The sequence below is a fragment of the Engraulis encrasicolus genome, chromosome 3, assembly GCF_034702125.1.
Source record: "Engraulis encrasicolus isolate BLACKSEA-1 chromosome 3, IST_EnEncr_1.0, whole genome shotgun sequence".
Lineage (NCBI taxonomy): Eukaryota > Metazoa > Chordata > Actinopteri > Clupeiformes > Engraulidae > Engraulis > Engraulis encrasicolus.
The window spans coordinates 37,359,361-37,424,362 of record NC_085859.1 but is presented as its reverse complement, the minus strand read 5'-3'; the positions used below and the strand labels follow the sequence as shown (position 1 = coordinate 37,424,362).

At 43.9% G+C, this 65,002-nt stretch overlaps 3 protein-coding genes across 3 annotated transcripts in view; 1 reads left to right on the top strand and 2 right to left on the bottom strand.

Moving 5' to 3' along the window:
* Nucleotides 1-4,541: 4,541 nt before the first annotated feature.
* Nucleotides 4,542-49,391, top strand: aebp1b (AE binding protein 1b). The gene is made up of 20 exons (XM_063195332.1): nt 4,542-5,058; nt 20,394-20,702; nt 22,302-22,451; nt 25,750-25,887; nt 26,866-26,940; nt 28,733-28,783; nt 30,613-30,642; nt 34,037-34,111; nt 36,639-36,748; nt 37,324-37,463; nt 37,655-37,739; nt 37,933-38,077; nt 39,012-39,100; nt 39,401-39,524; nt 40,827-41,023; nt 42,334-42,513; nt 43,108-43,876; nt 44,912-45,051; nt 46,907-47,006; nt 47,965-49,391. Exons 1-20 carry the CDS (start codon nt 4,761-4,763, stop codon nt 48,528-48,530), a joined length of 3,771 nt encoding a protein of 1,256 aa, XP_063051402.1. The 5' UTR covers nt 4,542-4,760; the 3' UTR covers nt 48,531-49,391.
* Nucleotides 49,204-61,319, bottom strand: pold2 (polymerase (DNA directed), delta 2, regulatory subunit). The gene is made up of 11 exons (XM_063195333.1): nt 61,198-61,319; nt 60,458-60,685; nt 60,137-60,258; nt 59,317-59,440; nt 58,958-59,072; nt 54,316-54,514; nt 53,560-53,640; nt 52,694-52,851; nt 51,683-51,810; nt 51,029-51,130; nt 49,204-50,163 (listed from the first exon to the last, which is right to left on the bottom strand). Exons 2-11 carry the CDS (start codon nt 60,675-60,677, stop codon nt 50,006-50,008), a joined length of 1,407 nt encoding a protein of 468 aa, XP_063051403.1. The 5' UTR covers nt 60,678-60,685; nt 61,198-61,319; the 3' UTR covers nt 49,204-50,005.
* Nucleotides 61,320-63,495: 2,176 nt separating this feature from the next.
* slc2a6 (solute carrier family 2 member 6) overlaps nt 63,496-65,002 on the bottom strand; it is a 15,604-nt gene continuing 14,097 nt past the window's right edge. The window contains exon 10 of the mRNA XM_063195331.1: nt 63,496-64,254. Within this exon, the coding sequence (XP_063051401.1) occupies nt 64,078-64,254 (177 nt within the window). The 3' untranslated portion in view covers nt 63,496-64,077. The remainder of the gene's footprint in view (nt 64,255-65,002) is intronic.

The following is a 65,002-nucleotide window of genomic DNA, read 5'->3' as shown; positions in this document are numbered from 1 at the left end:
CTTCTTTTGGTTTCTTTTGATAAGACAGTGAAGAGCATGACAGGAAGAGAGTGGGAGAGAGAAAGACTGGTTTGGGAAGTGACCCAGGCTGGACTTGAAACTGGATCATGACAGGGATAGAGTGGGGACTTGAACCTGGGTCCCCATGGGCCAGTGCAAGCCCATTCATGGTACGGTGCATTACTGTGATGCACCACTTTACCCCCAAAGCCAAAATGTGCAGTTTTTTTGTACTAATGAAGCACATCACTATAGGTATCTAATGACAGTAGTGACAGACATATTAGCTGAAACGTTTGACATGTCTCTGTCATGATTGATCACTTACAGGCTACATAAAGCAGACACAGGGCCGCTGACACCTTTGCCCGGGCCCAGGACAAATTCATCTGAAAGGGCCCCCAACCTAATGCATTCAATGTATAAAGAGGGCCCCTCTCTCCCTGGGCCCAGGACAAAACACCTGTTTGTCCCCCTCTGTCGGCTTCCCTGAGCAGACATATTCAACCAACGGCTCAGGAGCCAGATGTGGTCCATTTAAAATGTCCTATGGCCCAGTGACTGACTTAACCCATGAAGACCGGGTGGGAATTTTGAGCAACACAACCTTTAAGACCGGCTGCATCATCTATACATATTTACTTTGAACAGCGCTGACAAGTCTGTCAACATTTTCTGACCCAGGTCTTATGAAATGGGTTCAAGCTCAATATCGTGAAATGGATTTTTTGTCTTCTTATTTTACACCGCCCCTGAAAACCCGGTGTTTTTTTTTCATTTGGCCCTCTTGATGCTGATATAGAATAGCCCTGGCCATAGTGACGAGTGCTACGACTGTAGTGCATTTCTCAAAATCATAGTTGTCAACTACGTTACTTTGTTGTTTGCGATGCAATTTGCCATTGACAACTACCCAAGTTAGTTAACTGGCTAACAACTACACTTTCGAGAATCACACCCCTGTATTGGAGTATAGGGATGTCTGGGTTACCACTACTACTATGTAGGTCATAGGAGGGAAATTGGGAATGAACGCGACCAGATGAGTGTGTAGTAAGGGATGAATGACCTGTCTTTTCCATATAACTCACATACGGACACATGTGAGAGGCCCATTAAATCTTATTGAGATTCCGTTTGTGTGCACACGTGTGCACATATGTCTGTGTGTGTGTGTGTGTGTGTGTGTGTGTGTGTGTATGTGCGTGTGCGTGTGTGCAAGTGCATATATGCTTACGTATCTGTGAGTGCAGTGTATAGGTGTGTGTGTGCGTGCACACGTGTATGCTTACATAATAGTGAGTGCAGTGCATGGATATGTGTGGCTGTGTGAATGTGCGTGTGTCCGTATGCATGTGTGTGTGTGCGTGTGCGCACGCATGCATACGTGTAGCCTATGCTGACGTGTGCTTCAGTGTGTGTGTGTGGGGGGGGGAGATGCCCGCGCGCACTGTGCACATGTGTGAGCATGCACTAGCGGCAAGCAACAGAGTCAAAGGTACTGACCTCCTTTCTGGTTTACAGCAGGCGTCAGGGGGGAAGGAATTTGTTCTGAAAGCAAGTGGAACGAACGTCACGACTCAGCTGCCAGATGACTGAAAGAAGTTGTGATTGTGATTGCCACTTAATTGCCTTTCACCTGAATATAAGCACCAGGTGAACAGAGGAATGCACACTATGCAGCGATACACACACAACTGCTTTGGCCCAAGAGTGAATCTCAAATAACATTTATCTTATTTTGAGTTATGAAGTGATCATTATTATTATTATTTATTATTATTATTATTATTATTATTATTATTATTATTATTATTATTATTATTCTAGAAAGTGAAAGCTCATTGGGAAACTCCAACTCCCATTGTCACACAGCACTTCACAGCACACAAGTGATCACTACACACCGCACACAACGAAATTGCATTTATGCCTCAGTCGTGCAAGGGGGCAGCCCTCAATGGCGGCCCTAGGGAGCAGTGTGGCGGGACGGTACCATGCTCAGGGTACTTCAGTCATGGAGGAGGATGGGAGAGAGCACTGGTTGATTTCTCCCCCCACCAACCTGGCGGGTCGGGAGTCGAACCGGCAACCTTTGGGCTACAAGTCTGAAGCCCGAACCGCTTACCCATGACTGCCCTAGAAACATGGTATTGGAGGATTGGCATATGGAAAGTTTTGCATGCACAACAAACCTTGCTTGCCAAATGCCCCTGCAGTGCTTACAACCCCCCATCTCTCAACTGTGCTAATGGCAGGAAGCAGTCAAGGTCAAGGATACGGGTCTTTGGCTGTCACTGGCCCATGTAAGTGCAGGTATGTGTGCCACACACACACACACACACACACACACACACACACACACACACACACACACACACACACACACACACACACACACACACACACACACAGTTGTAACAGTTAACATTTTTTACGCAAGGGAAACTTCCTGAACATGACTTGGTGAAACAGCACAAATATGCTCAGGGTAACAGGTATAAAATGCAATTAATTGAAAAAACACCAGCAGACAACTTGCATTCATTGTTTGGTGAGAGTAGGCCGAATATAACTTGAGTAAACATAGTCACCATAACACTTTGTTTGAAAAAGTGAAAACTGATAGGATACTAGCCTTGAGTTTTTTCTCTATCTTTTTTCAACTATTCTTCAGAGAATACACTGAAGTTCTGGTAGAATCAAACCAAATAAAAAGAAAGGAAAATAAGGAACTCAAAGAATGTAACAGTAGGCTAGCCTGGCGTATGGGTCTACTGTCTCTCATAGACATCTTAACACCATCATCAGTCTTGCATTATTCTTATGCATAGAATAACAAATTGGTACAAGCTTTTTTCTTTTCTTTTCTTTCTTTCTTTTTTTAAAAATAAACTGACCGTTTAGCAACATTAAGTCTGTGCACTGCTTACCAAGTAGACCAAATGGCAATAGGAAACAGGCAAAGGTCTCAGGAAAGGTCATGGAGTTGATGTGAATCATTCCGTGTTTCCTGTTGGACCATGAAGACGGCATAAGTTTCTTGGGATATTGGGATATGCTGTAGCTTGTTAGCGTAGCAAACTTGCTCCTTTTTCGCTGTTATTAAACGATCCACGAGACTACAACACAGACTTCAGAAAAGATCAATCAAGTAAAAAACAAACAAACAAAAAAAAACGTCACACAACCTGTTCTTGTCATTCCACGGAAAGGAAGAGGTAAGCTTAAGGGCGAGTATCAGATTTGTTGGCTACATGATTGGAAATAGAAACATTATAGCCCCTCTCGAGACTTTGTAGGTTATGGTCATTACACATAGCCTAATGAAAAATATCAGATTAGCGCTTCATTTCATTTCAATTTCCGGCATAAAAATCCTCTCAGGAACTAAGACTGACAGTGTCTCTCCCAACCGTTCTCAAATTTCCAATGTAGTGTCTTCGCTTTTCCTCTCGTATTGAACAACAACAGTTTCCAGGAATTTATCTCATTGCTATGTTATTTAACTCCAATATATCAGGGAAAGAGTGGAACCCAGTTTCGACAGTAATTTTACTGCTTTTAATACAGCTCAGCTTTTAATGTGGTGATGGTCGCCTGTCTGAAGTCAAGGCTGCGCAGACCATCTGGAGGAAAAGCAACCTCAGTCAGTAGTGCCAAGCCATTTCTAGTGCAGTTCTGTAGGCCTAATGAGTTGCACATTTTCAGAGTGAGATACGGGTCATCCATGGATGGGCGCTGCTGCCTAAATGCAGTATTGCACAATGTCTGTTTTTTTCTTTTTCAGTTAAATTGTACATTTTCCTAAAAAGTAAATAATATTCTACCATAGGCTACCATACGAATTGCCTGCTATAATATAGCCCACTATGGGCTTAGGCTACTACAGTAATAGCAGCTTATAATAGGCATATGCATATTAATTTTACGGGCAGTCGCAGTAAAAAAAAAAGACTGAAATGGATTAAATCTTATGGTGTCAAGCAGTTGTTTCCTGGTTAGGCAGACATTAAAGCTGTACAGGAAACTCGTAATCTCAGGTGTGATGCCATTTATCCACTTTATGCTGGATTTATTAACATACGTCGTTTCCTCTTCTCTCATTCTTTTTTTACAGGCATGTAGTGTAGTCTTCCTGCCATGTGGAGATGGAGGAGGAGTAAGCCTATGGGGATCCCACGTTGCACCTGTTGAGTCCTCAGATGCTATACCTCCATTTCCTTTGTTATTTCAGCTGAGCCTCTTCTTCACTTTGGGTTGTAAGTGTCCTGACCAAGATCCTTTCAGCTTAACAGAGCTGTGGTGGGCTTCCCTCTTTCTTTCCCCCCCCCCCTTTCTCTCGCTCACTTTTTTACTCCCTGCGCCACACTCTTGTCTCTAAACACACACGTCTTTCCAACCCTCTGTCTACCACATCCCCCTCCCTCTTTCCCCATCGCTCTGTGTCTCTCTCTCTTGCTTGCTCCCCCTCCTCTCTCTCTCTCTCTCTCTCTCTCTCTCTCTCTCTCTCTCTCTCTCTCCCTCCCTTCTCTCCTCCCACTCAGTCTGTGAGCTGCACCCCCCCTTTATTCTGTAGAATTCTCCATCCCACTAAGTTCTTTGCCTGTTGAGCTCAGACACTTTTTATCCCTCCCTCTCTGTCTGTCTCTCTCAGTCAGTCCCTCTCCCTCTCTCTCTCTGCCTGCCTGCTAGCCTGCTTGACTGCCTGCCTGACAGACTGCCTGACTGCCCTGACTGAGTGACTTTCCAGGCCCAGCATGGCTGCCTCTATTAGGGGCACGTTCCTGTGTCTGTCCCTGGTGCTGCTGCTCCTCAGCCTGGCCTGGGCTCACTCCCTGGCGGGCCCGGCGCCGGCGGCACCACACGCTGCTGATGCTGGAGAAGACAAAGAGTTGGTGGAGGCTGAGAGCCAGGGAGAAGTCTCTCTACGACAGGGTGAGGAGGGCCAGGCAGTACTGGCTCTGGATGAACCCAGCGTAACTGGACTACAACGAGTTCTGGGCCAGGGACTGGTCAAGGTTAAGAGGGCTGCAGAGGACGGGGATGAAAAAAAAGGTAAAACTCCTGATGTGTTTTTTTTACAGAGGTGTGTAAAGTAGAGGTAGAATTGTTAACAGATGTAATTACAACACTAGTATGATATTATAGGTAGTTGCAACTCAGTCATATTACACTACAAGTGACTTTGAAAGTCACTTTGGTTATACGGCGTCTGCCAAATGCAATGTAATGTAATGTAATGTAATGTGATGTAATGTAATGTAATTACATCTATAACAGTACTTACTTGTGCTTCATATACCTTTATATCCTGGTGCCTGAGGAGCAACAGATAGACTCAATACAGCCCAGTGCATTCAGCCTGTTGTGATTAGAGTCATTCATTTCAATGTGCATTGAAAGTGTTCTATCTCGTCTGACATTTGTAAGCGCATAGATTGCATTCTTTCATTCATTCATTCATAATACTACTCTTAGTGACTGTTGCTGGTTACTGTTACCGGTACTTACTAGTACTGTTTTACAACTGTGCGTTTTTGGATTAATTGTACTGATGGTTTTAAGAATGAACAGAAGAGGAGTGGTTTGTACACATCTGAAAAATCTTATTCAGTGAGTTGAGGTGTTGGTTGTGTGAAATACCAGAGAGAGTTGAGCTAAACCAGAAACCCATTTGCTCAATGACATGCCAAAACCTTTAACACACACACACACACACACACACACACACACACACACACACACACACACACACACACACACACACACACACACACACACACACACACACACACACACACACACTCAGATAGGCACGTAGACGAGCACAGTCATACATACACAAACAGAAAATCACAGTCAATCACAAGCAAGCATGCGTGAACAAATTCTCTCTCTCTCTCTCCCTCTCTCTCTCTCTCTCTCTCTCTCTCTCTCTCTCTCTCTCTCTCTCTCTCACTCACTCACTCACTCACTCACTCACTCACTCACACACACACACACACACACACACACACACACACACACACACACACACACACACACAAACACACACACCTGTCAAGTATTCAACTCCCGCCAACATGTCGTCAGTGAGTCGGCTAATAACCAGGATGACAGCTCTTTCATCTTGCCTGCATATAGCGAGCACAGTCTTGCCAACGTCCTACATGTAAACCAGACAGCCAATGTTAGCATTAGGGGGATAGCAGCAGCTCTCATGGTTATGAATTGTACACGTGCAGATGGCGATTAGGCGTACGTGAGGCCACAGAGTAGGCCAGTACAAGGTTTCCCCCTCAAACAGAAAAAAATAGCTGACTCTACAAAAAAAGTTAAAACGCAACAAAAAGCTCAGCAGCTTTTGCTATGTCATCCCTCATTAAAGTTTAATGTGTCCAGTCCATCCGCAATGGTAGATCATGGAAACATTTGACTGCACTTACTTTCCGTGGTCTTCTGGTAGTTGGTTGCTTGGTTGGTTGTTCTATGACTAAGTCTTTTGGTGTCTGCTTAGGAGGGAAGTCTTCCCCCCCCCTCCTCTAACCACGTTGCTGTGGCATCACTGTCTGCCCACACCCATGCTTGTCAATGAGGGAAACAGGAGGGGCCGGGGTGATGTATTTGACCAAGCCTACCCTGTAAACATTTGACGCTTCCTCAAAGAACAGTCATGTATAGTTTGTGAAAGTTCTCTGAAGAATCTAAAGTTCTCTGAAGAATCTAAACAAAAGTTCTCAGAGGAACTCCATGGTTCCTGAGAGAACCTTCAGGTCCAATGAATCTTCAGCTGGGGTGCATTTCTGAAAAGCGTAGTTGCTAACTATGTTAGCTGCTTTGTTGGTTGCAATGCAATTTCCCATTGGCACCTACCAAGGTTGCTAACTGCTAACAACTACGCTTTCCAGAAATGCACCTCTGGTTTGTCAGGGGAACCCAAAACTTCTCCAAATAACTCAAAAGTTCTCGGAAGAACCACAGGGTTCCTTAGCTTAGAGAATCTTCCAGGGTTCATTCACAGTGGTAATCGAAGGATTCTTCAAAGCGCCTGTAGGTTCTTTAGTGTGCCACATGGGGGAACCTTGAAAGGTTCTCTGAGGAAACTGTAAAGATGCACTGTGTAAGATTGTGGCCAGAATAGGTATTGTAAGTCTGCTTCTCATTGAATTTGTTCTGCCTATTGCCAAATTTGATCTTTTCATGAATATTTACTAAGTAATGAACTAGTATTTACTAGTATGACCAAAGTACAGTAGGTTTTGCAGATACAAATATCTATTTCTGGACATTCAAAATGGCAGACCATGGAGAAGATTCCATGTTCATGCATGAAAAGCGCAATTTTCCCAGCCATATTGAATACTTAGAATTTGATGGTGGTGGTAAGTAGGCCTATTTGTTAAAAAGGTAACATTTGTGAATGGGCAGCATTCTGGAAATGAACTGTACTCAAAATATTACATGGTGCACCTTTAAGGAAACCTTGGGGTTCTTCCAAACCATGGGGGTTCTTCTAGGTTCAGCAGAGAACGTAGGGGTTTCCTCAGAGGGTTCTTGGAGGAACCTTTTCATATTTACAGTGAACCCCAGTGACTATAAACTTTACTCCCTGTCCTCACAATCAAATCCATCCACTATAAAACATCAAGTATTTCCTATGGCTTTTGCACGGTTGATGCATTTCTGTAGCATTATATGCACACATCCGCAGGCTACAGTAGATTGACAAAGGTCTAACAAAACCATTAGATACAGGAAATTTAAAAGCAGCGTGCATGTGAGTAATGTTTTGCAGTGCTGTTACGTAACCGTGAGGGTGTAATCTCATATTATATGGCTCTTGTGGGTTTAGATAGACAGCACCGTGAGCAAAGGAGTTTTGGGAGCTTGGGATGAAATTTGTGTGTGTGTGTGTGTGTGTGTGTGTGTGTGTGTGTGTGTGTGTGTGTGTGTGTGTGTGTGTGTGTGTGTGGGTGTGTTTATGTGTGTGGGTGTGTGTGTGTCTGTGTCTGTGTCTGTGTCTGTGTCTGTGTCTGTGTGTGTGACAGAGAGAGAGAGAGAGAGAGAGAGAGAGAGAGAGAGAGAGAGAGAGAGAGAGAGAGCAAGTGAGACAGGTTGAGAGAGTGTGTGTGTGTGTGTGTATGTGTGTGTGTGTGTGTGAGAGAGAGAGAGAGAGAGAGAGAGAGAGAGAGAGAGAGAATGGAGTGGAACTTTCTGAAATGGAAAACATACTCGTCTCTTCCTATTGCGAGAGTCGTGGACAGACTTACCTTGACATCATGCCACGGCCCTAATTAGATTACTGCACATTCACCTGCTGCACATCACCCAGTTGGCATTATTCTCCTCAATAATGGCTTTATTGTTCTGGACTCTTTTTTTTACCCAAAAATGAAAAACACTCATACGTTGATCTTTTGCCATATGTGATTTTAAAAATATCGACCACAGACTGAAAAAGTCAATGTAATGACTTCCATATAGCTTTCCGGTCAGTCATTAACGTGGCACGTAATTGGCTGAGTAAACTGTCGGCGGAAATAACTCCATTTTGGAAGCTGAAAAAACGTTCAATTTTGGCTGAATTCACTAGCCTAGCATTTCCCATTGAAATGACTGCAGGCAGGACTTATTCACTCTCTCCAGTTCTTACACTACCTCCATGTTCTCAACGCCCCCCATGGGTCTCCTCAACGCCCCCGTTGAGAAACACTAGGTTAAGGGGTTCTTGGAGTGATGGTGTGAGTATGCCTCATGTCTGAACTCATTCAACAGAGGATGAATTCATCTGAAAGCAAAGTGTAATGGAAAGAGTTAGCTTTTTACCCCTCTGCAGAGAGAAAGACGATCTCTGTTACTGTAGCACAGAGTCACCAAGTGACTCATATCTCTCAGCAGGATGTGTCTCTGCTTCTGGTTATGTGAAAAAGATGATCACACTGAAGCTAACACTGATGATGGGCTACACCAGAGCCGTATATTAAGAACGTTTGTCCCTTGTCTGTCGGTTTTATTTACTTTTTTCGGCTTTGTTTAATATATTTTTTGATTTTGCATTCAGCTCATGGACACATGGACATGGATACTTCTAATCCGAATAGAAAGGGAATACTTACTTAATATGAAAAGAAAAACTTGTATAAACGCCCTGATTCGGAATAGAATGTGATCTGTGTAGACAGAAGACACAAACATTGTATTCCGAAGAATAGTCTAATTGGAATAGAAAAAAGCTTACTGAGAAACTTGGTGATGGAGACAGAGGAAAGGGAAAGGTTTAGGAAGGGGATAATACTGTGGGTGAATAACGGTGTACATCTTTGAGAGTAGTTAAGTGACAGTGAGACTAAGATAAAAATGGAAAATGCAGGAAGGTGTTGGAGAAGATGAGACACAATTTATACACATTTGGCTGTAGTTGAACGTCTAAGGACATGTCTCTCCTGTTAAGTTACAGTACGAGACAGAGCCTAACACTGACACTTATTTACTATTTACTTCGAGACAAGAAGAATGAGGAAAAACATAATGGAAAAGGAAGGGACGTATTCAGCAGGAGAGGAGCAGTAGGTACTAGGTAGTAGCCCTATCTCACGCCTTTCGTAAAGTCTTCACGAATATAATATATTAATTTTCGTGGTGCATTCACGTTATTGCCCGCCTTTCGTAAAGTCTTCACGAAAACAATAGATTCATTTTCACGCTGCCTTTGCCCCACTGGATGGTTATCCAAACGTCTGCAGGGGCGGGGAGGGGGTGCTGACAGAACACCATAGGCGGCGCTACAGCAAGACTTGGGGAAGCTAAAAAATAAAAATAAAAAAATAAAAAGGGGGGTGAGAGGAGAAACGTCATCGGAGAAACTGTTGTGGTAGGAGTGTCCGGGGGCACTGAATCAGTCGCCACACGAGACCCTAACCGCGGCTTTTGATATATTATCTGCATGACATTATATGATGTTGAAACAAAATGATGAACAAAATAAAACGGAACATTTCCATGCGCAACTACGGCCGGGTCTTCATGCTCGTGCGCCAATGGAACTCTCAAACGCGACACACACACACTGAAGGCAGGAGAGGAAGACGGCTAGTTGCCAGCAGCCAGACAATGGACTATTATCTCCCAAAAATGTCTCGAGCAATCAAATCATACACCCAACTGTCCACACCTTTGTTTCTATTGACATTTTCATGCGCTAGGTCACTCTACCTCCATCAGACCTGTATCAAAACTCGCAAAACTAATGACGAGGCAAGATGCGCACACACGGAGGGGAGACAGGAGAGCAAAGAAGCCAGCTGATTACCGTATTACCGTGCCCAAAAAATATCTTATTGGGCTATCCAACAGACATCAGATGTCATGTCAGTTTTGCAGCCCAAATAATACGAATGTGCTGTAATTTTGAATTTCTAGCTTAGGTAGCTTGTAATGTAGTCCGCTACATTTCCCAGATGGTTGTAGCTAGCTTAATATTTCTATTGGATGTAGCTTGTCTAGTGGAGCAACGTTAGCTTACTAGGTTCTACTAAGAGAACACTGTTCTCGCTGCCTCGCACTGTAGCCTACACTGTTCACTCCAGTCACACGCAGATGCCCAACAAACACAAGCGAATCTACACACATCACATTACGGTAACTAAACCACCCTGGCTGCCCACCATGAATTCAGGAAAGGTGTGCATTTTTGAAAGTGGTGTTAGCTTAGTGACAGGATAGCACAGGTGCTTCGCTTTGAGGCTAGACGGAAGAAGTAGACAACTACATCGATAATACCATTGACAACAACAAGTTGCCACCAAATAGTAAACTTAGTGCTTCGGCGAGCACATCAGGGGGAAAAACGAATTTCCTACCTTATTCTGTCCTGTTTGTTCCTGTTACTTGAAGATAGAGGCAAAATATCCATTTAGATTCGCCAAATAGGCTATCCATTTGATAGTCTGTGTGGTTGAATAACTGCTAAAAGAGGAAAATGTCAACATTGTGACCTATGGCTGGTGGAAAAAAAACGAATGATCTAAAAATGAAATGTAGTGGAATCCCAATTTATTGCAGATGTATTTTTTATCGAGATATTAAAAATTCCAGATTTCATTTCATAAGCAACGAGACCGCCTCACCGCCTGACTCTGTTGAAACCAGAACTGACACCTGAGTGGTTGGCCGCAGCATGACTTCGCCAACGAAGCATCTACTAACAAGGTGGAGGCAATTCAGCAGGAAACCCTCGTTTTGTTTCCTTGTGTGTGCCTGCGACACTCCATCGCTGGATATATAAAAAAATATGATTAAAAATATATTTTATTTATTTCTTATGACAACTTTGGGGAAGCTAAGCTTCCCCTAGCCTCTTAATAGCGCCGCCCATGCAGAAAACTGCTGATACACTCGGGACTCACTAATTCGACGCCCTTTCGGTACTTACGCCTTATGTCCCTTAAACCTAAACCTAAACCTAACCCTAACCTTAACCCTACTTAACCCTAAACCTAACCCTAACCCTAACCTTAACCCTAACCTTGACCCTAAACCTAACCCTAAATTGCTTGTTTGAAATGTTTGATTACCATGTGACGGTAGGCTACCGAAAGGGCATCAAACTAGTGGGTCGCTAGGCAACAGTCGGGCAATTCAAGTGAATAGGCAGCGTGAAAATTAATCTATTATTTTCGTGAAGACTTTACGAAAGGCGGGCAATAACGTGAATGCACCATGAAAATTCACCTATTTTTTTCGTGAATACTTTACGAAAGGCGTGAGATACGGTTGGGTAGGCTACTGTACGTGTTTGGCTATGGTTGAATATCTCAACAGGTTGCATCTATCTGGTGAAATAAGCAGACAGAATGGCACTGAGACTGCTACAAGTTACATAAGAGACAATAGACTGAGAGAAAAGGCAGGAAAGTGATGAGTAGCAATGAGTGTACATATTTGGCTGCGGTTGAATCTCTCATGTCTCTCTGGTCAAGTAAGTAGACAGAGAATGGCACTGGAACTGGCAACTTACAAAAAAGACAAAAAGGCAGAGAGAGAGAGAAAGTGGAAAATGGAGGGAGGTGTTGTAGATCAGTGGTTCCCAACCTTTTTCTTAAGGGACCCATGTTTTTACTATTGTAAGCTTTGGTGACCCAACCACGCGAGCGCCCGCACAAGACGGAGTCACAAAATGCCCTCCGTTTCCTGCGAAAACTTATTTTAGTTATTTTATTCCTCAATTCGTCTTTGGTCAAATATAGAATAAATGTTTAATGTAGCACTTACAATTTGTTGCGTCTATGCATTTATTAGTTAAATGCTTTGTCTTTTATTCAACATGGGCTATATATATTTAAAACGAAACCCCTTAAAATCAAGAGGGCTCCGCGACCCCCTGTGGATCTTTGGCGACCCATAAGGGGGGTCCCGACCCATAGGTTGGGAACCACTGTTGTAGATGATGAGAAGCATTGCACACATTTGGCTGTGATTGGTGAAAATAAACAGAGAATCTCACGCTTGACTGCTAAGATAGAGACAAGAAAAGTTTAGAGAAAAAAAAGGGAAAAATGCTGAGGGGAAGATCACAGGAGTTGAAATGATGAGAGATTTTACAAACTATTTCATCTTTGGATGGATAAACACACTATCACACTTGTGACTTCTAACACACAGAGACAAAAAGACTGAGAGGAAAGGCAAACAAAGGACAGAGCAGGAGGAGAGGAGGTGTGTAGCTGTGTAAATCTGTGACTGTGGTGACTGGAGAAGATAAACATGTGGAAAGACAGTTGAGTGAGATTGGAATGAGGAGGGTTCAGGATGAGGAGAAATTACACAGAGGCAAAAGCACATTTGTTTTGTAGCCCTGGGGAAAAAATGTACCAGGTGGTTGTTCAAACTGTGATCCAGTTTGTCTACGTGTAGAGGTGTAGAGAGACAGAGACAGAGAGAACGTGAGGGCTGACAAAAAGAAAGAAAGGAGAGAGAGAGAGAGAGAGAGAGAGAGAGAGAGAGAGAGAGAGAGAGAGAGAGAGAGAGAGAGAGAGAGAGAGAGAGAGAGAGAGAGAGAGGGCATTCTTAGTGCCTTGGCCTTCCTCCACACCTGTCAAAGCATTAACCTCACTTACCCTGCATGCACACACCATGCAACCCACACACCACAGCAGCAGGAGTTCCCAATGCAGTCCATTGTGGAACAGTCTGTTGGTTTGTGGGGGAGCAGAAAAGTTCTCTGAAGGACCTACAAGTAGGCCTACTGCTGGAACACTCAAAGGTCCTCTGAGGAACCTTCATAACCTTGTGGCTGTTCCAAGCACCTATAGATTCATCAGAAAACCTTTTATTTACATTTTTCTGTCTTTTTTCTCACAAAGACAGTGAAGAGTGACAAGAAGTGAGTGGAGATGGAGGGAAATGACCCAGGTTGCATTCAAACCCAGGTCCCCATGCGCATGCAAGCCCAAATGTGAGGGGGCTTAACACGCTGCGCCACAGCACCCCTGGTTCATTAAAGAACCTTTAGGGGTTCCGTCACGATGGCAGCTGAGGGTTCTTGGAGGAACCTTTTCATTTTTACAGTGAACCCCAGTGACTATACAGTGCCCTCCATAATTATTGGCACCCCTGGTTGCGATGTGCTAAAAGCCTTAAAATAAATTCAGTGTTTATTGCAGAAGACTACTGTCACACTGAAAATTGTAGGAAAATGTAGCCTTCAACTCAAATTAATTGTAAGAAAATAAAAAAATCCCTGACTAAAAAATAATTATTTTTCATTAAATCACATGTTCCACAATTATTGGCACCCTTAACAATTCCCAGGAAATAAATATAATTGAAGCATTTCTGTCATTTCTACAGTAGTTTACAATGTTTACCACAGTATGTAGGAACATTTAATTAGTAATTCATCACTTCCTGTTTCCCTGGGGTATAAATATGACGTGACACCGAGGCCATTTCTCTTATCCACTCTTAACCATGGGAAAGACAAAGGAACACAGCATACAAGTGAGGCAGATGTGCGTCGACCTTCACAGGTCAGGCAGAGGCTACAGGAAGATTGCCACTCAACTGCAGCTGCCCATATCCACTGTGAGAGGAATAATTAAGATGTTCAAAACAACTGGAACAGTGGTAAACAAGCCTGGACGAGGACCCAAGTTTATTTTGCCACCACGCACAGTGAGGAGGATGGTAAGAGAAATCAAAAGATCTCCAAAGTTCACTGTTACAGAATTACAACAAATGGTAGCATCCTGGGGTCACAAAGTCTCCAAATCAACCATCAGGCGCTGTCTACACGCCAACAAGCTGTTTGGGAGGCATGCACGGAGAAAACCTTTCCTCACTCACAATCATAAACGCAAACGTCTGGAGTTCGCCAAGCGGTATTGGGGCTTCAACTGGGACCATGCGTTTTGGTCAGATGAGACCAAGATTGAGCTTTTTGGCAACAAACACTCTAAGTGGGTCTGGCGTGCCACGAAAGATGCGCACGCTGAAAAGCACCTCATACCCACTGTGAAGTATGGGGGTGGGTCAGTGATGCTGTGGGGCTGTTTCGCTTCCAAAGGCCCTGGGAACCTTGTTAGGGTGCATGGCATCATGAATGCTTTGAAATACCAGGACATTTTAAATCAAAATCTGTTGCCCTCTGCCCGAAAGCTGAGGTCGTCACTGGGTCTTTCAGCAAGACAATGACCCTAAACATATGGCCAAATCTACACAGAAATGGTTCACCAGACACAAAATCAAGCTCCTCCCATGGCCATCTCAGTCCCCAGACCTCAGCCCCATTGAGAACCTGTGGGGTGAGCTGAAGAGGAGAGTACAGAGGAGAGGACCCAGGTCTCTGGATGATTTAGAGAGATTCTGCAAAGAGGAATGGCTGAAGATCCCTCTTTCTGTCTTTTCCCATCTTGTGAAACATTATAGGAGAAGATTAGGTGCTGTTTTGTTGTCAAAAGGGGGTTGTACAAAATATTAACACCAAGGGTGCTAATAATTGTGACACACATTATTTGATGTCAAATAATTATTTCTTTATGTGTGATTTTTTCCCCACTGAATAAATGTACTTGTATTGAAGGTTGGATTTTTCTCTTTTTTTCCATTAAGGTCCCATATTATTTAGAAAAAAAGAATAATAATTGGAAGCTAAAAAACACATCTCAACCAGGGGTGCCAATAATTATGGAGGGCACTGTATATAGTGTACTCCCAGCACATGACTCACACAATCAAATCCATCCACTATAAATATATTTTCTTAGTACCTTGACCCTTTTCCACACCTGTCAAAGCAGTAACCTCACGTGCCCTGCATACACACACCATGCAACCCACACACCACACCACACCACACCACACCGCATAGCAGGGATCCCTAATGCAAACCAGCATGGAGCAAAGAAGGGCTGTGTTTTTAAAGAGTTCAACCAAGTACTGTACAGACGACATGGGCGAAGCTCAAGTCTCAACATTTACTGTTCAACACCCACATGGTCTAATGTGTCATTGTTTTAGGGTGTGTGTGTGTGTGTGTGTGTGTGTGTGTGTGTGTGTGTGTGTGTGTGTGTGTGTGTGTGTGTGTGTGTGTGTGTGTCAGTGAGTGAGATGTGTTTCATGTGTGCTCCTTTCTATTTTGTGGAAGCACAACACACACACACACACACACACACACACACACACACACACACACACACACACACACACACACACACACACACACACACACACACACACACACACACACACACACACACAAAATAACAAGCGAAAGTCGACTGCTGCCAACCACTGTCCCCATCCAACATTGTGCTTGACAAATGATGTCATTTGGAGCGTAAGATTTTTGCTGAGGAAAGTCTGGGATTTTTCCCTCATTGCAGCCCATGCTGTTCTATTGAAGCGAGCCCAGTCAGAGCTTTAAATAGTGGAGCATCTGTATCAACATACTGTAGGATAGCCTTACGAATGCCAACAACACCCACCACTCCCGAGCAACAGCATTGCTAGTGCGGTCAGTCCCATCATCATAACTTTAGAAATACCTCCAGTGGTTCAAGGTGCTTGTCTTGAGGTTTTTTTTTTTAATCAACATGATGGCCTTACAGATGCCAACAACACCCACCACTCCAGAGAAACAGCATTGCTAGTGTGGTCAGTCAGTCCCATCATCATAACTTTAGAAATACCTCCAGTGGGTTCCATGTGCTTGAGGTTGTTTGAGAGCCCACAGACAGGTGATACAGACAGTGGAATCTTAACAGACTTAGTCTTAGTGCTGCCTGTTTATGGAGTGTGGAATTCTAGAGCAGCGTACCGTAACTCCAGTCGTCCATGGTGTTAATAGTTTCAATTGGGATGGAGCCCACTCAAGTGCAACTCCGCCTCACCTTGGTTATACAGTATATGTACACAGTGAAAATGCAGTGTTAATCCAACACTTAGTGTCTGGGTCCAAATACACTCTAGAAGTAGAAGATGTTAAATAGTGGAGCATCTGTATCAACATAGGAAGATGGCCTTACGAATGCCAACACCCACCACTCCAGAGCAACAGCATTGCTAGTGCGGTCGGTCCCATCATCATAACTTTAGAAATACCTCCAGTGGTTCAAGGTGCTTATCTTGAGGTTGTTTTTATCAACATAGGGGGATGGCCTTACGGATGCCAACACTCACCCACACAACTCCAGAGCAACAGCATTGCTAGTGCGGTCTGTCAGTCCCATCATCATAACTTTAGAAATACCTCCAGTGGTTCAAGGTATACTTGAGGTTTTTTGAGAGCCCACAGACAGGTGACACAGACAATGGAATCTTAACAGACTTAGTCTTAGTGCTGCCTGTTTATGGAGTGTGGAATTCTAGACCAGCGTACTGTAACCAGTCGTCCATGGTGTTAATAGTTTCAATTGGGATGGAGCCCACTCAAGGGCAACTCCGCCTCACCTTGGTTATACAGTATATGTACATCCACCCAGACAGACACTTTCTGGACACTTTCAGCAGCACTTTCTGCTGAGGTACAGGTATTTACAATACTGCAATAGGAGAAGAATTTGACCACTGCAGGTAAAGTAGGGTTCAAGTCAAGTCAAAGCAAGTTCCCATTCTTTAGGCCTATATAAAATAATTCAGCTACTGATGTTCAAAGTCAAATGAGAACTCAAGGGTGGATACCAACACGCATACACAGTCATCTGGGTGTTTATAAAGAATCAATTACCGGTAGTTATAGTTCAGAATAAGCCCATAAGTCCACAAGGTTCAGGTCCATGAGAGCAAAAGAGTTGAATGATTGGTAACACTTAGAATAACTATTCACAGCTTTATAAACACTTTATTAAGATTTAATAATAATTTACATTTAACAAAGCATTTACAAATGTTTGTAAATGACTAATAACCAAACTACGACTGCACAGTGGAGAATCAACTTCTACTGTGTGAGAGACTTCTGGTCTTTGGAGGAGAAACTTCCAGGACCCATGTGACTGCGCTGTGTCTGCTGTGTTAACATAGTATTTCTTGCCCATTTATAAACATTTGTAACATTTGTAAATGACTAATAACCAAACTACGACTGCACAGTGGAGAATCAACTTCTACTGTGTGAGAGACTTCTGGTCTTTGGAGGAGAAACTTCCAGGACCCATGTGACTGCGCTGTGTCTGCTGTGTTAACATAGTATTTCTTGGCCATTTATAAACATTTGTAAACATTTTGTCGATAATTAGTTATTTATAAAGTGTCTATAAAGCTGTGAATAGGTAGATATTCTGAAGTGTTACCGAATGATTCAGACATTGAGGTTGAGGTGTTTAAGAGCATAAGGAGGGGGGGCGGGTTACATAAAAGTGACCTTCTAGCTGTTTATGAAGCATATAACTCTCGTCTAGTCTATGACGTTCAGGTCTGTGAGGGGAAAAGAGGTGAGCGATGCAGACAGTGTGTGTGACCTTAGCACTAGTAAAAACTGCCTGTTTAAGGACTGAGTAAATTGGGGAGTTCTTTCCACATAAGACTTTACCCCTCACACTCACTCACACAACAGAGCATTAAAGGCACAGTTAGCAGAAATTGGCTGTGGGTGTATTATTTGCGCCAAAGGAGCAGTGATACACACGCGCGTGCGCACGCACGCACGCACACACACGCACACACACACACACACACACACACACACACACAAAAGACACACACACAGACACACACAAGCACATGCACAGGAACACACTTATGCTTGGAAACTTTGACAGATTTATCTGAGTGTTAGCCAGCAGTCTCAGTAGACATAAGCTGTGTTCCCTCTCCCCTGCTCTGTCCGACGGGCCAACTATGCAGGAAGGAAACAAACGAAAGCCACAGACAGTTGAACCGGTCTGAAAATGTGGCCTGCCTGCCTGGCCCTCCTTGGAGTGCTTGCATTAAAAAGAAAACGGGAAATAAATACTGAGATCCTGCACTTGGTTTAGATTCGGCATCCTTTCTGTTTTTGTTAAGAGCAGCAGTTTTGCAGAGCGACTTTGCCGTCTTGCTGGCCCTTCTTTTGGTTTTGTCACAGAAGCGTAGTGTCAGGGTTTGTTTACAACAATATAGCAAAATGTGACAAGAGACACGCAATTAACTCACCGAAGGTCATTGGCGCTTTGACATCTACCTCCATCTTAAAGCCACACGAGATCTTTTGTAGAAATTCTGGTGGTGGGAAATTGGAGAGTGTCACTGAAGATTAAAGGCATGGCCATTGCTCTGCATTTTGTTTTTGTTTTCACATATCTGCATTGCCCAAGACAAAAACAGAAGTTGACGTGAATTGGACAACACAGTGTGTTGTTACTACTTACAACTAGCACTCATATTCCGTTAGTTTGCAAAGTGTGTCCACTGCATATTGACACTAATGCTGAGACCACATGGTTGACTCATGCTCTCCATGTGTTCAACCCCAGCAGTCGTTTCCACAAATGCGAAGCGGTTGCAATGTTAGGTCGTTCTGACATTGCTTGTCCTGCTTATATTGAGTGGTTATAGTCCACATAAGGCAGCAAAGTGATTTTTTTTTAAAGCGCCTTTTACTTGTGGCTTCTTCATGCAGATAGGTCCGTCAACATGGTCCTGTTCACTCTGCTGAAAACATGCCAAGCAAATCATTTTTAAAAGAAGTGTTGCGTTTACATTGTAGCCCCTTAATGCGCACCGTACCTCCAGTGGCACGCTGTAATAGTCATTGAAATGTACCTACCATAGCACTACAATACTATGACACAACACAGGCCCTTTAGTAATGCACCACGACTTGGTCATTACCATACTGGTAACAACAAATGTATAAAGCCGCGTCTTAAGGGGCTAAGAGGACACATTTTCCTACCACTCCAGGCCTCTCCTCATTAGAAGGCTGTCCTCTTCAAACAACACTGCCGATTAAAACTATCTAGATAGAAGAACCAAGAACATGGGGGATGAGCCGTTCCTATCAGGCGCTGTCTCTGTCACTTGGCAAAGCTCCATCACTGGGGTGCATTTCTCAAAAGATACGTTGTTAGAATGTTAGCAACTTCGGTAGTTGCCAATGGGAAAATGTAATGAAAACAACCAAGTAGCTAATGTAGTAAGCAACTTTGGTTTCGAGAAATGCAACCCTAGGTTGTTATGGAGTAGAAACGCACATTACTTTGCCTCCCCACAGAAGTAGTATCTTTATTCTGGAAAATCTCACCATACCAAAAAGAACGTCTGCAATGTTAGTGTTTAGCAGCCACACACACAGACACAGACACAGACACAGACACACACAGGCACAGACACACACACACACACACACACACACACACACACACACACACACACACACACACACACACACACACACACACACACACACACACACACACACACACACACACACACACACACACACACACACACACACACACACACACACACACACACACACACACACACACACACACACACACACAGAGAGAAAGAGAGAGAGAGACACACACACAGACACAAAACACAGATGCCCGACAAGGTCATTAATCGTAAGGTTCACTCAGACTATCATAACTCTACTTCTCTCCCTCTCTCCCTCTCTCTCTCTCTCTCTCTCTCTCTCTCTCTCTCTCTCTCTCTCTCTCTCTCTCTCTCTCTCTCGCTCTCTCTCTCTCTTTCTCTCTCTGTCTCTTTTCTGTTTTTTTTTAGCCTAAGATTTAGGTTTGCTTTACATGGTTTGATTGTGAAGTATGGGTTTGTAAATGGGATATTTTCTGGTTTTTAAAATAAAGTGTTTTTAAAATTTAAAAAAATCTCTCTCTCTCTCTCGCTCTCCCTCTCTCTCTCTCTCTCTATCTCTCTCTCTCTCTCTCTCTCTCTCTCTCCCTCAGACGGCAAGGGCAAAAGGAAGAAGAAGCGTGCTCCAAAGGAGGGCCGTGGCAAGAGGCAGAAGGAGAGGGACAGGGGAGACAAGCCTACCAAGAAGCCCAAGGGACAGAGGGGTGACAAGGGGGACGACGGAGCCAAGCCCACCAAAAAGCCCAAGGGGGAGAAGAAGAAAGGAGAGAAGGGAGGGAAGAAGAAAGGCAAGGGGAAGAAGGGACTGAGTACCACACCCATGCCCACCACAGAGATACCCACCACCAGCCCGCTCATATCCTACGATGATGAGTTCTTCACCGACTCGTACTGGGACCAAGGTTTGGAATAAAAGGCCCTTTTATTGGCACGATAAACATGTTCAATGTGAACGTTATACCGGTATGCGCACAATGAGATTCATAACATGTTACTCATCCTTACAACGTGTATGTGTTTTTTTTTCATAATATAGAATAAAACTTGCAGACCGATTCAAACTACACTCATTACCTAGGGAGCCATTTTATCTGTTCAATACAGAGTGAAACATGACTTTATTGCATTGCATTATTCTTTACTCCCTTTTACATACCATATGTCCCCCATACTCAAATAGCGGCCCGCGGGCCATTTGTGGCCCGCGGGGCATCTATTTGTGGCCCTCGAATAATTTTGAAAAAAAAAAATATATATATTATTTTTTATTTTTTTGGGGGGTCCGATCGCGCTGCCGGCTCTTATTTTGAAATCGCGCCACAGACGCTAGCCGCCCCCTCAATCAGTTTCTCCCTGCAGGCTCCAAACAGAAGTGACTATGAGGGTGGCAGAGGCTGTTGTGAGGTAGACTACAGAAGGGAAGGACGGTAGAACTTGTAAATAAATTATTTACAAAGTTCTCTTTGCCTCGTTTTTGAAAGTAATGGTCCACATTTCATTGCATACAGTGTGTTAGGACTTCGAATTGGTTTAGCACTAGCTGTAGCTAGTTGCTAACACAAATGAAGGCAAATTGTGTTTGAGCTCTGCTGGCAGCTAACTAGGGGTAACCTACTTAAAAACGAATTGCTTGATAAACTTTTCACACTTTTAAACAGTCCCCAAATAGTTCGTTTGGAAAGCTAAGCCCCTCATAAGATTTCAAACAAAGTTATGAGCAACTTGATGATTTATTATTGGCTATTGCATTTAATCAACATTGCATCAATGTGCCATTTTCTTGTTGGCAAAACCTGGTGTCCTCCTATCTATGTGTCCTCTTTGTTGGGTCCATTATTGCATCTGATTCTCATTATGCATGTGAGAGCGGCATAAACAAAGTCATAATAAGCAACATTTGTTTGAAAAGTGTTATCTTCAGGCTTATTGGTTTTCTCACTAAGAAATAAATGTTTATGAATGTAGTCTGCAAATATAGGCTAATCTTATGTCATTTAAAAAAGATAATCTTATGTCATTTAAAAAAAAATACTGAAGGGTGGGTGGCAATGACAGCAAGGCAGGCACCTCACCCCACAGTGCTCCAGAAATGTTCTCCCATCCTGTCACTGGAAACTAAATATCTGCTGTGGGTGTGAGTGCGTGTGTTTTGTGATTACAAAGGCCTTATCATTTTTTATTTTTTTTTTAAATAATTTTTTTGGTGGGGGTCGTGTCGTGTCAGCCCGGCCCGGCCCTTTATTGGGAGGAATTTTGAAAAACTGTCCCTCGGGGACTTTTAATTGAGTACCCCTGCCATATATCTTGTAGCATATACGAAATTTGTATAACTACTGTACGTATGTTTTATATTGTGGCATGACCATGTGACGTTTTTTATTTGAATCATCCCTACTGTATTTAGACCATAAAGCATGGGGAAAAAATTGGGCAGCACGAACAGCAGAAAACATCATTCCATTTATTCGTTTCATCCTTTGTGTGATTCCAATGTTTTTCAGAGTACTATGACGCCACCACTAAAGCCAGCAGAGTAGAGGTGCCAACGGAGGCCCCCACAGACCCCCCCACAGACCCCCCAGTGGACTCTGTGACTGACCCCATCTACACCATCGAGGCCGACACGGAGGAGTACGCCTACCCAGACCCTGGTGAGCAACTTTCAACAGCAGGTCAAAAAGTTAGGAAAAGGGTACTGTGGTGCAGTGTACTACTACTAACATGCACGTACCATATCATGGCAACACTGCCCACAGGGACCTGGGTTCGAATCCAGCCTGGGGCATTCCTCAACCCTTTACCCATCTCTCTATAACTGGACTTCTTTTTGGACAACTCAAGCACCAACAGAGAGCCCCAGTTGCTTATAAGTAAGCATGACAGAGATGTTTCAGAGCCATACTCTTACATCTGGCAAGGCAAGGCAAGGCAAGGCAAGTTTATTTGTATAGCGCATTTCATACACAGGTGCAACTCAATGTGCTTCACAAATAAATAAATGCAAAAAGAAAGGAAACAAGACAGAAGCAAATTAGAGTCAAAGAAAATTAAAACATTAAGATAAAACATATCAGGTTAAGCAATTGGACTTGCTTTTGGATCACTTTGGTGAAGCTCCAAAAACCCTTAAAACAGTTGTTTACAACATGGCTCCTTAGGCCACCTTGACCTGGATGAAGTCGAATACTTCAACTCAACACAGCTTACAGCCCAAGCCCTGTGTCCTGCTGAGGCTGCCTGAGTTATAACCTTCACTGTGGGGAAGAAGGAGGCCTCTCCTCTGGTCTCCTCTACTCAGGGCCGGTGACAGTCTTGATTAGGCCCAGGGAATAAAACATATGATAGGGCCCCCCTCTCAATACATACAATGACTTGAAGACCCAATTCTGGGCCCCCTCTCTCCCTGGGCCCGAGACAACATACCCTTCTGTCCCCCCTTGTCGGCGGGCCTGCCTCTCCTCTCCAGTCCCCAGCAGCCTCACAGTAATGCAGGACACCTAAATCACTCTGGTCATGGTGGTGGTGGTGGTGGGGCTTTAAAGACGGTGGAGAGACCACAGAGGTATGGACTTGTTTTGAATAGAGGGGAACTGGTGGTTTGGTTTATTTGTCTAGTAGTAGGGAATGGATCGCACTCAATTTTTCTTCTTTCTTGTGGTTTTATTTTATTTTAACTTTGCAGGGACTGACATGACAGACGTTTCGGCTGCACAGAGCCTTCTTCAGTGTCACAAATTCAGTCTATTTCCTGAAGTCTTTTAAAGGAGCAACCTCCTTGTCACCTGTTTCTAATTGCTCATTAGAGATGGCGCAGCAGGTGCCCCACCACATCAAGCTTTTACGCCGTTCATTAAGTGGGGTGCCCTCTGCGCCACCTGTTGGAGCATAACAGACACTTCAACCAACAACAGTGACACAAAAGATAGAGAAGGGAGCAAACATTAAAAAACAGCCTAGCCAGTTACAGAAAACAAGTTAGTTCAAAGTCCTCATTCATGCCTTTCGGGGACATTGACTGAAGATGGTACATCCAGAATGCTTCTCTTTGTAGAAGCATCTTGTCCAAGTTGCCTCCTCTTCGTGGTGTGTGTACTTGTTCGATGCCTATACATTTTAATTCTTGAACGGTGTGGTTTTTCTCCATGAAGTGTCTGGCAACCGGTGACGTTATGTCACCTCTTCTGATGGCTGATTTATGTTCACTTAATCTAGTTTTTAATGATCTTATGGTCTTACCCACATATGACATCTGACATGGACATTGTAAAAGGTAAATCACCTTTGTAGAAGTGCACGTAATTAAAGAGTCGATTTTATAAACTTTTCCTGTTTGATGATTTGTAAATGAATTTGTTTTTAGAATATGCGGGCAAGCCGCACAATTTCTACACGGGAAACATCCTTTTATGAAGGAAGCTCTTTTGTCCTCACGAACCACGTCAGATCTCACAAGTAGGTTACTTAGATTATTGGACCGTTTGTAGGTAAATAGAGGGCGTGTAGAGAATGTATTCTTCAGAGAGGGATCTGTCGCCAAGATGTGCCAGTGTGCGTCAACAATATGTTTTATCTGTCTCGATAGGCCGTTATAAGTTAAAGCGTAATTCACAGAGAAAGGTCGCGACTGCTTTTTGGATTTCATTAAGAGTTCTGAACGCTCAGAGCATCTGACCTTCTCGTATGCCGTGGATAGCCACTGGTCTGGGTAGCCCCGTGCGCGGAAACGATTGAGTAGCGCAGTAGACTGGTTTTCAAATTCCGCGTCTGTGTCACAGATACGGCGGATCCTGTACAATTGACTTAGTGGTAAACCCCTCTTGAGTGGGACGGGGTGGTGACTATCGGCACTTAAGAGTGTGTTTTTGTCAGTGCTTTTTCGAAAGACAGTGGTTGAGATTTCGTTGTTCTGTTTAGAGATAAGAACATCTAAAAAATGAATGGACTTCAGATCCCTCTCGGATGAAAACGTAATTGTAGGTGCTCGAGAATTCAGAAAGGTGATAAAATTCAGAAGTTCACTCTCACTCCCTCCCCAAATCATGAAACAATCGTCTATGTAACGAAACCAGACCTTGACAGAACTTATGAAAGGGTTATTATAGACAAAATCCTCTTCAAACTTCCCCATAAATAAATTGGCATAGCTGGGGGCCAATGGAGTGCCCATGGCTGTGCCTTGAAGTTGTAGGTAATAATCCTTCTCAAACAAAAAGTAATTGTGTGTTAGAATAAACTCAGTAAAATCCAATATTAAATCAGCAAAGTTAAAGTCCCTGCAAAGTTAAAATAAAATAAAACCACAAGAAAGAAGAAAAATTGAGTGCGATCCATTCCCTACTACTAGATTACTTCAGAGACGCACCAACAAGACGGAAGAGCGCGGTGTGTGAAAGATAACCTAGGTTTATTTGTCTGGAATAAGTTGCTGTGTGTGTGTGTGTGTGTGTGTGTGTGTGTGTGTGTGTGTGTGTGTGTGTGTGTGTGTGTGTGTGTGTGTGTGTGTGTGTGTGTGTGTGTGTGTGTGTGTGTGTGTGTGGAGATGTGTGTGTGTGTGCCTGCGTGCGTGCGTGTTTGAGAGAGAGAGAGCATTTTCAAGGAAGTAGGTATGTTGTTGCCAAGGACTTTCTGTGTTCCTGTCTGTCTCTTGTTCTTGCCCCCCTTCTCCTCCGTGTCTGTCTGTCTATCTGTCTGTCTGTCTGTCTGTCTGTCTGTCTGTCTCTTTTTCTTTCTTTCTTTCTTTCTTTCTTTCTTTCTTTCTTTCTTTCTTTCTTTCTTTCTTTCTTTCTTTCTTTCTTTCTTTCTTTCTTTCTTATCTCTTTTTCTTCTCCCTCCCTTGTTTCTTACCTCATAGTTGTTGTTGTTCTGTATGTGTGTTTGCGTGTGTGTGCATTTGTGTGTGTGTGTGTGCGTGTGTGTGTTTGTGCATGCGTGTGTGTGTCTGCGTTGTAGAGACGGATGACTACTGGAGGCAGCCGGAGCCAGACGTGGTGCCTGAGGAGGAGGAGCAGGTGCCCCAGGTGACCCAGCCCACCACCCCGCCCGTCTTTGATGTCCTGGACAAGGAGGACGACTACTGGGACGCCACATGTAGGGGCCACTCACACATAATCCCTTTAAGTCTGCTGTTGTGTGGGCTTTACCAGGGAAGCTGACAGGGGGGGGACAAAGGGGTCATTTAGGGGCCACTCAAACATTATTCCTTTAAGTTTGCTGTTGTGTGGCCGTTGCACACGTACAGTGTCATTGCTGGCATTGGGACGACACATGTAGGGGCCCATCAAACAAAAACATTAAATTTTTGTGTTAGTTTTGTGTGCGTTGCACGTAGACATATACGCATGTACACTGGCATTGCTGTTACCAGGCGCGGATTAACGCACTGGTGTCCTAGGGACCCCCACTTGCCCCTGATTTAGCCTAGGAACTCCCATACTGCCTTTAGTTCTACACAATTGTTCCGATCTGAATCTCTGATCTAATCTCACTTGTGATTAGGTCCGGTGGTAACCAGGCAACCCCTCATTGGCCGAAAGTTAAAAATTGCAGAATTGTGACCAGATACAATATTGAAAAATTCAACTGTTGTGTTGAGTGGAGTTGATAGACGTGTTGGTAGACATCCTCATTCCTAGCTTTTATGACACTGTGTAAATTTGTCACGCAATTTGCCTTTGGGGGCAATAGTCAAGTCAAGTTGTGTGTTGTGTGTGCATTGCACATAGACATACGCACTATATTATCATTGGCAGTGCACAAATCACACCACACAGTTCCACAGTACTACATTACATTACATTGCATTGCATTTGGGCAGATGCTTTACAACCATGAGAATATCAGAAATGTAATGTCATGTACAGTAAATCACACCACAGAGTTTGACAGTACTTTCCCACGTCTCGTTTTTGGCCACTGTCTTTGAGTTGTCCCATCTGTTTCTAAGTATGTACATAGCTCCCGTGTCACTTATCGCTAGGTCTCGAGCCTTTACTTTCCTCTCTCTCGTTTTAATCCTTTGCTTTGCCTCCCTAACACCCCCCCTCTTATTACAATGCATTCCAACAGTCGAGGTTCCTGAGAACTTACCGTTTCCAGATGGCAAGGAGGTGAGCCCCACAGCGGACTGGAACTACAATATAGGTAGGTGACAATGTGCCGTTATATACTCCGTACTGTTGGTGACAGAGCTTTTTGTGTTGCTGCCCCCACGCTCTGGAACAGTCTACCTCCCAACATACGCCAGGCCCCCACACTGGCTACGTTCAAGAAGCACCTGAAATCACATCTATTCACAGAGGCATGTGGACTTTAACTTCACTGGCCCTTCCCCTGCCCCTCCATTTTTTAATACTAAGGGGGGCACTGTCGGGCTTACGATGAGGTCAAGGGGGCGTTTTGAGGCTTATCATGAGGTCTAGGGGGCGTTTGTTCAAAAAAGGTTGGGACCACTGGAGTAGAGCGACTAATGGACTCTTTACAGGAGTTTATGGCAGTTGTGTAAAGATCGTCACAAACAGACAGAGACTGATAGGCGGAACACACATACAGTAGGCCAACTGTATACAACAACAATATGCACACGAGCATGAAGACTTATGTGTGTGCACTCACACACACATAGTACACACATAGCAGGCTACACACACACACACACACACACACACACACACACACACACACACACACACACACACACACACACACACACACACACACACACACACACACACACACACACACACACACACACACGCTCTGTCAACATTATGACAGATTTCTCAGACGCTTGTTTTGAGCGCCTGCAACAAAATGTCATCAGTGCAGGAGCCGAAGCGCTTGTAAATGTTCATTTAAGACTTGAGTAAGCAAATAAAATAAAAGAGCTGGTGGAGTTGGCCTGCAGGACTCTTGTACCCACCTAAACACAAACACAAACGCGTGTGCGCCCGCACACACACGTGGGCACACACACACACACACACACACACATGCGCACACACACACATACACACACACACATGCGCACACACACACACACACACACACACACACACACACACACACACACACACACACACACACACACACACACACACACACACACACACACACACACACACACACACACACACACACACACACAGATGGAATAGGCGAGGAAAAAAGCTCACACGAACACACACACACACATACACACACATACACATGAAATGGGCAAGGAAAATGCACACACACGTGCATGCATGCACACACACGCACGCACGCACATACACACACACACACACAGCCAACCTCAGTTGTGGCTTTTTCCCCCAAGTGTGCTCACAGACAGCGTGCCTACTCCTCCCTATCCCTGAGTGCTACTGTAAATGCAGAATGAAACACCGCTAGCGTCTAACTCCACAAAACCTTCTACACCCCGCGTCTGCACAAATCTCTTTAAATTACAGCCTGTGTTGTCGCGGCAGCCTTAACGAAGTGGGTTTCATTTGAAATGGGGGGAGGATGCTAGAGGTGAGGGGACAGGGCTGGACTGGCCATCTGGCATAGCGAGCATTTCCCGGTGGGCCCTGCACCCTCGGGCCCCCTATTTTCAGAAATGTAAAAAAAATAAATACGTTTTGGCCCCTGAGGGTGCGGGGCCCACCGGTGACTCAGTTCTACGCCGCTAATAATGAGGGGCCCCTTTACTGTAAGCCAAAAGTGCCCGGGCCCTATTTCTCCCCCAGCTCAGCCCTGGTGAGGGGGGAAGGGTGTCGCCCTGCTCACCATTTGTGGCCTGGATCTAAAGGGTTGCAGCTGGGTCTGGGTCTGGGTCTGTGATGGAGCTCTATGGTGTTACAGTATAAGCTTTTCTTTAAAGTGTGCCAGCTGTGTTTTGACTTTGGTCTTTGTCTTGGTCTGCTCTCTTTTTATTATGTCGGCACGGCAGAGGAGCCAACCTCTTCACCCGATGAGAATAAGTGGTACGACTATGACTACGGTAGGTGCTGCTGTACCATTAAACGTCCTTAAGGAAGAAAAATCCGCACTCACAAACTGCGTCTCATTATTTATTTATATTACCACCATGTCCAAAAAGCAAACGCGTTTCGGCTAACAAGCCTTCATCAGTGCGTGGTTGGATTTTTCTTCCTTAAGTTGACGCTTTTTATCTCGCACCCATCTCGCACGTCCTTTGCCAATACCATTAAACGTCCTCTCAAATTATTATGCGTGGTTTTATAGCACCGGTGTAGTAGGGACAAGTACTACATTACACACAGTCTATGTGTATATTATACATTATGTCTTTTGTGTTTTTAGGGAGTAGACTACAACATAAGCATAAGTAATTACCACCTACGTAGCTCCTTTAAACGAAAAGATGCACAAAAACAGTCAATGTCCAAAACTGTAAGATACGTTAAAAGTTAGAGAAAATTGTAAGACAAAATTGAGAACACAGATCGTCACAGACAAAATTGAGAATACAGACAGTCAGACAGATAGACAGATAGATAGATAGATAGATACACTGTAGATAGATAGATAGATAGATAGATAGATAGATAGATAGATAGATAGATAGATAGATAGATAGATAGATAGATAGATAGATAGATAGATAGATAGATAGATAGATAGATAGATAGATAGATAGATAGATAGAGATGAGCAGAGAAAACAGTTGAAGAAAATAAAAGACAACACAAGAAAAGATGGGAAATAGAGATGAAAAGAAAATTGCACAGTGGCCCTTCACACCACAGGGGCCAACCAGCCCCTCCAGCTAGTGATCATGTGACCACATGCAGGCTGCACGCTATGGAGAAGTTCCTCACTCTCACTCCCTTGCAGTACATTCACAGTAGACATGACACAACCTTACAGTACAATGGTGCAGCTGTGTTTCTGAAATCCTCCTCTGCACTCCTCTGTCATAGATCTGACTGCATCAGGGCCGGCACTATTCATAGGCAGACTAGGCGGTCGCCAAGGGCACCAAATGTCCTGGGGGGGCACCAAGGCCCACAGCATTACAATATTAAGCTAAATAAAGCATTAAACTTTACATTTAATGGGCACTCAGTGTATACATACTACATGGTACTGGATCAGCTGTGCTTTATCAGATGTATGACACCTTGTTTACAGATGTCAATGTCAAATTCCACAAAAAGGAAAGATTGGTGCTCGCCTAGGGCACCAAATAGCTTAGAACCGGCCCTGGGCTGCATGCGTGTGAGCAAACTCAACTCGTATACAACCCAGTCTTCAATTCATCTGTCTGACGACCATGAAATACCATTCTGTCAGGGGGGGAAACATTCAAAACACTATACGCTATACAGTACAAACAATATACGACGTAAAACTAGCCAGCCCGTCAAACAAGCACAGGCATTGAGTCTCCTGAAGCAAGTGTAATTTGTCAGTGTGTATAGCAAAGCTGAGTTAAAGGTCTGGGCATGTCCGCATCTAGTTCCAGCGTCATGCAGACATGGAGGAAAATGGTATTTTATGTCTTCTGAAAGTCATTTGAATTTCATCTAAAAAAAAAAAACAATTCAGAACATTCTCTTTGGAAACGAAAAGATTGTATTTTATGCACAAGAAAATAACAGACAGGGGGGTTTTTTTTGCAAAAAGATATTGGCCCATAAAAGTGGTTGTGTGCACAATTCAGTGACCCATCAATCTTTTCACTGGATTTTCTTTTGGCTTCTGAGGGCTATACTCTTTTTAAGCTGGAGTTGACACTCACACTTATCTTGGAAGTGTTGATGCTGTTTCTAAAGCTTATCCTTGTGCTTGTTTTCTTTTCTACAGACAGGAAACTGGCAGAGAGGAAGGAGAAAGGTAAATCACAGCATATTTTTCAATCTTTCCAAATGCCTGATCAGTATTTCAACTCTTAGATTAGACTATGTGTATCAAAACAAATTGCTCTCCTTATGAGGTGTTTTTGCCACTGGGTGGCTGGTTTGTTTGGCCATGTTGCTGCATCAGTTTATAATAAAAAGGACTTTACAGTAAATCACAATAAAGAACCTTTAAAAATGTTATACCCTCACATTTTACAAGTTAATAATAGAAAGGAATTAACAGTAATACTCACTCCACAGCAAAGACTTTCTAGTGGCTCATTTGATGGTTCAAATGTGAAGGTATTGTATGTAACATTTTAAAGGGTTCATTATTTAAATTTGTGCTGTCCTTTCACAATTCATATTTTTACCACCAATTTCAAGTATTGTTATTGCCTTAACATTTTATGAAATATGGTCCAACATCCATGTTCATGCACCTTCCTCTCCCGAATAGGCTACATACACTGTTCTGAATTTCCTTTGTTTTTGCTGCTCGCTATGATATGAAATGAAATGAAAAAAACTCACAACAGCCACAGGAATCACTGCTCAACCCTTATCAACTCCTTTTAGGATTTTTCCACAGTTCTTCTAGACGTTGAATTGAACATTGTACAGCTCCCATAGTAGAACTTGGTGTTAAAATCTCACATAGTGCTTGTAACATCATGGTTAGAACTTACATTTTGCCAAAAAATGTAATCATGTAGGCCTATGCATAAGTGATAGTACTCCTCAAAGGGTTAATAGAAGAATAGAGTAGAGTAGATTATAGTAGGTATTCATTATGAGTTAATGAAGGGAGGAAAATCTTACAGTACACTTTGGCCCTCAAAGAGAAACCAAGGCAAATGTCACTTGTGTTCAGAGCAGCTTGTTTAGATCTGCGAGACAGAGGCTGTATATTTTGCCACGATACAAATTAGCGTATAATGAGACAGCAGAAGCTTCAAAAGAGATAGTTAAACTGTATTTTTCTTTTCAATCCTATAGTCCAGTCAGTGTGTCTTCTCTCAACTGAGTTCACTGCCAGCTATGTGAAGCCTAGGGGACAAATGGGAGTCAGATGGCTGCTTTGAGTCGCAGTATTGGCTCCATCAGAAGCGCCTGTCTGAGACTCTTTTCTCTGCTTCTTAATGACTATAAATATATATGGGACCAACATGTTGGGCCCAAAAATAAAGTAAATGAGGTCTTCCGGATGAAGAACGGTTTGTTCTTGATCTGAGACCACCAATCTTCTTTGATGTGCTTCTCTGCTGGCAAACAAAGAACACAAGTTGGGGAGAATTTGAGGAGCAATATAATGCTTTTTCCACAAAGACTTTTTTATTTGTTTTGCTTTAGAAAGTTCCTCAGCAACTAGCCTACCTCGAATGATTCAGAATCAGGGGTGTGTTTCTCGACAGCGCCGTTGCTAACTAAGTTGGTAACTTACTTGGTTGCAATGCAATTTCCCATTGGCAACCTACTAAGTTGCTAACTGGTTAGCAATGATGCTGTTAAGAAATGATATCCAGTATAGGACATGCATAAAGCCACAGTAGAAGAGATAGAGAGCGGTAAACAAGAGAGCGTAAGAGTGTGGAGTTAGAGAGCGGGGGGTTTTCATGAGGGGGCTGGATCGGAATGCAATGCTCATTTATCTGGAGTCCAGCCACTGGCCTGGGCGGTGGATTACTGAACTCACTGGCTCACCACTCACTCTCTCTGCGTGTGTGTGTGTGTGTGTGTGTGTGTGTGTGTGTGTGTGTGTGTGTGTGTGTGTGTGTGTGTGTGTGTGTGTGTGTGTGTGTGTGTATTTGTGTGTGTGTGCACGCGTGCGTGCGTGTGTGACTGTGTGCATGCATGCACTCAGTGTACATCTCTTGACCCAAAACTGTGAACATAAGTCATAAATCAGTTTTTATCAGACACTGTTCTTCACCCAGTGCCCGGGCGGTAATTGTCCCAGTGTGTGTACTCCAATGATAAAATCCTCCTGCTTTTTTTTTTTAAGCGCTAGGCTACACGCACCACTGGGAGTATTTAGTGGACCATGGTCTGTCTCACGTTCTGCTCGACGCAGATCAACATTAGGTCATTCTATTCCACAAATTCAGCACAATCATCGGCAGGCGCTTGCAGGGCCGCATTAAGAAAACGCTGGGCCCCTAGGCTACAGGTTCCTGTAGGCCCCCACAGAAGACATTTTTTTCAACAGGATTGCCTCATTATTCCAAACCAAGAGGAGTATTAATAGGAATTAAAACTGTACCTGACATGGCAGACTAATTTATCAAAACCACATCTTGTCACATATCTGTAGTTATGTTGGTTTTGTCCCCCTTTGGCCAACTGGGTGCCCCTTGGCAGTGGGGGCCCCTAGGCTGCAGTCATATCTAGACTGTGTGTTAATCCGGCTCTGGGCGCGTGCTATTTGAGCTGGGTATTTCAGCTCAAGGATCCTTGGGGCCCTCTTTGAAAAAAAGAAAACACTGTTTAATTTGGCCTTCGTTCCACATTCTTTCATTCATAACACCCCCTAAAGGCTTTGGTTCAGATTGAATCAGCATAACACAAACAAAATACACTATCCACAAAACATTATTATACCATAAATATTCACCGGAAATAATATCATGATTGTTAATCATTGTTTGACGATCAGCAGACCGATACTATAGTTAGGAGGAAAAAAGCAGGCATAAAATCCTCAGACAACCTGATAGAGCATTTGTATCCCCTTGATTTCTGTAGAAAATATGTATGTTTACAGTCAGCAACTTTGTTTATTTACTGAAGGGACCTGTCAGCTATTGTCAGCTGGAGTGAACATCCATGTCGGCACATTTAATTAGTAGGATTATTTTCTTTGTGTGTCACTCATACTTTGTATGATCGCTTTGGCAATGTGAATGTCTCATTCATCATGCCAATAAAGCATCACTGAACTCAATTGACTATTTACTGTCTATTATCAGTCCTAGAGGGACACATTGACAGTGGCATCAACAGAAACCAGGGGGTATTCATAAGTGGATGAATCCCTACCATGATTTTGAGGGTTGAAAGAAAGAAAGAAAGAAAGAAAGAAAGAAAGAAATAAAGAAAGAAAGAAAGAAAGAAAGAAAGAAAGAAAGAAAGAAAGAAAGAAAGAAAGAAAGAGAAAAGGAAGAAATAAAAGACAAGGAAACAGAGAAGAAAAAACTATGAAAAAGAACATGAAGAAGCAGGATTCCAATCTGGGTTCAAAATAACTTTTTGGTGTCGCTTCAAGCGTGAACATGCCTATTGCTTCAGAGATGAGATGATGATCAAGGCTTTATTATATGTTATGCTGTACAGCAAAAAAAGCACATGTACAGCATCTGTGTCTAATCAATGACACATCTCATTGGCAGAGGAGAGACAGAAGAAACTGGAGGAGGAGAGGCAGAGGAGGTTGAAGACGCCACGTGTCTACAAGGACCCCAAAAGTGAGTAGAACCATCAAACAACCTTAGCTAAACATTTGGCCAACCTCTCCAAATGGTCTCTTCAGCACATTGCAACAAACAAAAACATGCAACAAGCACAAAAAAATAGTTTAAGATCTTATCTCGCACCCCTCAGTGGAGTTAATATCATGTGTGCACATATCAAAGAAAATGTGTTTGGAATGGGATTTTGCCAAAGCTTTGTCCCAGTTAAGACAGCTGGTCCTGCTGTTTGGAACTGTCCAACAACAAAAACAGAGAAGAACACTCAGTATTTTCATCAAACACATACTTGGAATTATCCATCCGATTTTTACTTTGAACCGTTTAAATCATAGAATATATTCTCATAATAGTTTTCTCTTCCACCCAGAACAACAGAATCTTGATATTGGACTGTTACGGAGTCTGCCCTGGAATATTTTGATATTTCACAGTAATTGGGAAATCCCACTGGGTTCAAAATTAGGCTCAATTTCCTGAACAATTTCTGTGTTTTCAAAAACAAAACTAAATTGTATTCCCTTGCAGAGTGAGGAAAGTTTATTTTGGAAATTGACCCCTTTCATGTAAAATCTGGCTGACATTTTCTACACACAGTACAAACAACCTGTAACTGCAAACTGCTATGTTACATCAACATAGTCCTGGTACAATAATGCTGTCCATAAGCTGAGATAATATTGTCTGCACGCTAAGATTAGTGATGCACAGGGCTGGACTGGGATTGAAAAACAGACCAGACATTTTTGTCATCTAGACCAGCACCTCACACAGCCCCCTGCTTTACAACATTATTACGTACCGGTACATCCGCTTTCTATGCTAAAGATAGACCAATGGGCCCCCCATCTGAATTGAGGGCTCGGGTGCATTTCTCGACAATGTTGTCGCGTTGCTGTTGAGAAACGGAGTCCTGTGGGGTGCATTTCTGGAAAGCGTAGTTGTTAGCAGTTAGCAACTTTGGTAGTTGCCAATAGGAAGTTGCATTGCAACCAACAAAGAAGCTAACATAATTAGCCAGTCCCTCCAGGATTTTGCACTGGGATTTTGTGATTTTTGAGGTCAAAATGTCTGATTTTGTGGCTGCATTTTCTCATTTTTTGCAAAGATTTTGCACCCCTTTCTGGATTTTTTTGGTAACTGAAAACCACAATCAGTCTAAGCAGGCTTAAGACAAAAGAGAGAGAGATTCAGAAACATGTCCTATATAATGGAATAATAAAATATTGACAATAATAAAATATTGTCAAAAACTGCCAGAGCGTCTTATAAGCCAGTGCGTCCAATGTGTAAAAAAAATCATGGCCGCGACACTCATAAATCTCTGTCGATATTTTAGAACGACTTCTGGGGAAACGGGACTGCGCGTTATGAAAAAATACTTGTGGGTATAGCCTACCAGTAGGCTAATGAAGAGCGTTGCGGGGTACAGTAGCCAGGTTGTATGCAAGCGTTACAATGTCACCTGTTGGAAGACGCGTCTCTCTCTCTCTCTCTCGTATTGCACGCTGTTGCATATTATTTGCTTGATGCAAAGTTGTGATGGCATAGCCTACACGCTCTCGTTGACATGGTTGTGTGCATGGTTGCATGGATTCGCAAGACTTTATTGCAATAACACAGTGAAAGCGTGGAAGGGCCGTTCACTTCCTATCCACACTTCCGAATCCTTTGCGATACAGTGATTGTTATCAGAAGGCTTGTGCCTACGCATAGACATAGACCCTTAAATTACAAACATAGCGAACATTGAAAAAAGATCAGACAACGACCGTCGGGTAGCATGCTCATGAAAGCGACAGGGGAGAGTGGAGAAGTTGCTCAAAAATGTAGGCTAACGTAAGATGTTTGCTACTGTGCGACAGCACTGCATACACTTCTTCGTCATGGATAAATGGGCAACAATACTTTTTCCAGCCAGGATTGCACTGAAAAGTAGGCTACTTCTGTTAAAAAAAAAAGGGTCACGGCCGGGTGTCCGACGCCTGCGTGTATAGTGAGGGAGGGGAGGAGAGACGCGGAGCAGCTGAGATGAGGGTCGACTTGCGAAATAGCAGGCAATTATTTTTTCAATGTTTCAGTGACATATTAACAAAAATGCTTCCTATTGGTTTTCGTCTCCGGTGGTAGGCCTATTGTAGTGACATTTTTATTTTTTGACGAAAATATAAATCAATAAACATTGAATGTTGAAGGGGACAAAGGGGAAAATTTTGCGGGAAAAATGCGGCTTTACAGGAATTACGTGGCATCGTGAAATTATGCGGAATATCATTGAATTTGCATGAATCCACGCGATCGCTGAATCGCGAAAAACTGGAGGGACTGATTAGCAACTACGCTTTCCAGGAATGCACCCCTGGTCTCTGAGGAAAAAAAACAAACAAACAAATAACAACAGAAGCAGCCCTTAAGGACTGTTGGCCCCCCGGGAAAATGCCCTGCATGCCAGATGAGCAGTCCAGCCCTGGTGATGTATGGCCATGGGTTATTGTATATGTGTTGTGTTGTGTTGTGTTGTCAGTCTGCCCCCCGCTGGGTATGGAGTCTCACCGCATCACCACAGACCAGCTGCTGGCCTCCTCCATGTCCAGCCATCGCTACGGAGTGCACAGGTCACGACTCAACATGCAGGTGAACACACACACACACATGCACGCACACACGCAAGCAAACACACACACACACACACACACACACACACATGCACGCACACACGCAAGCAAACACACACACACGCACGCACGCACGCACGCCAACACCCACACACAGGGGCAAAAGCACACACGCGCAAACACACACACACATGCATACACACACACACACACACACATAACCTGCCATAACATCTACTGTCCTATCAAAGACATTTTACATTCTCTTCCTATATTTTCGCTCCTGTTCTCAATACAGGCCCTAAAAACCCATAGAAGTAGAAGTAGAAGAACAAAAGAATAACACTGGGTACCTGAGGTCTGATGATGAGTCTGCCTATGGGTTGTTCGTGTATGCCTTGTCCTGTTATAATGACATGAGCCGAGAATCGTACAGTATGTCAATAAATTGCTGATAAAGTGTCTATATTTGTGGACTGACTGCCACATTATCAAATGTGAGCATCCTGCCTACCAATATCTGGTTGTCTGGCCTGAGGCTAATGGCTGGATGTGCTTGCGTTGTGCTGTGGGTGCGTTTGTGTTGCTGTGTAGGCGTCGGGCAGTGATGACGACATGAATGGGGGCGGCTGGTGTGCCAATCCTGAGGAGAAGAACCACTGGATCGAGCTGGACGCCCGCGCCATGACCGAGTTCACGGGCATCATCACCCAGGGCCGAGACGACCCCCTCGAGTCAGTAGACTTCTTTTGTTCTCCCTTTTATATCTCCTCCTACCTGTTTCACTATTCACTAGAAAGAACAATTGAAAAGTCTAGTACAATCCTGTCTTTCATGATGAAACTGCAATTGGTAATGTTTGTTACGTACTGCTGTTCTCATATACTGTTGTCCTTAACTGCCTAAGTCCTTAACTTTGCTGCAGGAACAACTTTGTCACCTCCTACTATGTAGCCTTCAGTAATGACAGCCGTGAGTGGACCATACTCAATGACGGCTACTCTGAATGGGTAAGTTTAATACTCTGTAGTTTCAAATTTGACGTTTTTAAATAAGAACTTGATTTGACAAATTATGATTTTACATAAAAAACCACAAAGATTCATGATTTAATGAGTATCAAGAAAGCATCACCTATGATGTCAATCATTGGTTTTGTGATACTGATTTGAGGATATTTTATGTTTTTTTTTGCCTCCTTAGCTCTTCTTCGGCAATTCAGACAAGCAGACTCCGGTGATGTCCCAGTTCATGGAGCCGCACACGGCACGCTACATCCGGGTCATGCCTCAGACCTGGAACGGAACCCTCTGCATGAGGCTGGAGTTCCTGGGCTGCACTGTGCCAGGCATGATGACCTTTCATGACCTTTGACCTTTCAGCAAGGGAGGGGTTAACCAGATGTTACTTAATGGCTCAGGGTCCAACTAAAGAAAAAAAGGGGGGGTTCACAAAACATTTGGTTTTTCAGAGTGCTTCCTGTACTCAAAAAAAAGTGATTTGTTTGAGGTGCTCTTTTGGATGGGAAAACTTTGATGAAAGGATAATATTTCCAAAGCATCAGTTGTTACTCATGGGTTGACCTTTACTAAGTTATGGATATTTGGCAGTTCAATAAAAAAAAGTATATGAGAAGGTGAATTAGCTGAAGGAGATTTTTTGTAAAGTAGTCACAGAGCTACTGAGACTGTTTGCAGATGAGGTTGAGGACGAGGATTTATACAAGCTATTTAAAAAAAAAATAGCTTAGAACTAGGGGCCAATTTGAAAAAAAACTCTTCTTCTGTCTGGTAGTTTGCTTGCTTGTTTGTTTGTTTTCTGCAAACAATTATAGTTGTATGCATGTAAACACACCTCAACAAAATGAACAAAGTGTTTGCCTTTTACTGAAAGCGTGTAGCCTCCATGTGGGCCATTTTGTTTGATTTGTGGGGAGCTTGACTTCAGAGGACAGGGTGCCCTGTGGTGAGCATAATCGTCCACATCTGCGAACTCAAAGTGGATTGTAGGGTCAAATTTGTGATCTGGAATGTTGATATGTACCTTAACATTGGTTAAAGGTGGGGGAAAGCCCAATCACAGCTTTTAATTTGGTCAGTTGCAGTTGAGCCCAATTGCCATCATGTTACCTTACCTTTTGACTGTAAAGAAACCACAGAAAGTTTGCTTTGAAAGAAAGACATTATCTGTTTCAAGTTTCCTCTGAAAGAAAGACATGATCTGTTTCGTGATTGACCTAAATCTCAGTTTGCTGTTTGTTCTTGTATTGCAACATTGTGCAGATCCCATCAGCGTCTACCAGAGCCAGAATGAGGTGATACCCAGAGACGACCTTGACTACACCCACCACAGCTATCAGGACATGGAAAAGGTGAGTTGTGAGTGCATCTGGTAAACTAAATACATGGATTAAATAAATATATACCACTCAATATAAATATAAATATAAAAAATATAAACTCAAGTTTATAAATGCAGTTTTTTCACGTTTCGCTTCCAGTATAAGAACTGGTCCATGTAAAACCACTAACTGACTGAACTGATTTCTTCTGAAATGATGATGGCTCGTTTTGTATTAAACATGTAATGGAATTAATTTGAATGAAGGACATTTTGTGTGATTTGTGTCATTATTTAAGTTACTATTAATGCCTTTGCGTGTCTTCTGCAGATGATGAAGTCCATCTCTGATGAGTGCCCCAACATCACCAGGTTCTACAGCCTGGGCAAGAGCTCCAAGGGACTGGAGTTGTATGCCATGGAGATCACTGACAACCCTGGCATACACGAAGCAGGTGGGGAAAAGACTTACGTTATCTCGGAGACTCAATGGCATTGTTATCAGTGTACTAAACAATATCAACAGCCAAACAGTCTTTATATGTCAGTGTAAATACCCATTTCACTCAACAGTGTGAAGCCATTGAACCTCGAGAAATAGCATGAGTAGAATGGAAGGCTTTGCATAGCCTACTGTAGACCTACGAAAACGTCAAGAAGAAGCCATTTAATTTAAGGACCGAAATTTCAGGTCACAGAACTGGATCACTGATGCCATGTATGCCCTGTACGCCCTGTCAGACACCTTAAGCCAGGCTCAAACTACACGACTAGCGATTGTGTGTCCGATCTTGGCGTCGGGGTGCACCGCACACTAGAAGAGAATCGCAACTGTCAATCTTGTCGCTGCTCGCAGCCACCGAGACAATGCCCGACGTTCTATTTGCAGTCGCAAATATCAAACACTGTTTGATTTCTACGATTTGCGATCGGCGACTCTTTGAGCTGCCAAAGTTCTATCTTAGAACGTCGCTCACGACGAGGAAATCTTTCCCGACAATCGCTTGCGATGGCCCTGGGGGGTAACGTTCCAGCGATTGTCGTAAGGGGGGTTTTCAGCCGAGAATCGGCGCGATAGTCGTGTAGTTTGAGCCAGGCTTAAATTTCCCTCAGGATTCACAAAAGTACTCTACTCTACTCTACTACATGATGCCATGGTCAGAAGTGGTGATCCATAGTTTTCCACAAGAGTTTAGTTGTATTAAGCTACTGTTCTTCTGTTGGGTTGGGTCAAACTCCAAAAAAGAAAGTGCCTACCACTAAAGGAGAATTCCTGCCAGGATCTTAGAAAGTCCAGGGCTGAACATAAAGAAAAATGCTGCATTGTTAGGTACTAACAAGTCAAGAGCAGTGTGAGCGATACAAATGCACTGCATTTTAAAAATGGGCAGGAATTCTCCTTTAACACCTTTGAGCCGCATGGACTTGGTGGTTGGCGGTAATTAACCAGTGCTCTCCCCCATCCTCCTTCATGACTGAGGTACCCTGAGTATGGTACCGTACCACCGCACTACCGCACTGCTCCCTTGGGGCGCCATTGAGGGCTGCCCCCTTGCACGGGTGAGGCATACATGCAATTTCGGTGTGTGCAGTGAACACTTGTGTGCTGTGGAGAGCTGTGTCACAATGACAATGAGAGTTGGAGTTTGGAAGGTTTTTTTTTTGTTTGACTTGAGTTGAATGAGAAACCTTACAGGTCACATGGTCGCCATGCGTTATGGTGTTCTGACAGACGCTGTGTGTCTTAACCCTCACAGGTGAGCCAGAGTTCCGCTACACGGCGGGTCTCCATGGTAACGAGGCCCTGGGGCGGGAGCTGCTGCTGCTGCTGATGCAGTACCTGTGTAAGGAGTACAAGGACGGCAACCCCAGAGTGCGCCGCATAGTGGAGGGCATCCGCATACACCTCGTACCCTCACTCAACCCAGATGGACAAATGGTGGCCTTTGAGAAAGTTAGTACAAATATGTTATCCTAATAACGCCTTAATGATACCAATGAGGGATTTATTTATAAATGTTGCAGTGCTTGGCCTGATTTCCTGAATTCTTGAGGCAAACATATGGAATCATTTTGTGAAATCTGTTGAGGCCTTCCAAATTACAAAGGTCAGTTGTTTTACGTGGGATGTTTAATGGTGGAACTATTATTTGTTATTACCTTGGAGTGTCGCAGTTAATACGATAATAACGTGTTAATACAACCTCATGTTATCGTCTTAAAAGTCTATCGTATAGAGCGCTGAACTGCTTTTGTTGCATTTATTTGGGGGAAAGATCACCCTTCACAACCTAGTTCTTACCCACATTAAGACTACAGTGTATAGGGAGCTAGTATTTCTTTTTTCCCATTTCATGGGCTTTCTGCACCTTTATTAAAGGATACCGTCTACCAATTTCGACATGCTCATTCATAATGCTCACACTACCCTGGACTTATCAGTACCGGGGATTTTTTTTCTTCTTTAGCCTTTTCCGAGATCCTGGTCATTATAATGGGACAACAGCATATTGAAATTGGCAGAAGTTCCCCTTTAAGACAGGACAGAGAAGACAAGACAGGAAATGTGTGGGAGAGAGAGAGAGAGAGAGACACACATGGGGAAGGGCTGGGAAATGAGCCAGGCCGGATTTGAACCCGTGTCCCCATGTACGGTATGTAAACCTGGGATGAGCAACTGGCGGCCTGGGGGTCACATGCGGCCCGCCTCCTCACTCAGTGCGGCCCATAGATAAACCATACATTAAAGAAATAATGAGCAGACTTTTATTAAACCACTAGTGAGTCAATCTGTTGAAATTATACTGTTGGCTGACAGAGAACAGTCCTATTCCATCCAAACTTTTTCGGCAGTCCCTGAGCAACTAAGTGCATCTCAAATCTGCAAGTTGTAGTCAGATCCTTGGTCATCTGGCTCTCAAATGGTCAAGATGAAAAAATGTGTCCCTCCTCATCATGAAAGTTGCCCATCCCTGGTGTAGACGGATGGATTAGCATGCTGTGGCACACAGTGTTGCCAGATTGGGCAGTCTCCTGCCCAATTGCGCTGTTTTAGGATGGCCGTCTGCAGGTTTTTGTTTTTAAAAAGGACATTGTGCTTTCTGTGGATTGATGGTCTCAGAAATAAATAGAATTTGGTTCAAATTGGGCAGGATTTAGCCGTTTTTGAGCATTTTTTGGGGGGCTAGGAATCAGCATAAACATGTAACATTTCTTGTATGCTCTGTTGTCTTCTCTTCTAATAATGCTCTTCTCTGCTGCTAGGGCTCGGAGCTGGGCAGCTGGCAGGTGGGCCACTGGACAGAGGAGGGCCATGACATCTTCCAGAGCTTCCCTGACCTCAACACAGTGCTGTGGGATGCAGAGGACAAGGGGCTGGTGCCCAAAGTGGTGCCCAATCACCACGTGCCCATCCCAGAGGGCTTCATGACCGATGCTGGCATGGTGAGAGTAAAGCACAGCTCACAGCAGGGGGCAAATGAGACACCTTTTATAGCCTAGTAAACCAGATGAACCCGCCTGGTGGCAGAAGGTAGTTTTGCCTGGTGAGTTTCGTAATATGTTAGAGCATGATTTTCATGTTTTATACCTTTGTTTGTTTTTTTTTAAAAGATTTTTTTTGGTCGTTTTCAACTTTATTGATGACAGGATAGTATGAGAGGTGGACAGGAAGAGAGACGGGGAGGGGTTGGCAAATGACACGGCCCGGGAATCAAACCCGGGTCGGCCGCATGGCAGACGAGTGCCCTACCGTTAGGCCACGGCAGGGCCTACACTTTTATGTTAACACATCTTATGTTAAACACAAAACTTATATATGCCTATCGCAAAAATGACTTAATTATCTATATTTTTACCAACATTTTCTGTGCAGACCGACAAATTAGTGACAAGAAAAACACTCGGATACATTTCTAATAAAGTTTAAATATCGTTATCGAGATATTGCATGTTGTTATCGAGTATCAAATTATTTTCTGATATCGTGCAGCCTTAATCTCAATCCAACGTTTGTGTCTACTCTGCTCCCTCCTCCAGGCCGGCCCAGAGACCAAGGCCATCATCAGCTGGATGGACGAATACCCCTTCGTGCTGGGTGCCAACTTCCAGGGTGGCGAGAGGCTGGTGGCCTACCCGTACGACATGCACCGCCTCACCAAGGAGGAAGAGGAGCGCAAGAAGAAGCAGGAGAGGTCCCGCCGGTCAGTCGACCACCCGCGCCGCCGCCAGAAGAGGCAGTACGAGGAGGAGGAGGAGGAGGAGCGGGACGACCGGCGCTGGGAGCACATCGGCTACCACCAGGAGCCCGACGAGTACCGGCGCGGCTACGGCCACCAGGAGGGAGGAGGCTACGGCCACCACCAGGAGGGCTACGGACAACACTACCCAGAGAGGTACGGCGGCTACGGCCACCACGAGAGCTACAACCAGTACCCAGAGGGCTACGGCTACCACCAGGAGAGCTACAACAACCATCACGAGAGCTACAACAGCCATCACGAGAGCTACGGGTATGGCCAGGAGAGCGATTCGGACCCCCGCTACCACGAGGGGGGTCGCGAGGGGGGCTACGGAGGGGAGGGCGAGGGCGAGCGCGAAGCTTACGGGGCCGAGGGTGGATACGGAGGCGAGGCGGAGGACGAGACCAGGACCGTCGCTGACATGTCCCTGTTCCGCTGGCTGGCCGTGTCCTACGCCTCCACCCACCGCGCCATGACGCACGTCTTCCACGGGGGCTGTCACGGCGACGACCCGACCAGGGGGCAGGGCTTTGTCAACCGCGCCAAGTGGAATCCCGTCACAGGAAGTGAGTGGTGCAGGTCCAGGAGGGCACATGGGCTGGTGAATGAATGGGTGAATGAATGAATGAATGTTACTGTATATAGGACTTGAACTAAGTCCAAAAAATCAATTCACAATTCACTCGCATTCGAAAAATACAACATCAGTTCAAACATGCCGAATAGAAGCCTGTCATAGTAGGAAGTGAATGGCACTAGAAGAGCGACATGGGCTTGTTAAAGAAAAAAAAATATTACATCATAATTGACTTCAGATTTTCCCCAGGAAATAAGTGGGTGAACTTGGCAGACAGACGGGGCGTTTCAAATTGCCGTCAGACTGTCGCATGAGGAGGACATGGATCAGAGCTGCCCCCTTGTGGCTGGTTTTGTTTCGCCTGAAAATGGCTTGCACTGCAGTCAGAGACTGACATCTGTGGATTAGAAAGTCCTGTCATACAAGTAATTCACTATATCAGCTGCTCCTTGGTTGATCAAGTAATTAGTAATAACTTTTAAATCACTTTATGTAAAAGCAAGGAGATACTTTCTAACTACACAGGGGTTCCATCATCACCGCTTTTACTGTCCAAACAAAATGTTGGAAGTCTATTCTACTCTATTAGTCAAATCACAGGGCACTGTCATAAGAACCATATGAACAGTCTAGATGTGAATCCCTCTAAAGCCATTCTGTTAAAAAAAACTTCACTTATCACAAATGCACATGATTTTGCATATGAACCCTTCATATATGGCATTCCACTTTCTGAATTCAGCTTGTCCAGTCCATCTGGGCAATAATACGTGTAAAATACGGTAACTGTAGATGTAAAATACGGTAATGTATACTGGTACATTTGATTTGATTTTTAATTCCGTGTATTGGTCCCAGTCTTATGTCCTTGTCCTCTGTTAACCCCAGGTACCTGTCTTTATGTTGTTTTTATTAGCCAATTTGTTGTCTGTTGCGGATGTTTTTAAATACCTGCAATGAACCTAATTTCCCCCCTTGGGGGACAAATAAACTTATACTTGAAACATACTTTCCCCCTCTTCAGGCATGAATGACTTCAGCTACCTGCACACCAACTGCCTGGAGCTGTCCATCTTCCTGGGCTGTGACAAGTACCCTCACCAGAGTGAGCTGCGGCGAGAGTGGGAGAACAACAAGGAGGCTCTCCTCACCTTCATGGAGCAGGTACTGTACTGTAGCAGCACACACAGCACCTACCCAAGATGCCCTACGCAGCACGCACACACAGCACCTAACCAAGATACCCTACGCAGCACGCATACACACTACACAGCACCTACCCAAGATACCCTACGCAGCACGCACACACAGCACCTAACCAAGATACCCTACGCAGACCACAACTTTGAATGCATTTTTATGAGCTTTTTGTACCTTTATTTCTTGTTAGGACAGAATAGAGATTACAGGAAGTGAGTGTGGAGAGAGAGATGGGGTAGGGTTGGGAAATGACCCAGGCCAGACTCAGACCTGGGTGTCCTTGGCCATGTAAGCCCATGTGGGGGGCTTAGCGCGCTGGGTTAATGGCTACAGCTACCGCTTTATACATGTATATACAATAACTCATACAGTCAATCCGGAAAGTATGAATCACAGCGCTTCACTTTTTTCACGTTTTATTATCTTACAGCCTTATTCCAAATGCTACAAATTAATCTCTGTTGTCAAAATCCTATACAAATTATTTCATTATGACCATGTGAAAAACAAGTTGTCTTGACAGTTTTGAAAATGTATAAAAATAAAAAAAACAAAGAAATCATATTTACAAAAGTATTCACAGCCTTTGCTTAATACTTTGTAGAACCACCTTTGGCAGCCACTACATTCATTTTTTCATTTCGAAATTAAAAGGGAGGTCATCGGTGTGTGTTTCAACCTTTCAGTACATTGAAATTGTACATTTTGAGGCTACACCTGGCTACAATAGATGGGTGTGAGTTTTGAATGAAATCCTATTCAGATTTCCAATGTTGACTGCATTCATACATCCCCAAACGATGTCAGTCCCACTACCATGTTTGACTAGCCAGATGATGCACTTTTTGTGTAAAACTCGCCTTGTATACCACCACACATGCTTAACACCATCTAAAGCAAATTTGTTTATCTTGGTCTCATCAGACCACACAACATGGTTCCAGTGACCCATATCCTTGGTCTGTTCATCTCTCGAGACCAAGATAACATGTGTGATGGTAAACAAGTGAGTTTTACACAAAAAGTGCATCATCTGGCTAGTCAAGCATGGTTGTGGGACTGACATGGTTTGGGGATGTATGGATGCCGTCAACATTGGAAATCTGAATTACACCTAAAGAGGCATGCATGTCAACATGCACTATGACTACAGAAGCAGATCATGATACTCTCCATAGGATTTCATTCAAAACTCACACCCAGCTATTTTAGCCAGGTGCAGACTCAAAATGTACAATTTCAATGTACTGAAAGTTTGAAACACACACCGATGACCTCCCTTCTAATTCCTTTTTGAATGTAGTTGCTGCCAAAGGTGGTTCTACAGAATATTAAGCAAAGGCTGTGAATACTTTTGTAAATATTATTTCTTTGTTTTTTATTATTATACATTTTCAAAACTGTCAAGACAACTTGTTTTTCACATGGTCATAATGGAATAATTTGTGTAGGATTTTGACAACAGAGATTCATTTGTAGCATTTGGAATAAGAAAATAAAATGTGAAAAAAGTGAAGCGCTGTGAATACTTTCCGGATTGACTGTATAATACCAATTCTAATATTACTACTTCTGTAATATTAGGGAAGGAGAGGGGGGAAGTTTTGTAACAAGATCTTTGCATTTCAAGTCCTCTATTGATCTTTCAAAAAGAAATAAGTTTACCGCACGTTTTGCTCTTTTATTAATAAAACAGCAAAGAGTCAAAACAAGTGTGCGATAAACTTTCTTTTTCAAGTACTGAATACTCTTGCGTTCACCAGCATCTATAGAAGCTGTGCATGGATCTTTGACCTTTCCCTCTGTTGATGTGTTGTAGGTGCACCGTGGGATCCGTGGCATGGTGAAGACCAAAGATGGGGAGCCCCTCAATAATGCCACCGTGTCTGTGGAGGGCATCAACCACGACATCACAACCGGTGTGGAAACCCCTTACTACTCTTGTCCAAAAATGTCTAAATCCCCATTCAGCAGTGAAAAACTGTAGCCATGGCAGACATCCCAAGTTTAAAAAAAAAACTTTTTTCAGGGAGATGCCTTTATTTCTGACAGGACAGTGGAGGAGAGACAGGAAATGAGCAGGGAGAGAAAGACGGCGAAGGGTCTGCAAATAACACGGGCCGGAATCGAACCCAGGTCGCCAGCGCCCTAACGTTAGGCCACAGCGGGGCCAGACACCTTAAAACTTAAACCTCACCGTTTTGTATGGAAACCTGAAGTCATTTTTTCTGCTTTTACTTCAAGTATTTTTGGGAGATTTTCAGGCCTTTATTTTTGTTTATTCGAGATAGGACAGTGAAGGTGGCGACAGGAAGCGAGTTGGGAGGGAGAGACGGTGAAGGTTCGGCAATGGGCCCAGGTCCAAATCGAACCCAGCTCGGCCGCAAATAGTGCCCCACCGTTAGCGTCATGGTAGGGATTGACAGTTCTGACACAACCATGTCATGAAGCAGATGCAATAATAGATTAAGTGTAGAAGTTCTTTGTCACTATACAGATACAGAGAGATCTAGTTTGAACCAGAGTGACTAATCCAACTTCTTATTTTCTCTTCTCCATTTCTCTAAATCAGTGTTTCCCAACCAGGGGTACGTGTACCACTAGGGGTACTTGAGCACACTGCAGGGGGTACTTGGAAAGATGCAATTTTAACAAATGTATGGATGGAGCGTAGTTACATTGGAAAAGAGAAAGCGATATAGAATGTGACTTAGGGGGTACTCATGGCGCAACGAAAAGGCTTAGGGGGTACACAAGACAAAAAAGGTTGGGAAACACTGATCTAAACTACAAGTGCTGCTGGTGATCTTCCCTAGTGTCCTCCATGTCATAACTTTCCATTTTGACCCTCACGTCCTTCTCCCCCTCTTTCCGCAGCCGAGGGTGGAGACTACTGGCGTATGCTGAATCCTGGAGAGTACCGTGTGACGGCCCGTGCCGAGGGCTACACGTCCCAGACCAAGCTCTGCGTGGTGGGCTATGACCCCGGCGCCACCCTCTGCAACTTCGACCTCAGCAAGTCCAACTGGGACCGCATCAAGCAGATCATGGCCCTGCGCGGCAACAAGCCCATCATCGTCGTCAACCACGGCAACCGCAGGTACAACAACGGCTACGGCGGCGGCAGCAGCAGCACCACCACAAGACGACGTGTCAGACCAGGCGCGGCGTCAGAGAACGGCGAAGGCGTCTCAGAGGGAAGCCTCAAAAGCAACCGTTTACGCCGCTTGCAACGGCTTCGCGCCCTGCGTCAGCAGAGGCTGCGCAACCGCATGTCCACCACTACCCTACCGCCCACCACCACGACAACAACCACACCACCCACTACCACCACCTGGGACTACTCCTGGCTGGAGGAGAACACTCAGGCCAACGAGTACAGTGTGGGCCTGGACTACAACTACAATTACACCTACAGCGAGCCAGTGATCGGTGACTATTAAACACGGACACAAAAACTTTTTTTCATGGAATCAACTTGTCCACACAGAGGATGTTTGGACTGCCGAAGCGTCCTAAGGCGCTACTACGTACTACCACCCCGGTTTTTATCAGAGCGGGGGATTCCAACACCATCTTAACCATCTTCTACAGTAGGTTAGCTTTTAGGTGCACCTCTTCCAAGTGAAAGCATTGTCGTTTCAAACTACTCTTCATGTTCATCTCTCGGCAGCATAGGCCTGGTCTCAAGTTCTGATTCAGTTTCGGCTTAAGTCTTTTTTTCACTCCATTGCAGAGACCGAGACTTGTAAGATGGAAAGCAGCACTCCGCTGAAGATCTCACATCTACACTACATTACAACTTACATCACACAAGGCACATACACACCTTCTTGATAGACCTTAGTACCAAGATGGGAAGTTAGACAGCTTCCTGGATCCTTCCTGTTCCCTTAATGAACAGTTTAGTCGACATTTGTAGAGAAACCGTTTGGAAAAAAGGGTTTACAGCAGCTTTTGGAGACAGAAACACAGAATGTTGGACTAGCGAAAAAGCTGATTCACAAAAGAAGAATCACGACGAGTGATGGTTATGGTGAAGGTTATGGTTAAGTTGGATATAGGAAATACAAAAGGGAAGGAGCAAAAGCAACACAGATGTCAAGAGATCTTAGATGTAGTTACAAAAAAGGTGTTTTTATTATTATTTACATTATACACTCATCATCAGTCATGTGAGGCGACTGCTCCAGCTCCTACTGAGGGGAGGTTGCACTGAACTGTGTCAGAGGACCCCTTCACGTGTAACTGAGGTCAAGGACTTTAACTTTCCATCTAATAAAGGCTTTGTTTACATTACATAATGCTGCCCACCTTCAGTTATTCACAAATTGAAAAAAATTCAAACCCACAAACAGGTTCATAAATGTTTGTTGTCGTTTACCAGGTGGTGGAGTAACAGAACTGTAACATACATTTCATGTCATGATAGTGCTCAACATGGTGAAGTGCCCCACATGGTTTTTCAAATGTCAAAATATTTGACCATGGAACAGGAACAATCTGAGGGCAAATGCGCACGCACGCACGAACGCACGCACGCACGCACGCACGCACGCACGCACGCACGCACGCACGCACGCACGCACGCACGCACGCACACACACACACACACACACACACACACACACACACACACACACACACACACACACTGCAACTGCTGGCAGCCAGCCTACTGGTGGTGAAAAGTCTGAACCAGCACAGATGGAAGTCCAGACGCAATCTTTCCAGGAGCACCTAACCTAGATCCACAGTTAGGTCAATTCATATTTTGCAGCGAGACAATCCCTATTGTCATACGCGAAAATTGATATGGTGGTAAGAAATAATTCATATCTTGGTATTACAACGTTTATATTCGTCCTACGACCCTTTTTTTTGTTTAGTTTTGATGGAAAAAAACAACACTGGTACGTCAGTGGCTGACATTCATCTCGGAGTCTTCGTCATCGTCAGAGAAAGCGGAGAAGCTGACTGGCTCACACTCCAGGGTGCGCAGGTTGACCAGGCAGGCCGTCTGGGTGCTGCTGAACTCCGGCACGGCCACCAGGAGGACCTCCTGACCCTCGGGACCTGCAGTACAGGGGGAAATTGATTGATTGATTGATTAACATTTATAGCCATTTCAGCAGCTATGGCTATATCATGGTCAATACAGATAGAAAAAAGATCATATCATCCATATAAATAAAGAGATTAAATATGTTTTTTTAAACATCAATACATTCTAAAAAGTTCAAAAGCTTTTAAAGGAGGGACCTTGTTAAAATATCAAAAACAGTATCTTTCTTAAAAAAAACTGCAGCCTTTTCATTTTTAGTACAGAGCAAGTTAAAATATGCTTAATAGATAGGGGCTACCTACAGGGGAAATAACAAGTAAACAACAAAAGATGATTAACCCATTGATGCCTAAAGTACCTGCAAAAAATGCCTGCTGAATGCTTAAGCCCTTATTGGGAAAGTAACCCTCAGCCCACAAAAACCCAAAGCCTCAGCCTCTGATGTACATAAAAACATTAAATAAGTTGCATTACATTAGAAAGTGTTCATTAAACTGTAACATACCCACATTTGTATTAAAACAGCTAAAATCTGAAGAGCCTGAATGCAGCATATATGTCGCTGCAGGGACCAAAGGTCAAACAACATATACTACGAGTCATCAGGCTAAAATGGGTTAAAACAAGGCTGAAATATTCGCAAAAAAACATATTCATAAGAATAGAGTTTAAAATAAAGAGACAACAAAAATCGTAAATGGTGGTCTAAAATAGACTTAACCATACATACTGAGTTTTCAACATTATACTTAGTAACACTGACAACAGAGGACACCACTGTTTAGTAAAGCATACCAGTGGAGATGGTAACTGGGGGATTAGCTAATGCATGTCTGTCAGACCAAGAACCTGAAAGTGATCAAATAGTGAACTGACCGGTGATGCGCTTTGACTGATATGTGGGGGCGTTTCCAGTGAAGTAGATATGAGGACAGTCCTCCAGGATGAAGGGGTCGTTCTGATAAAACGGATAGCAGCCTAGGGACAGAAGAGAAAAGGGGGACATGAAAGAGGAGGAAAAAATATGCATGAGCACTAATCAACAGACTGGTTTCGGTATACAGTCAAAATTGTGTTTGAAAAATTCTTCACCAATGCCACGAAATAACTACCGCCAAGGAGGTTGTGTTGGTCGCGTGTTCGGAGGTTGTCTGTCTGTCTGTCTGTCTGTCTGTCTGTCTGTCTGTCTGTCTGTCTGTCTGTCTGTCTGTCTGTCTGTCTGTCTGTCTGTCTGTCTGTCTGTCTGTCTGTCTGCTACAGAAATAGAAACTTTCTATAGAAAGCTATTCCATCCTTTAAGATAGCAAGCTGAAACACTATCGGATTACAAGATCCTAGCACAGGTCTGAGTAGAGTAAAGTATAGTAACTTTATTGATTCCCGGGGGGAAATTAAGGTGTCAAGTAGCTTACATAAATACACATAATGCCCACATGGATATTTCAAGAGACATGTAATAGTCTGGGAGCAAGATAATAAAGACTACAGAAAAATGAAAAATAGTAGATAAATGTGTCCGTGTGTCCTCACCGAGTGTGTCAGGAGCGGTGGGAGCCAGGTGTCTGAGGCGGAGCGTGGTCTCCAGAACTTCCAGGTGATCATCCATGCTGCTGTACTTCACTATGTCACCCACGTTCTGACCGGACGTGCCCAGGAAGCTGAGAAATGGAAAGAGGGTTATTTCAAATACACTACTGGACCCTAGTACTTTACTGAGTTATAATTATCAGCCATCACAAATCATTCCCCAAAAAATATTGAACGCAGTAACATGCACAGAATAGTCTGGTTTCAAACGGAATATACAGTATGTCCGCATTTAAAACAAATTCCGCAATATAATGGTTCTGATTACATGTGTAGAAAAGCATTCTGCAATGGGAAAATTCACGGAACACCATCATATTCAGAATGAATAAAGAGTTTATTAAGAGTGACTCATGTGCAAACAGAATACTGTCTGCCACCATTACAACTAAAATCTGAATATTCCTCAAATGTAACTGTGCATACTGTTTAATTAATTTGTTTTAATTTTGAAACGTTAACTTTCCTGGTCTTAATGGGTTAATGTGCACTGTGTAGAATGTGGCCAGGATGGGAACTGCAACTATGCTGCTCATTTAAACTGTGCTGCCTATTGCCAAATTTGATTTTTTTTGTGCATGAATATTAATAAATAATAAACCAATATTTACTAGTATGACCAAGGAACGAAATGTTTTGCAAAAATGGCTATTTCTGGAAATTCAAAATGGCGGACCATGCAGAAGATCCCCTTTTCATCTATGTAAAATGCAATTTCCCAGTCATAATGAATACTTAGAACTTAGTGGTGTAGGTAAGTATGTGTTGAAAAGGTAACATTTGTGAATGGACAGCGTGAATATTGGAAATTAACTACTAAAACTATTACACAGTGCACCTTTAAGGTAATTCCGCATTAGTTCTGTCATTGGCCCTTCTAGTAGTATCTAAAGTCACATACACACACACACACACCAAGTGGGGGACGAAAAAACGTTTCGAGGGAGCACTCACCGCACGCCGTCGACACAGGCTTGGTAAGGGTTGCTGACCAGCTGCAGGGTGGGGTAGGAGGTGGAGAGGGGGAACATGCAGCGGTGCAGCGGCTGCTGTGGCAGCGTGTAGTTGGTGGGGTCGTACTGGCCCGGCATCACGTCAACAGGTATGGAGGCCTGGAAAGGACAAAAGTACACAATTTAATATTGACACGCTGACTGGCTACCACAGGCTGTTTTTGTCATCGTCATCCTCTACGTCGTTTCGTAAATCACAGAGTTACCAAAGTCCCACACGATGTGTGTTGGAGTGTCGAGTTTCGTAACTTAGTATTACTACAGTTCCGGCGTTCAACACAACGTACACTACTAGCAGGCTTTCGGCATTAAACATGATAATAACCACATCTCATGGTTACTCAGATGGAATGTGACCACGATGGAATTGAAGTTCAATTGCTTTGTTTTTTTAACCATTGAGGAGTAAGGATTTCCCCCCAGTACTTCTAGAATTTTACTTGACCATTCTACACATACCATAGAACTCTGTGTTAAAAGTCCTTACGACATCATGATGGGCACTCAATTTTGCTTACATTTTAATAAGATATAAATGATGGGGTGAATATTGTTAGGTGTTAAATTTTTTTTGCGTCTTTTGAGACTTTATTAGTGACAGTTTGAGAGAGAGAGAAACAGGAAACGTTTGGGAGAGAGACGGGGACGGGTCAACAAAGTACCCAGGCCGGAATTGAACACGGTTCAGCCGCGTAGCAAACAAGTGCCCTGCCGTTAAGCCACAGTAGGGCCAGGTGTTAATATTGTTAGTACAAATCAAACTATGTCAAGTGGGGAAGCTCGGTTTGTGACAGCTCACTCACTTACCACGAGCTGAACCAGCAGCTCGTCCAGCAGTCGAATGGCCTCCACACTGCCTGCCTGGGTTTTCTTGGTCAGATACTTGGCCTAGAGTAGAACAGGGCAAGCCAAGAGTATTAAGATAGAGAGACATGCAGGAAACAGTGACTTGACGAGAGGATCATTTTGTCGCAAGATCTGATGGAACGAAAAAAAACTCTGTTTGTGTTTATGTTCTATATTCAACATTAAATTATTTGTTGCCATTGTACAATTGTCGGCTAAATTTAACTAAAAAATGAACATGGCCACTAGCGAATAAGGTGAAAGTGAAGCATGAAAACAACCCTCTAATAGAAAAACCCGTAGAAACACCCATTCAGTTACAAAAAACCCCACAAACTTCAGTTGTGTCACACAAAAACACCTCCCCAGGCACCACTTCTCCTTCAGCCTCACCGGTAACACTTTAGAATAGTATTTACATATTACTTCTTAATCATCTACAAACATTTGTCAATGTGTTGTTCATTATTAATTCATTATTTACTAAGTATTAGTAATACTTAATAAGTGATTTATAATCACCAGTTATCAGTGGTGGAACAATTACCCACAGGGCCCCTGGGCGAAACACTGATAGGGACCCTCAAACAGTTTGCCATGGTCACAATAGGGCCCCCACAAACTATACAGGAGGGCACTGGGCCCAGGGACAAATGCCCGGCTTGCTCCCGCTATAGCTCCGGCCCTGCCTGTTATTCTAAAGTGTTGCCGCCTCACCTTAGTGTTGGCGTCTTTGTCCTGGGTGGTCTGGCTCAGGAGGTTGCCAGCCAGCAGCACACGCGAGATGGCCGCCGCCCCACTCTGCTCTCCCTCGTCACCCAGGTGACCGGTGACCATGTCCACCAGGAGCTGGAGGCCGAGCATGCTGTCCGCTCCTGTGCTGCCCAGGCCTAGACCTGAGGCCAGCAGCACAAACCTAGCAGGGGAAGGAAAGAGAACACCAGATGTGAACTGATATGAGGGACATGTTCATAAATACACCGACTTAAACACGCACGCACACAGTTTTGTTTTTAAAGGGTAACGTTTAGGTTAAATTTATAACTAAATATATACTGGATGTTGTCAGGAGAGGTGTTTTGAAACATATATGTGAAAATCACAGTCTATAACAAAGCCAAACTGCAATATTTTTATGAAAATGTATCATTTTACAGCTACTTCTGAAGTATTGGGCTCCTCACTGGCAGAGCCTCTATGACGTAGATAGAGGGAGTCCAACTAAAGTTCTGGCTCAGCTCTCGCTTGTGGATGTAGGCTTACCAACCATTTTGGTTCTAGTAGAGAGGCTGGAAAAGTGGACAGTTATATTGTATGTGGGCTATTGAAAATGGTCTATTACTGTGTTTGTGCATTGTGTATTAAAAAAGACAGATCAGCGGGTCTATCGGTTTATCTAGAATATGAAACTGTTCTGGGTATCCGCGCTGTCTGTGGCCATGCGTAATTTGCTATTATAAACAGGGGGGCGATATCTAGGCCTATCTCTCCTTTTCTTTCACATGAGAGATGCATTTCATAGGCAAATCTAAAATAGTCTCAAAGTAGACCATTACATAGGCTACTTAGAAATAGCGACTACTTTAATATTTTTTCCCAAAAACGGCATTTGCCGTGGAGTATAACGACATGCCTGCCGCCTAAATGGACTTGCGCCCTCTGTCCATGGTGCTGAAACCGCGGCACTACTCCTATGTGAAGCGCGTTACAGTTTCACGAGGGGGTTGGTTTACAGGCTACAAAAAGACCAAACTATATTATAGGCTATGGTTGAGGCCCTACCCTTTGCCGACAATGATGATAAATAATATGGTCACTCACTGTGAGTGGCATGGCGTCAAACGTTTCCTACTCGGTGCAAAAGCATAGCACCCGAGAAAAATGCCATGTTGTAAAAAATGGCATATAGCCTATATTCAATTTCAGTTCACTGCTCAGTAGGCCTATTACATGAAACTTCAATAAAGCTCATCCACATGCACGTCACAAAACAATGAACCAGGCGGCGGGACTTTCGATTATATTCCCTCCAAAAATGTCCGCATGTCACAAAAAACAGTTATTTGCATTGTCCGTAATTATACCAAACTAAAAAAGTATTCCCGTAGGCTAGAAGAAATCAAGTCTTCAGATGCTATAATCCTCGTTACAAAACTGAAACAAAAATGCCAGCACAAATATTAGGCTACCTATAGCAACTATTTTTGCATTGCGAGCTGTCCACGTGTGTGGTGCTAGGGGCGAAATGTGCACTGGCAGCACTCGTCGTTGAGTTTGGGAGATGTTGATGCATGTCTCCCGCTGCCCGTCAACGTCTAAAGACAATGTCTCGTGATAGTGGTGGGAAATGCAATGTCATCTCATAATCATCTCATATGCGATGTAGGCTATAATCTCGAAGCGTGCATACGATTTCATCTTGGCCAGTCAGAGATGGCACCAGTTTTTTAAAATGGCTGCACCCTGTGCGCCGGGAAGGCTGTTTTCTTAAAACTAATAAAGAAACCTGCTTCATCATTGGCGGGTATGCAGTAACTGTTTGCGCAAGAGCCTCCAGTATAAGCACCTGTTCGGCGTGATCTAGCACAGTCGCAACAGTTGCAACCTCGCGCATGCAACTCCATTAAAACGTGGACTTCGGTATGAGGTCTATTCTGAGCAATATGAACCAATCGAGTCGGCTTTGCTATTAAGCAAAATACTTCACTTATGTCTACTTTACTAAGAGGTATTTTGTGTAGGCCTAATATTTGGAGACATCACCTTTCCCTTTCTGCAAAGCGCTTTCGGGAAGCACGTCTCTCTCTCTCTCTCTCTCTCTCTCTCTCTCTCTCTCTCTCTCTCTCTCTCTCTCTCTCTCTCTCTCTCTCTCTCTCTCTCTCTCTCTCTCTCTCTCTCTCTCTCTCTCTCTCTCTCTCTCTCTCTCTCTCTCTCTCTCTCTCTCTCTCTCTCTCTCTCTCTCTCTCATACACACGCCAACTCGTCCAACTCTTCGCAAGACGACGGCTTGTCTTGTTGGATAGGCTACCAGGCAAACTTGCAAGCACCTTAAGTTTCGATTGTGCCGCTTGGAGAGGAGGCATTTAAATGTTACAATTTAGGCTATTAAAGTAGGCATCGCCTACACACGTTCCGAATTTTTTTGAACTTTAACACGTTGTGCAAAATTAGTAGCGCACCGGTTACTAAACGAGGCCGGCTACTAAACGGGGCCGGTGTCTATTTTTCCGATTTTTCACAACACCCGATTACAAAACGAGGCCGGCTACAAATCGAGGACATAGGCCTACGGTAGCCTAATAACGGTCTGGCACACCCTCATGGCGCTGCTGCAGCGCATTGACATGGAGGAAACCTACAAAAAAAATATTATTTTAAATAATAAAATGGTTCAGACGGTATCTGGTGGATACTGCCACTGTTTAAGGCCATTTAACTTGTTGAAATTTAGCCTATAGGTCTGGAAAGGTGTTACAATATTATAATCTGGCCTATTATCTGCGGTGCTTAGTATGTCTGTAGAACGCGGCGACTCCCTCTATCTACGTCGGATTCTAAATGTTTGTTTAAAAGAAGCCGCCGTTATTTTTGACAAAGTTTTCTGAAAATGTTGTTTATGCAATAATTCGGTATTTTGACATATATCACATCTAAATTTATGTATTGAGGTTCTTAAAATGAGATTTAGTGGTGTTTAACCTGCAAGTTACACTTTAAGCCAGATAAGTTAGTAGCGAGAGAGAGTTAAAAAAAAAAAAGCATACACTTACAATCAATCAAGAATCAAGAATCAAGAGCTTTTATTGTCATTGACAAATAAATTTGACAACGAAATTGCGTTTTAGAATACACTGTACATGTACCCCAGGGCCGCTGCTCATACGGGCGCTGCCACTAACACACCTCCACCACCTAGGCTCAAGTTTAATACACATTGGGAAAGGATGAGGGTAAAAAAATTGTCCATGTCTTCATATTATAGAGTTAACATCAAGGCATAGATGAAAAAAACCTCATATTTTAGCAAAAAAAGCAGTAGAGACAAACATTCGTATGAACCGGGGGGTGGGGGTGGGGGGGTTGGAGATGGGGAAGGGAGAGGGGTTGCAGATAAGACAGAGGACGCGTTGAAGTTGAGGGAGGGGGGGGGGTGGCACTGGGTAGTCCTATCCCCACTGTGCACCAGATCTTATCCGCCTGAGAGACGGCCTTGGCCTGGTCCACAGCAAGTCCAAAACAACACCAGGTGTCCATTTGTGATGGGTAGGGAGGCAGAGTCTCCTGACACTGCTTGTCCTCCAGGGAGAGATAGATGAGTCCTGACCTAGGTCAGGTCGCTGATTTGCTGGGGCGCCAAAGACAGATTAGATTCATGTTTGGGTTATTGCAGGCATTCCTTTTTACTGCTCTGCAGGGATACGCATGTGACTGGCCACACGTCTCAAATACAGATGAATTTCCAACAATTTTGCCTCCAGCCCGATCGATTCAATTTGGCGGTTGTGTGCGACAAGTCCATCAATGCGGCGATCCATAGCTTCGAGGTGGCGTTGTGCGGCCACAAGCCCTTCCAACAGTCTGTCCATCGTACGGTGACCAGCCACAGAACTCTCCAAAACGCGATTCACAACCACATTCTGTGCTCGAACTTCACTGCCCACCTTATCAATCAAGCCGCGCAGCTTGGGGCCCATAATAGCTGCTGCGATCCTCGTACAGTTGCGGTAGATCAGGCCCAGGAGTAATCCAATTCCCAACAAGCCTGTCACCAGAAAGCCAAAGATGTATAAATCTTCAATGTCCTCCACGTCCATCGGAGCAAGACACATGATGCGCCACTTCCCCCACGGGTCCATCACGTAGCCAGCTGCCGATGTCCCGTCTGGACAGTTGGGCTCCCCCGAACCCACTTTGATCTTCGAAAAGATGGTGTCAATTGCGTTGATAGACCAGTTGACCAAATCCATTGTTAATTTCAAATTCAGGAGAAAAAGACAGCGGGAGCCTCTGCAGAGTAAGTCAGACGAAGACAGAGTGCATAGCAGGGAGAAGGATAGGAGATAGGGAGAGGGAAGAGCTAAGAAAAACACGTCCGCCTCCTCCGAGGTCAGAATACATCAATAACATTGGTAAAACTGCAGAAGGGTTTTAAATGGCCAGCAGTTACCTTGCATTCATTATATTAGGTGAAAATTAAATACAACACATTTTATTTCAGGAAAATATACACATACTGCTTCATCCAAGACAAGTCACTAATCCTGCATTCAGGAATAAAACCCAGGTCCTCTATAAATGAACCGTTGTCAGTCGATCGATAAGCATAATGGTCAGTCCGTTGATGGGCAAATCCCCCTACCTATCTGCCTCTGGGACCTTCCTGGGTGTCTGAGCAGGCAGGTCTGCGGTGCAGTAGTCCTCCACTGTGAACTTGCCATCGTTCTTCTCTGCACCCCTGATGGCCACCACGCTGCCTGGAGACAGGAAAGCAGAAACAGAGTCAGGAGGTGATGTGACTTAACCCACTTTAGCCTGATGACTCATATGTTGTTTGACCATTGGTGCCTGGAGACACATATACGCTGCATTCAGGCTCTTGAGATCTTAGCTTCTTGCCTGTGATGAAAATGTTCACTTCACGTCTAGTTGTAGGCATTTTGACTATAAACTATAACGCTTTAGTGTATGGAAGGAACAGATGCTGACTTGCTATCTTACCTGTGACAAATTTGGCAACGTCAACGTTTCCTTCCAGCTTGATTCGCTGCAGCTCGTCCTCCAGGATGAGCTCGTCTGATTGGCTGATGTATTTCACGCGAGCAGGCTGAGGTAGAAGGTTGTGCTAACAAGAGAGAGAGAGAGGGTGGGTTCAAAAACATCTCACAAACAAAATGAATCATGTGTGCAAGAGATTCAACTTCTAATATGATAAAATACTTCATATAATTTCCGGAAGTCAGGGCTGTGCACGCCGGCCGTGGTATGCCTGTCTAAAAATCTACACCATAATGAAAAACTGCTGTTCAAATAAACTCGCTGTGATCACGGAATGCCAGCAGTTGCTACAAATCTGAATACGGTATGTAAAGCGATGTTTCAAATAAAAAGTGTTTTCCACAACACTCGTTCGGTCCGACGTTGTCAAAAGTTGCTTGTGGGGTTTTCTGACAGCGGACCGTGGAAGCGGCTGCGAGATCCATCGTTCACTTACTAATGACTCGCATAAGCATTGCCTGACTCGGGACCGTGATTAATTAAACTTTTAATCCGACCTGGAGCCCCTTTAAGATAAAAGAGAGGGTATTCTGTACTCCCAGACCATGTGTCTTTGTAAGGCACAAAACTATTTCATATACCTGTAGGAAAGAACCCAATGAACTTGAATGAATTGACAAGTAATTCTCAGTGTCAGGCAAGTGGTCACTTCAGGAAACAATGGAAAGCCTGCACATTAAATACAACAGGTAATGTTGGCTATTGCAAAACAGTCCTACTAGAGAAACTGATTACCGTATATGAGTGGGAAATTAATTCTCACCTCCTCACTGATTTCCTTTAGGATGGAAGGCTGAAGCTCCATGTGTTTAAAGATTGTCCCCACGATCACACAGTGCTCTCCCATTGGCAGGTCACACAACTTCCGGATCTGCACAGACTCTCCTATGAAACAGCAAAAACAAACATTTGGCTCTGGTTCAAAACAGCACACATGACGTAAGCCTGCATCTTTATTGCTCTTTGCATGCACACCGTGACACTGTGACGGCACATCAGGGAGAAAGTTGACAGCGAACATCACTTAAAAAACAAAACAAAAGCAAATTACTTAGAGTTCAACTGTTATGACAATGTGTCTTACCCCACTTTTGCTTCGCTCTTCTGATGAGGATGTCGCGCATCTGCATGAGCCGAGTGGCGTAGATGTGTGCATACTGTCGACTGAAGCTGCGCTCGCCCAGCCGAAAGCGTTCAGAGCAACCTTTGTATGACAGCTGCTCGCGCTGAAATGACTGGTGCTCGGACCCAGGCGGTGGCTGGAGGAGTGTCGAATCTTTCTGCTGAATGGTGTCGGAGAACATAGCTGTGCCTAGAGATACATTGGGTACAATGTGTTCAGTAGACCATAGGTTGTGCAGTGAGTGAGTCAAGACGCCAGCCACACGACTAACTTTACATTGGGTAAATGCATTAGACAAATACTATGCGGTAGGCTCATATGCAGTAGGCACAAACAATGCAGGCACCAATGCAGGCATTTCTCAACTTGTCATGTAGTTTCCTTTATCGACCCAGATATTACTTAGAACTAGAACTATGCTACAGGTGTTTACCTGAACCAAAGTCGCCTACCAAGACCCCATCAATGACCCGATATACTAAATGAATGTACAAACTCAGTGTACATGTGCAAAAACAGTTGTTGTAAAACTGGCGTGAGACTCGAGAACCCATAGAACTGTCAGCATGTTAATTTGATAGATCCATCTTCATCATTAGCTAACTCAGTGAGCTAGCTATAACGTGCAAAAACGTTGCAAAATAATACGCCAGTAGCGTACGTGCGCCGTGGCTGAATCAGTAGGCAATACAGATTCTTACCTCAGTAGCGGCCTGCCTGTAACTAAAGCTGGAATATGCTATTAATATGAAGAAATAGTGGGATTTGAAGACCGCACTGACTATTCTTCATGTGATTTCACAGAATTGACATCTCCCGCGAAATATTTCACCTTTGAACTTTGTCGTAACAGCAGTGTCGGTTGGCAGTCTGCTATCCGCCATATTGTTGAGGTCATTTCTAATGCAAACCAGCACCTCAGACTCAGGGGCTTTTGTGATTTGTTGTAGGCCTATTTGAAGTGAATACCTGCTATTAATCTTTTTTTAGAGCAAAATATGAAATGTACATAATACAAGTTCCTTTCTTGTCGGCTATGTGCTGTTCCATATCCAGGCTAAAATTAGTTGGTGACCTGACATGTCGCTGGATCAGGAGGGGGTCCCTAGTGCAGTGGTTCTTAACCTTTTTTCATCACGCACCCCCTTACCTGTGACCAAGACAAGCCACCCACCCCCAACCCAGACTTCTACACTTCTTTATGCCTTAAAAAATGATTTAAGTGATTCATCACAATGATTCTTGCTTGAGACATTCATCAATACCTTAATGACTTGACATGGGGACCAAAACAAGTTTAAATTTGGTTTCGAATTGGCCTAATTATAATGTTTTGGACACAACCTCAACACACACAGAATTCCGCGCACCCCCTGAAATCTCTGACTCTGGCGCAACCCCATGGGGTGCCCGCACCCCAAGTTAAGAACCACTGCCCTAGTGTGACCAACATGAGAGAGTAGAAGCAAAGTTCCTTGTACCCAAAACATCTCTGGTAGAAGGAATCCGTGCCAGCCAGTCAGGGAAAGGCCTGCTGGCAGTAGACTATCATGCTGCCCACATCTCCCACCTCTGACCTCCTGCTAGAGCCACTCTGGTCAGATGTGAGGGCTGTTCACCCTCATTTACCTCAAACTCATGAACCCCTACTCGTTCTTCTACACCGAGACAGTCATGACGTGCAACACCACTATGTCCATGTGAACTTGAAGTAGGCCTATAGGCCTATCATTTATTTTACATTGCATAGTTCAAGGTTTTATGAAGCTAAATTTGAATGGAACATTTATGAAGTGTGGTTCTTCTTTTAGAACCAGCATGCCTAAGTGGTGTGGAACGGCACTGCCCTCACGATCCGATTCGATCACGATTCGGGAGGTAGTAGATCCGATTCGATTCGATTCTATTAGATCCAATACGATCCGATCCGATTCAATTCTACAATGCATTACATTTCTACTGAATGCAAAGCAAATGTTTAATCAGCCATGATGAGGCAATACAAGTAGTCAGATACTGAGCAACAATTTATTTCATATATAGGTTTTATGAAGCTAAATTTGAATGGAACATTTATGAAGTGTGGTTCTTCTTTTAGAACCAGCATGTCTAAGCTAAGCTGTGGCTAAATGAACAGCCTCAGGTCTGTGCTTTCCTGGTGCACAGCCTGCCTGAGTCACTGGCAAAAATCATAGCACCTCATCCCTGCCCCCAGTGGTGAAAAAGTAGACGGGTGCGCACAGGTGCCAAGCACTTCTATGACATTTACAGCTAGCGTGCAGTTCCGGTAAGAGAATAGGTTTAATGCTGTCCAAAATCCCACATTTGAAATAAGTAAGGTCTGCTGTTTCAGTACAAAACACATAGGCTACAACCACAGTATGACATTTGAGACAAGGCCTCCTCCCATGAAGAGACACCCGAAATAGTCTGCAGGTATTATAGATATGTAATGCTCATGTTTATTTTGTTTGTTTATTGTTTTTTTGCGGGTGGTGGTGGTGGAGGGTAGCACCGGTAAGAAACGAAAACTACTCTCACCCCTGCTGCCCCTCCAATCATACCCTACACCCACACCCACAACCCCTGTTGCAAGATTAGGGAAGGGAATACAATACCATACCATACGAACACTTTATTGTCAGATTTCAATGAAATTCATTTTGCATCCCTGAACCAGACTTGTTTAAGTAAGGACAAGACATATATGTAACATCATGGGACTATTGCACATTAGTGCCATGCATGCGGAACACAGAGCACCATCAGACAAACAAAACATGGAGCCTGACCCCCTAGTAACCCACCACACCCACACAGTAGCAGATACAGGTATATAGGCAAGATAGGGACGGGACACAGACCCATGTACAGACATACATACAGTACATCATATACAGATATAGGCCTACATAATGTAAGGACAATATTCTCCATGGGGTGATTACATGCAACTCTAAGACTGCAGATTCAACAAAACTCTGAACCCTGAAACTCGTAATGTAAGGGTTTATTCCCGAAATGTCATGGAAAAATAAAAGAAGGGGGAGCAGAAAATCCAGCTTGAAGCAGACTTTTTCTCTTTTGATGTAGTTAAAATAGCACCTCATGAAAGATTTCAGACAAGTGTTTCCCCAATCATGTGCAAAGCTTTAAAATATATATATATAACCACCCTTTCACAGACCTTTACCTACACATATGGCGTAGATCTATAGATGAATGCTCGTGGAGCAAGGTGGAAACCATTCATCTGTCGAGAGTCGGGTTAGGGTTTCATTGCCTACCATTTCTTGTATGGAGAGTCCACATGGGATGAAACATTGTTTGTTTATACATTACTGTACATGTCCTAACATTACATTACACATATCCAAAGCGACTTACAGTCATTACAGGGTATTGGTTACAGCGTGGGTTTAGGTGCCTTGCTCAAGGGCACTCCAGACATGAATGGAGGTGTAGGGACAGGTAGGCTTAAGTGTTGGATTCAAACCTGCAACCCTCTGATCTGCAGACAACGTCCTTAACCATTAGTTCCACGGCTGCTCGTCATCTTCATAAATGTCCTACTGGCTTTGTCATGACGTGATTGAGACGCTGTCGGTGATGGTGAAGGAGCGCCCTGTCCTGAAGTAGTTCTCGATCTCCTCCAGGGAGCGGCCTTTGGTCTCGGGAACACACACCCCCGTGAAGATGATGTTCACCACACACACCACGCTGAAGAACAGGAAAGGGGCAAACAGACCAAGGGCCTCCTGTGGAAAAATAAACAAAGACTGGTGTTACGCGTGTCTGTACCTGTGTGTGTGTGTGTGTGTGTGTGTGTGTGTGTGTGTGTGTGTGTGTGTGTGTGTGTGTGTGTGTGTGTGTGTGCAGGGCCGGTTCTGGCTTATTTGGCGCCCTAGGCGAGTTTGAGTTCTGGCGCACAATAACTGTTTTGCATCAAATGGATTTCTGGTTCTTTTGGACAGCCGACCAACACATCAGATTGAGTCGCATGAAAGTACCTTCACTGTGTGGTGTCTTGGATGTAATGGTGGCGGTGCCCCCAACCCCAGATGAGAGGGAGGTTATCAATGCGTTTGAAGACAATAGGCCTACCAAGGAGGTCTGCATTGATAGCCTATCTACACTACCTACAGCATCACAAAGCATGGCAGCATAACAATTTTAATAAGATACACATTTGTGCTGTCTATGATTCCAAACCAATTTCATTTCTGGACTGGAAATAGTGGTGCATTTGTGAGTAGGAGAATGAGAAGGGGCAATCTATGTGTTTGAACTGGAGGGACAGGGTGAGCGAAAGGGAGCTGACAAGAGCTGTCACGCTTTTGATTTTCATAATACACAAAATATAGTAAATAGCCTCACTTGTCTGCAATACTACATCACTCAGCATGAAAACATGCTGTGCATGGTTCTGTTACATGATTAATGAAGGCCTATGTCATTCTGGTCTGGAAACAATGTTTTTTAAGCTTAAAACAAGCAGGTAATTCA

Coding starts and splice junctions, on each gene's coding strand:
- pold2 (XM_063195333.1), bottom strand. CDS start 60,677: ATGTTCTCCGACACCATTCAGCAGAAAGATTCGACACTCCTCCAGCCA. Junction 52,852..53,559: donor AGCTGCTGGTTCAGCTCGTG/GTAAGTGAGTGA, acceptor TGTCCTTTCCAG/GCCTCCATACCTGTTGACGT. Junction 51,131..51,682: donor CACCGCTCCTGACACACTCG/GTGAGGACACAC, acceptor TTCTGTCCCTAG/GCTGCTATCCGTTTTATCAG.
- aebp1b (XM_063195332.1), top strand. CDS start 4,761: ATGGCTGCCTCTATTAGGGGCACGTTCCTGTGTCTGTCCCTGGTGCTG. Junction 39,101..39,400: donor GCTATCAGGACATGGAAAAG/GTGAGTTGTGAG, acceptor TGTCTTCTGCAG/ATGATGAAGTCCATCTCTGA. Junction 39,525..40,826: donor CCCTGGCATACACGAAGCAG/GTGGGGAAAAGA, acceptor TAACCCTCACAG/GTGAGCCAGAGTTCCGCTAC.